The sequence below is a fragment of the Heptranchias perlo genome, chromosome 2, assembly GCF_035084215.1.
Source record: "Heptranchias perlo isolate sHepPer1 chromosome 2, sHepPer1.hap1, whole genome shotgun sequence".
Taxonomy (NCBI): Eukaryota; Metazoa; Chordata; class Chondrichthyes; order Hexanchiformes; family Hexanchidae; genus Heptranchias; species Heptranchias perlo.
The window spans coordinates 746,927-819,015 of NC_090326.1; the positions used below are offsets into that span (position 1 = coordinate 746,927).

The following is a 72,089-nucleotide window of genomic DNA, read 5'->3' on the forward strand; positions in this document are numbered from 1 at the left end:
CCTAAAATGCGGTGCCCAGAATTGGACACATTACTCAAATTGTGGCCGAACCATTGTTTAGTAAAGGTTCCACATAACTTCCTTGCTTTTGTATTCTATGTCTTTATTCAAAAAGCCCAGGATACCTTATTCTTTTTAACCGCATTCTCAACCTGTCCTGCCACCTTCAAAGATTTGTACACATATTTCCCCAGGTCTCTCTTTTCCTGCACCCCTTTAGAATTGTACCATTTACTTTATATTGCCTTCCTCATTCTTCCTGCCAAAATGTATCACTTCGCACTTCTCTGCGTTAAATTTCATCTACCGTGTGTCCGCCCATTCCACCAGCCTGTCAATGTACTCTTGAAGTCTATTACTATCCTCCACACTGCTAACTACACGTCAAAGTTTTGTATTATCTGCAAATTTAAAAATTGTTCCTCATTATAATTTCTCCTGTCTCTGCCACTTAGAGGCCCAGGTTTATTATTGCCAATCTCTTCCTTTTTACATACTCGTAGGAGCTCTAACAATCTGTTTTGATATTTATGCCAGTTTACTCTCATATTCAAATTTCACCCTCTTCATAAATGTGTTGGTCATCCTTAGCTAATGTCTAAAACTTTCCCAGTTTACTTTTCTTCGCGGCGACATTGCAAGCCTCTTCTTTAATCGAATACTAACCTTAACTTCTCCAGTTAGCCAAGGTTGGATTATTTTTCCCGTGTAGTTTTTATTCCTCAAGGGAATGTATATTCATTGAGAATTATTAATTACTTCTTTAAATGTTTGCCATTGCTTATCTACTGTCATATATTTTAATCTAATTTACCAATCTACCTTCGCTATGAATAGTGCCACCGCGCGAACGGCATTGATGTTTCGCTTTACATGCGCAAACGCTGCAGGGCCCCAATGCAATAACTCCGCTTCGCACATGCGCATTTGTGTCGCTCACGGAGTATCCCGTTCAGTTGTTTTGTGCATGGAGCGGGGAGAGGAGAGGAGGCGAGGAGGGGGAGAGAGGGGAGGGGAGAGGAAAGGTGAGGGACAAGGAGGAGAGTGAGGGAGAGGAGGAGGGGGAGAGAGGGGGAGTGGGCAGAGAGAGTAGAAGGGGCCGAGGGAGAGGTGGGAGAGAGAGGGAGAGGGAGGGGCGACAGAGAAAGGTAAGGATTGAGAGGGGAAGAGAGAGAGAGTGGGGGAGACGGAGAGGAGGAGAGAGGGAGAGAGGGAGTGGAAGAGAGGGAGATAGAGGGGGAGAGAGCGAGCAGCAGCGGGAGATGTGGGAGAGAGAGAGAGGGAGAGGGGGAGAGAGAGGGAGTGGAGGACATAAAGTCAGAGACCGGAGATGGAGAAAGAGGAGGGGAGAGGGAGTGGGAGAGAGATAGGGGAGAGGGAGGGAGAAGGTTAGTGAGAATGAGGGAGGGGAGAGAGGGGAGAGGTAGAAAGAGGTGAAAGAGAAGGGGGAAGGAGAAAGAGAGAAACAGCTGTCAATCAAAGAGCCTGTAGACAGCCCAGGAGTGGGGGAGAGAGAGGTAGACAGATGTCAAGCAAAGAGCCAGGAGTCAGTCCAGGAATGGGAGAGAGAGAGGGAGACAGAGAAAGAGAGAGAACTGTCAATGAAAGGGCCCGGAATCAGACCAGGAGAGAAGGGGTTGGGAGAGAGAGAGAGAGAGAAGCTTTCAATCAAAGGGCCCAGACTCAGCGCAGAACGGGTAGGAGGGAGAGTGAGAGAGAGAACGCTGACAATCAGATGTGCCGGAGTCAGCCCAGGAGGGGGATAGAGAGAGACAGAGCTGTCAATCAAAGGTCCCGGAGTCAGCCAGGAGGGGGGAGGGGAGAGAGTGATGGAGAGAGAGCTGTCAATCAAAGAGCCCGGAGTCAGCACTCACTGTGCACAGGCTTCGGAGAATGAGACTCAACAAGCAAAATCTACAAGGAGCAAAGCAAAACAGAAATGTACAAAAAAGGAAAAAAAAAACTACAAATGAAATAATCTCAATGTAAAATAGAAATTTACGAAAAGAGAAAAAAACTGTAAATACAATCATTTGAATTTTAAACAGAAATATACAAAAAGGGAAAAAACTAAAAATGCCATAATCTGAATTTAAAAGCAGAAATGTCCAAACTCACATAAGCCCGATGATCTGGGCCCTGAAGCCACCATGAGTCTTCCCTATCTGGGCCATAGTATGAGCAGAATGCTTGAATGGGACTTTTTTAATGCAGACGGTGCTGGATACATGGAATGGACCAGCAAGGGAGGCCGCGGGGCGTGATTTTATCAGCAAATTCCATAGAGTTGGCTAATTACCTGACAGCGGTTTCTTGGGAAATGAAAGCCTAGAAATTGGGACCTTTTAAATTATTTTTCGTACATGTGCACCAGCTTATCTTGATTGGTGTGCCTGAGCACCCGAATCCCTTGTTTCTTACATCGAATTACATAGAATTTACAGCACAGAAAAGTGTGGTATGTGGGTAGGGCGCTCCCTCTCCATAACCGGAAGGAACCCATGGGTGTGGGGTGGGATAGAATGTGGACTTTATTACTCACTGCTCCCCCAGCTGTGTGTGGTGGGAGAGAGCGTGGAATTTACTGCTCAATGCTCTTCCCAGGGGTATATGGGGGGAGACATTGTGGACTTTGCTATTCACTGCTCTCGACGGGGTTGTGTGGGGAGAGAGTGGACTTAACTACTCACTGCTCTCCCCAGGTGGCTGTGGGTGGCAGAGTAGGGTGTTCATTATTCACTGCGCTCCCAAGTGGACTGGACACATCTACTTGATGATAAATCAATGGCAAGGCAGTTGGAGCCACTCAAAAGTGAAATTCTACGGGTACAATGCAGATACGTCCCCTCAAAGAAAAAGGGTCGTACTTCAAAATTTAGAGCCCCCTGGTTGTACAGAAGCATACGGGGCAAGATAAAGCAGAAAAAGAAAGTTTATGACTGTCACAGAAAACGAAATATTGCAGAAAGCCTAGAGGAGTATATAAAGTACAGGGATGACGTAAAAGGGAAATTAGGAAAGCAAAGAGAGGGCATGAAAAAATATTAGCTAGTAAGATTAAAGAAAACTCAAAGATCTTTTATCAGTACATTATCAGTACATTAAGGACAAGAGGATAGCTATGGAAAAGCTGGGACCTATCATGGATGATAAGGGTAACTTGTGTGTAGAATCAGAGGATGTGGGTACCGTTTTAAATGAATATTTTGTCTCCGTATTCACAAAGGAAAGGGAAGATCCGGACGTAATAGTTAAAGAGGAGAGGTGTGAAAAATTGGATAAGGTAAACATAACGAGAGAGGAAGTACTAGAGGGGCTGGAATCCTTGAAAGTTGATAAATTACCAGGGCCGGATGGGTTGTTTCCCAGACTATTGAAGTAAACCAGGGAGGAAATAACGGGTGCTCTGAGGATCATTTTCCAATCCTCACTAGATACAGGGGAGGTACCGGAGGACTGTAAGACTGCAAACGCAGTACCATTGTTTAAAAGGGGTACGAGGGAAAGCCCGAACAATTATAGGCTGGTCAGTCTTACCTCGGTGGTGGGCAAACTATTAGAATCAATACTGAGAGATAGGATAAACTGTCACTTGGAAAGGCATGGTTTAATCAGGGATAGTCAGCATGGATTTGTTCAGGGAAGGTCATTTCTTACAAATCTGATTGAATTATTTGAGGAAGTGACAAGGAGGATTGATGAGGGTAGTGCAGTGGATGTTGGCTACATGGATTTTAGTAAGGCATTTAACAAGGTCCCACATGGCAGACTGGTCAGAAAGGCAAAATCCCATGGGATACAGGGAAATGTGGCGAATTGGATCCAAAATTGACTCAGGAACAGGAAACAAAGGGTAAAAGTCGATGGATGTCTTTGCGAATGGAAATCCGTTTCCAGTGGCGTGCCACAGGGCTCAGGGTTGGGTCCCTTGCTGTTTGTGGTATATATTAATGATTTGGACTTGAATTGATGATTGACAAATTTGTAGAAAACACAAAAATTGGCCGTGTTGTTGACAGTGAAGAGGATAGCTGTAGGAGGATAGCTGATAGAATCCAAGAAGATATCAATGGGTTGGTGGAGTGGGCGGAAAAGTGGCAAATGGATTTCAACCCCGAGAATTGTGAGGTAATGCACTTAGGGAGGGCAAACAGTAAAAGTGAATACGCAGTTAGCGGAAATATATTGAGAGGAGTAGAGGAAGTGAGAGACCTTGGAGTGCATGTGCACAGGTCCCTGAAGGTGGCAGTACAGGTGGATAAGGTTGTGAAGAAGGCATATGGAATGCTCTCCGTTATTAGCCGAGCTATAGAATACAAAGCAGGGATGTAATAATTGAACTGTATTAAACGCTGGTAAGGCCATAGCTGGAGTATTGTGCACAGTTCTGGTCATCACATTACAGGAAGGACGTAATTGCTCTGGAGAGAGTGCAGAGAAGATTTACAAGGATTTTGCCAGGGATTGAAAATTGCAGCTACGAGGAGAGATTGGATAGGCTGGGATTGTTTTCCTTGGAGCAGAGGAGGATGAGTGGAAACTTGATTGAGGTGTACAAAATTATGAGGGTCCCAGATAGATTAGACAGGAAGTAGTTGTTTCTCCTAGCGGAGAGTTCAACAACCAGAGGACAAATATGTAAACTGATGGGCGGAAGGATTAGAGGGCACATGAGGAAAAACTTTTTTTAGCCAAATGGTGCTGGGTGTATGGAATTCGCTGCACGAATTGGTGATAGAGGCATGGACCCTCAACTCTTTTAAAATCATCTCAACCTGCACCTAAAGTGCTGTCAGCTGCAGGGCTATGGACCGGTTGCTGGGAATTGGGATTAGAATTGACAACTGGTTGTTCTTCGAGCCGACGCGGATACAATGGGCTGAATGGCCCCTTCTATGCTGTATCTTTTCTATGGTTCTATGGTTCTATGGTTCTGATAGGTGTTTGGTGGGAGAGAGTGTCGACATTACTAATTAACGCTCTCCCAAGGGATGTGTGGGTAAGTGTTGGACAAAACTACTCACTGCTCTTCACATTGTTGTGAGGGGGAGAGAGTGTTGACTTTACTATTGACATTTCTCTCCATGGGTGTGTGAGGGGAGAAAGTGCTCACTGCTCTCCTCGTGGTTGTGTAGGGGTAGATAGTGTGGACTATGGTACTCACTGCTCTCCGCAGGGGCGTGTGGGATGTTGAGTGTCGACATTTTTACTCACTGGTCTCCCCAGGGGTGTGTGGGGGGAGAGTTTGGACTTTAATATTCAATGTTCCACAGATGTGAGTGTGGGGGGGGGGGGGCTGGGGGGAGAGTGCGAGTTTTACTGATCACTGCTCTCCCCAAGATTGTGTCGGTAGAGAGAGAGTGGAATTGACTACTCATTGCTCTCCCCAGGGGTGTGTCTGGGGTGAGAGTGTGGAATTTACTACAAACTGATGTAGCCAGGGTTGTGTGGGGAGGGAGTGTGGACTTTTCTACACACGGCTCTCCCCAGGGGAGTGTAAGTAGAGAGTATGGGTTTTACTACGCACTGCATTCCCCACGGGTATGTGGGGGAGAGACTGTGGATTTTACTACTCACTGCTCTCCCCAGGGATGTGGGGGCGAGTGGGTGGACTTTTCTACTCACTGCTATCCTCAGGAGATGTACTTTACAATTCACTGTTCCCCATATGTGTGTGGATGGTGGGAGTGCGGACTTTACTACTTGCCGCTCTCCTTAGGGGTATGTAGGGAGAGAGTGCGGACTTTACTACTCGCTGCTCTCCCCAGGGGTGCGTTTGAGGGGAGACTGAGTTTGGACTATACTCGTTTCTGTTCACCGCAATGGGGATGTGTGGGAAAGTGAGAGTGTACTTCACTGCTGTCTGCTGTCACCAGGGGTGTGTGGGGGAGAGAGTTGTTATTTTACTGCTCCCTACGGGAGTGCGGGGAAACGGATTTCGACGTTATTACTTAATGCTCTCCGCAGTGGTGTGTATCGGGAGAGAGTGTCGACGTTCCTACTCATTGGTCGCCCAAGAGATTTGTGGGGGATTGAGAGTGTGGACTTTACTACTCGCTGCTCACCCCAGGGCTGAGTGGGGAGACAGTGAGGACTTTACTACTCACTGTTCATCCCAGGCTTGTGTGGGGTGAGATGGGAACATAGGAACTTAGGAACAGTAGTAGGCCATTCAGCCCCTCGTGCCTGCTCCGCCATTTGATAAGATCGTGGCTGATCTGTGATCGAGCTCCATATACCTGCCTTTGGCCCATTTCCGTTAATACCTTTGGTTGCCAAAAAGCTATCTATCTCAGATTTAAATTTAGCAATTGTGCTCGTATCAATTGTTGTTTGGGGAAGAGAGTTCCAAACTTCTACCACCCTTTGTGTGTAGAAATGTTTCCTGAAAGGTCTGGCTCTAATTTTTAGACTGTGCCCCGTACTCCTAGAATCCCAAACCAGCGGAAATAGTTTCTCTCTGTCCACCCTATACGTTCCCCTTAATATCTTATAAACTTCGATCAGATCACCCCTTAACCTTCTAAACCCGAGAGAATAAAACCCCAATTTGTGTAATCTCTCCTCGTAACTTAACCCTTGAAGTCCGGGTATCATTCTAGTAAACTTACGCTGCACTCCCTCCAAGTCCAATATGTCCTTCCGAAGGTGCGGTGCCCAGAACTGCTCACAGTACTCTAGGTGCCGTCTAACCAGGGTTTTGTATAGCTGCAGTATAACTTCAGCCCCCTTGTGTTCTAGTCCTCTAGATAGAAAGGCCAGCATTCCATTAGCCTTCTTGATTATTTTCTGCACCTGTTCATGACACTTCAATGATCTATGTACCTGAACCCCGAAGTCCCTTTGGACATCCACTGTTTTTAACGTTTTACTATTTACCAATTGTGAACATTGCTACGCACTGCTCTCGACAGGGATGCGTGCCGGGTTGAGTGTGGAATTTATGACTCAATTTTTTCCCCAGTTGTGTGTAGGGACAAAGTGTGTGAACTTTCGAACTTAGTGTGTGGGGCGGGAGTCTGGACTTTACCACCCACTGCTCAACCCAGAGGTGTGCGGGAGATAGTGTGGACTTTACCACTCACTGCTCAACCCAGAGGTGTGCGGGAGATAGTGTGGACTTTACCACTCACTGCTCAACCCAGAGGTGTGCGGGAGATAGGGTGGACTTTACCACTCACTGCTCAACCCAGAGGTGTGCGGGAGATAGTGTGGACTTTACCACTCACTGCTCAACCCAGAGGTGTGCGGGAGATAGGGTGGACTTTACCACTCACTGCTCAACCCAGAGGTGTGCGGGAGATAGGGTGGACTTTACTACTCACTGCTCAACCCAGAGGTGTGCGGGAGATAGGGTGGACTTTACCACTCACTGCTCAACCCAGAGGTGTGCGGGAGATAGTGTGGACTTTACCACTCACTGCTCAACCCAGAGGTGTGCGGGAGATAGGGTGGACTTTACCACTCACTGCTCAACCCAGAGGTGTGCGGGAGATAGTGTGGACTTTACTACTCACTGCTCAACCCAATAGCGTGTGTGGGGAGAGAGTCTGGACTATATTACGCACTGCTCTCCCAAGGGGTGTTTGGGGAGAGAATATGGACTTTAGCACTCACTGCTCTTCCCTGGGGTGTGCGTGGCTAGAGAGTGTGGACTTTACTACTCACTGCTCTCCGCAGCTATGTGTGCGGAGAGATTGCGGACTTTACTGCTCATTGCTTTCCCCTGTGGTGTATGGTGAGATAGCATGGACATTACACTGACTGCTCTTCCAGGGGTGTGTGGGGGTGCGGGAGACTGTGGAATATACTCTCTGCTCTCCCCAGTTTTGGGAAGGGAGAGTGTCTGCACTTTACTCCTCACTTTTCTCCCAAGGGGTGTGAGGGGAGACAGTGTGGACTTTACCACTCACTGCTCAAACCTAGGGTGTGTGCGGGGGACGTTATTTCTCACTGCTCTCCCCAGGGGGGTGTGGAGTTGAGTGTGGACTTTATTACTCACTGCTTAACCAGTGGTGTGTTGGGGGGAGCGAGTGTGGACTTTTCCAACTCACTGCTCTCCCCAGGGGTGTGTTAGGGCGGTGAGGGTGGTTTTGGGATGGTGCGCAATGTACTTTACTGCACACTGGTCTCCCCGGGTGTGTATTGTGAGCGAGTGTGGACTTTATTACTCCCTGCGAATACCAGAGATGTGTGGGAAGAGGGCGTATAATTTACAGCTCAATGTTCTCCCCTGGGTTGTGTGAGGGGTGGGGAGAGAGTGTGTACTTTAATAATCACTGTTCAACTCAGAGATTGTGCGGAGAGATTGTGGAATTTATTACTCTGCTCAACCCAAGGGTTGTGTCTGGGGGGATATTGTGGACTTTACCACTCACTGCTCTCCCAAGGGGAGTGTGGGGGAGAGAGTGTGGTCTTTACTACTCACGGCACTACCCATGGGTGAGTGAGGAGATAATGTGAACATTACTACACCTGCTCAATCCAGGGGCTTGTGTGGCGAGAGAGTGTGGACTTTACTACTCACTGCTCTCCACAGGGCTGTTCGGGTGGTGGAGTTTGGAGATTTTGTGAACTTTACTACTCACTGCTCTCCCCCTGTGTATGTGAGGAGAGAGTCCAGACTTTGCTAATCAGCACTCCCCAGGTGTTCGTTGGGAGAGAATGTGGACACTACTACTCACTTTTTCCCCCGGGGTGTGCGGGGAGAGAGTGTGGACTTTACTACTCTGCTTTTCCCAGGGATGTGTGGGGAGAGAGTGTTTTATTTACTATTCACTGCTCTCCCCAGTGGCGTGTGTGGGGAGAGAGTCTGGACTTTACTGCTCTCTGTTCAACCCAGGGGTGTGTGGGGAGAAAGTGTGGACTTTACTACTCTGCTTTTCCAAGGGGTGTGTGGGGAGAGATTGTGGACGTTACTACTCACTTCTCAAACCCAGGTTGTGTGGGATGGAAAGAGTGTGGACGTTATTGTTCACTGCTCACCCTAGGGTTGTGTGGCGTTTAGTGTGGATTTTACTACTACACTGCTCAACCCAGTGGTCTATAGGCGGGAGTGTGTATTGCATTTTCTATTCACTGCTCTCCCCAGGCGTGTGTGAGGGGAGAGAATGTGGACTTTAATACTCACTGCTCTCCCCAGGGGATTGTGGGGAGAAAGTGCGGACCTTACAGCAATCTGTTGTCCCGGGGTGTATCTTGTGGTGTTAATGTGTGTACTTTACTGCACACTGCTCTCCCCAGGGGTATCATAGAATCATAGAATCATAGAAGTTACAACATGGAAACAGGTCCTTCGGCCCAACATGTCCATGTCGCCCAGTTTATACCACTAAGCTAGTCCCAATTGCCTGCACTTGGCCCATATCCCTCTATACCCATCTTACCCATGTAACTGTCCAAATGCTTTTTAAAAGACAAAATTGTACCCGCCTCTACTACTGCCTCTGGCAGCTCGTTCCAGACACTCACCACCCTTTGAGTGAAAAAATTGCCCCTCTGGACCCTTTTGTATCTCTCCCCTCTCACTTTAAATCTATGCCCCCTCGTTATAGACTCCCCTACCTTTGGGAAAAGATTTTGACTATCGATCTTATCTATGCCCCTCATTATTTTATAGACTTCTATAAGATCACCCCTTAAACTCCTGCTCTCCAGGGAAAAAAGTCCCAGTCTGTCTAACCTCTCCCTGTAAGTCAAAGCATCAAGTCCCGGTAGCATCCTAGTAAATCTTTTCTGCACTCTTTCTAGTTTAATAATATCCTTTCTATAATAGGGTGAACAGAACTGTACACAGTACTCCAAGTGTGGCCTCACCAATGCCCTGTACAACTTCAACAAGACATCCCAACTCCTGCATTCAATGTTCTGACCAATGAAACCAAGCATGTTGAATGCCTTCTTCACCACCCTATCCACCTGTGACTCCACTTTCAAGGAGCTATGAATCTGTACTCCCAGATCTCTTTGTTCTATAACTCTCCCCAACGCCCTACCATTAACGGAGTAGGTCCTGGCCCGATTCGATCCACCAAAATGCATCACCTCACATTTATCTAAATTAAACTCCATCTGCCATTCATCGGCCCACTGGCCCAATTTATCAAGATCCCGTTGCAATCCTAGATAACCTTCTTCACTGTCCACAATGCCACCAATCTTGGTGTCATCTGCAAACTTACTAACCATGCCTCCTAAATTCTCATCCAAATCATTAATATAAATAACAAATAACAGCGGACCCAGCACCGATCCCTGAGGCACACCGCTGGACACAGGCATCCAGTTTGAAAAACAACCCTCTACAACCACTCTCTGTCTTCTGTCGTCAAGCCAATTTTGTATCCAATTGGCTACCTCACCTTGGATCCCATGAGATTTAACCTTATGTAACAACCTACCATGCGGTACCTTGTCAAATGCTTTGCTGAAGTCCATGTAGACCACGTCTACTGCACAGCCCTCATCTATCTTCTTGGGTATGTGGAGATAATGTGGACTTTGCTACTCACTGCTCTCTCTAGGGTAGTGCGGGGGTGAGACTATGTGGACTTCACTACTCACTGCTCTCCCCGGGGGCCTGAGGTGAGAGAGTGTGGACTTTACAACTCACTCCTCTCCAAGGGGTGTGAGGGGGGAGAGAATGTGGGCCCTACTACTGACTTCTCTCCCAAGGTGTGTGTGAGTGGAGAAAATGTGATCTTTAATACTTACTGCTCTTCCCATGGGTGTGTGCGGGGTGAGAAAGTGTGGACTTTACTCCTCACTAATCTCCCCAGGGGTATGCATGGGAACAATTTTGAGCTATACTACTCACTGCACTCCCCACTGTTGCGTGTGGGGGGAGAGTGGACTTTACTATCCAATGCTCTCTGCAGGGGTGTGTTTGGGCAGAGAATGTGGTCTTTACTACTCACTACTCAACACGGGGTAGTGTGGGGAGAGCGAGTGTACTTCACGACACACTTTTCCCCAGGATTGTGTGTGGGGGCACAATATGAGCATTATTGCTCACTGCTGTACCCAGGGATTTGGGGGGAATGAGTGTGGACTTCATTACTCAATTTTCTCCCCATGGGGTATGTGGCTATTCAATGCTCTCCCCAGAGTTATTTGGCGGTTGATGAGAGACTGTTTACTTTAATATTTACAGCTCCTCTCACAGTTGTTAGGGGAGAGGGTGTCGTCTTTCCTGATCACTGCTCAACCCAGGTGAGTGTGTGTGGATAGAGTGTGGACTTTACTACTCTGCTTTGCACGGGGGTGATTTGGGAGTGAGGGACAGAGAATGTGGACGTTGCTACTCACTGCTCTCCCAATGTTTGTTTGAAAAGAGTGTGTTGACTTTACTGCTCACTGCGATCTCCAGGGGTGTGTGTGGGGGCTTTCTGTGGACTTTATTAAGGACTGCTCTCCACAGAGGTGTGTTGGGCGTGGAATTTATTACTCACTGCTCTCCCCAGGAGTGTGCCAGGGGAGAGATTATGGGCTATACCACTAACTGCTCTCCCCAGGGGGTTGTGTTGAGAGTGTATGGACTTTATTACTTACTGCTGTCCCCGGGGGGGTGTGGTGAGAGACATTGTGGAATTTACTACTCACTGCTCTCCCCATGGCTGTATGGTTGGAGAGACTTTACACTTTAGCACTCACTACTCTCACCAGGTGGCTGTGGTTGGTAGAGTATGGTCTTTATTACTCACCGCTCTCCCCATGGGTGTGTGGCGGTGGGCTTTACTAATCATTGCTCTCCACAGGGGTGTTGGGGTGGTGGGGGTTGGAGAGTGTGTTAACTTTACTACTCACTGCTCTCCCCATGGGTATATGGGGAGGCAGTGCGGACTTTACTTCTCAGCATTCCGCAGGGGTTTATGGGGAGAGAATGTGGACTTTACTACTCACTGCTCTCCACAGGGGTTTTGTGTGGGGGAAGAATATAAATATTACTACTCGCTTTTCTCCCCTGGGGTATGTGAGGGAAGATAGTGTGGACATTACTACTCACTGCTCTCCCTAGGAGTGTGTTTTGGAAGAAATTGAGGACTTAACTACTCACTGCTCTCCCGAGGAGTGTGTGGGTAGAGAGTGCGTACCTTATTACTGATCTCTCCCCAAGGTGTGGGTGGGGGTGTGGGGGTAGAGAGTGTGGAATTCACTACTCACTGCTCTTCCCAGGGATGTGAGGTGGGAGACAGTGTGGACTTTACAAATCACTGCTCAACCCAGCGGTGTGTGTGGGGTGCGAGTGTGGACTTCAGTACTCACTGCTCTCCACAGGTGTGTTCGGGGAGGGGTTGGAGTGTTTGGACTTTACTACTAAGTGCACACCCAGGAGTGTGTGGGGAGAGACGCAGACTTTACTACTCACTGCTCAACAGGGGTGCGTGTGGTGAGAGACTATGGAACATACTACTCTCTTTTCTACCCTGAAGTGTGAGGGGAAGAGTGTGTGGACTTTAACACTCACTGCTCTCCCCAGGGGTGTGGGTGGGAGAGAGTGTGGACTTTACTGCTCACTGTTCTCCACGGGGGGGGGGGGGGAAGAGAGTGTAGACTTTACTACTAACTACTCTACACAGGGGTATGTGGGGAGGGAGTGAATTTACGAATATACGAATTAAGAGCAGATGTAGGCCATTCGACCCATTTTGCCTGCTCTGCCATTTGATACTATCATGATTGATCTGATTGTGACCTCAACCCTACTTACCCGTCTACCTACTATGACCTTTGATTGCCTTGTTAATAAGGAATCTATCTAATTCAGTCTTAAATATATTCAATGACCTTGCCTCTCCCACTCTCGGCGAAAAGGAGTTCCACAGTCTCACGACCCTCTGAGAGAAAAAAAATCTCCTCATCTACGTCTTAAATGGGAGACCCCTTACTTTTAAACTGCGGCCCCTAGCTCTAGTCTCTCCCAGAAGGGGAAACATCCTTTCAGCATCTACGCCTTCAAGTCCCCTCAGGAACTTATATGCTTCAATCAGATCACCTCTGATTCTTCTAAACTCCAATTCATACGGGCCCAACTTTTCCAAACTTTCCTGATAAGATAACCCTCTCATCCCAGGAATTAGTCGAGTGAACCATCTCTGTACTGCCTCCAAAGCAATTATGTCCTTTCTTAAATAAGGAGACCAAAACTGCAGACAGTATCCTAGATGTGGTCTCACAATGCCCTGTACAACTCTAGCAAAATATTCCTACTTTTATATTCCATTTCCCTTCCAATAAATGAAAACATTCCATTTGCCTTCCTAATCACTTGCTGTACCTGCATACTAACTTTTTTTGATTCATGTACTTGGACACCGGGATCCCTCTGTACCTCAGAGTTCTGCAATCTCTCTCCATTGAAATAATACACTGCTTTTCTATTCCTCCTGCTAAAGTGGACAAGTTCACATTTTCTCACATTATACTCCATCTGCCCAATTTTTGCCCATTCACTTTACCTATCTATATCCCTTTACAGACTCCTTATGCCCTCTTCACAACTTACTTTCCTACCTACCTTTGCGTCATTAGCAAATTTAGCAACCATATATTTGGTCCCTTCATCCAAGTCATTGATATTGATTGTAAATAGTTGAGGCCCAGGCACTGATCAAAGTAGCACTCCACTCATTACATCTTACCAAACTGAAAATGACACACTTATGCCTACTCTCTGTATCCTGTTAGCTCACTGCTCTCCCCGGGTGTGTGTGGGGTTGAGTGTGTACTTTACTACTCACTGATCAACCCAGAGTTTGTGTGTAGGGAGAGAGTATGGACTTTACTACTCACTGCTCTCCACATGGGCGTGTGGGGGTAGAGACTGTGGACTTTAAAACTCGCTGCTCAACGCAGGGGTGTGGGGCGTAGAGATTATGGACTTTAATGGTCTATTTCCTCTCTCCAGGTGTGTGTGGGATTGAGTGTGGACTTTACTACTCACTACTCTGCCCAGGGTTGTGTTGGGGAGACAGTGTGGACTTTATTACTCACAGTTCTCCAGGTGTGCGTGTGGGGCGGACAGTGTGAGCTTTACCACTCGCTACCGTCCCAATAGTATGTGTGGAGAGTGTGTGGGCTTTAAACACCCTGCTCTCCCCAGGGGTGTATGGGGGGAGAAAGTGTAGAATTTAAGACTCACTTCTCCTCCCACGGGTATGTGTCGGGGGAGACAGTGTGAACTTTCCTACTCACTGCACCCCTCAGGGGTGTATTGGTGGAGAGAGTGTGGACATTATTACTGCTCTCTGCAGGGGGTTCGTTGGGGGAGAGAGTGTGGTATTTACTACTCGTTAATCGCCCCAGGGGTGTGTGCAGTGGGGGAAATTGTGGACATTACTATTCATTGCTCTCCTCAGGGGTCTGTGTTAGGCAGTGCGTGTGGACGTTACTAACATTGCTGTCCCCAGAGGTGCATTGGGGGTTTTAGTGTTGCCTTTACTACTCGTTGCTCTCCCCAGGGGTATGTGCAATGGGGGAGATTGTGGACTTTACTACTCACTACTCTCCCCAGGAGTGTGTGTGGAGGGAGAGAGTGCTGTCTTTACTAATCACTGAATTCCCAAGTGGTGAGTGGCGTGGATGGGGAGAGTGTGGACTTTAAGACTTACTACGATCCCAAAGGTTGTTTGCTGGGGAGAGATTTTCAACTTTATTACACATTGCTCTCCCCAGGTGTGTGTGGTGGGAGAGTGTGTACTTTATTACACATTGCTCTCCCCAGGGCTGTGAGGGAAGTGAGTGTGGACTTAACTGCTCACTGCTCTCCCCAGGTTTGTGTGTTCGTGTGTGTGGGGGGGGGGGGGGGGTCGAGTGTGGACTTTGCTAATCATTGCGCTCCCCAGAGGTGTGTAGGGGGAGAGAGTGGGTGGACTTTGTTATGCACTGCTCTCTCCATGGGTGTGTGGGGGCGAGAGTGTGGACATTATGACTCAATGCTCTCTCCAGGGATTTATGGGAGGAGAGTGTGACTTTACTACTTGCTGCTCTCCCCTGCGGTTAGTGCGGGTGAGAGAGGTTTGTACTACTCACCGCACTCCCTAATGGAATGTGGGGGAATGTGTTTGGATTTTAATACTCTCTGCTCCCCCCATGGGTTTGTCGGGGGATCGAGTGTGGGATTTGCTACTTAATGCACTCCGCAGCGGGGTGTGAGGGTGAGGAAAGAGTGCGTACTTTACTACTCACCGCTCAACACAGGGTTATTGGGTTTAGAAATTGTGGACTTTATTACTCACTACTCTCCCCATGGGTGTGTGCGGGGGGAGAGAGAGTTGACTTTATTACTGACGGCTCTTCCCAGTGGTGTGCGCAGGGGGAGAGAGTGTGGACTTTACTGCTCACTGCTTTCCCCGGGATTGTGTGTGGTGAGAGAGTGCGAACCCTACAACATTCTGCTCTCCATGGGGTTTATGGGGAGAGAGAGTGTGGAATGTACTACTCACTTCTCTTCCCACGGGTTTGTGTCGGGGGGTGGGGGGTTAATTTTGGCATTACTATTCACTGCAGTGCGTAATAACGAAGTCCCCACACACCGCTAGGAAGAGTAGTGAGCAGTGAAGTCCACACTCTCTCCCCACCAATGAGTAGTAAATCTGACAATCTACTCCCAACGCACAAACCTGGGGAACACTGAATAGTAAAGTCCATGTGCTCTCCCCGAACATACCCCTGAGGAGAGCAGTGAGTAGTGAAGTCCACACTCTCTCGCCCATACAACCCTGCGGAGAGCAATGAGTAATAAAGTTCACACTCTACACCCCATGACAGTGTTTATGCTCGACATGAGCCTCCACCCTCCCTACTTTATCTAACCCCTGTCAACATATCCATCTATTGCTTTCTCCCTCATGTGTTTATCTTGCTTCCTCTAAAATACATCTTATTTATTTGTATTCGTTCATGGGATGTGGGCGTCGCTGGTGAGGCCGGCATTTATTGCCCATCCCTAATTGCCCTCGAGAAGGTGGTGGTGAGCCGCCTTCTTGAACCGCTGCAGTCCGTGTGGTGACGGTTCTCCCATAGTGCTGTTCGGAAGGGAGTTCCAGGATTTTGACCCAGCAACAATGAAGGAACGGCGATATATTTCCAAGTCGGGATGGTGTGTGACTTGGAGGGAAATGTGCAGGTGGTGTTGTTCCCATGTGCCTGCTGCTCTTGTCCTTCTAGGTGTTAGAGGTCGCGGGTTTGGGAGGTGCTGTCGAAGAAGCCTTGGTAAGTTGCTGCAGTGCATCCTGTGGATGGTACACACTGCATCCACAGTGCGCCGGTGGTGAAGGGAGTGAATGTTTAGGGTGGTAGATGGAGTGCCAATCAAGCGGGCTGCTTTATCTTGGATGGTGTCGAGCTTCTTGAGTGTTGTTGGAGCTGCACTCATCCAGGCAAGTGGAGAGTATTCCATCACACTCCTGACTTGTGCCTTGCAGATGGTGGAAAGGCTTTGGGGAGTCAGGAGGTGAGTCACTCGCCGCAGAATACCCAGCCTCTGACCTGCTCTTGTAGCCACAGTATTTATGTGGCTGGTCCAGTTAAGTGGAGCGAGACTGTGGACATTACTTATCATTGCTCTGCCCAGGGGTTTGTGTGGGAGAAAGAGTGGACTTTGTTCTCACTGTTCTCCCCAGCGTTGTGTGTGGGGAGAGAATGTGGACTTTACTACTCCCTGCTCTCCCCAGGGCTGTTTGGGCGGCGATATTGTGGACTACTTTACTACTCACTGCTCTCCTCCGTAATGTGTGGGATGAGAAGTGTGGACTTTACTTCTCACGGCTCTCCCCAGGGGTGTTTGTCGGGGAGACAGTGTTTTATTCACCACTCAATGCTCTAACCAGGGGTATGTGAGGGAAAGAATGTGGACAGTCCGTTATCTTCTCTACCTCCAGCCCCTTCATCACTCTGATCACCAGCACATTTATTTCAAGTGTTTGGAGTACCTATTTAAGAAATCTTACTGCAATTGTACAGGGCTTTTTTGAGAGCTCCCCTGGAGTTCTCTGTACAGTTTTGGACTCGTTATGTAAGGAAGGATATACTTGCCTTGGAGGTGGTGCAACAAAGGTTCATTGGATTAATTCCTGGTATGAAAGGATTGTTTAATGAAAAGCGGTTGAGTTGAATGTGCCTATACTCTCCGGAGTTTAAAAGAATGAGAGGTGATCTCTTCGAAACATATAAACTTCTGGCGGGACTTGACAGGATAAATTCTGAAAGGTTGTTACTCATGGCTCAAGAGTCTGGAACTAGGGGGCATAGTCGCAGGATAAGGGGTCGGCAATTTAATGAGGAGGAACTGCTTCACTCGGAGGGTTGTGAATCTTTGGGAATTCTCAACCCCAAAGTGCTGTGGATGTTCAGTCATTGAAAATATTGTAGGCGGAGATCGACAGATTTTGTGATTCTAGTGGAATCAAGGAATATGGGGATCGGGAAAGGAAGTGGAGTTGATGTCGATGATCAGCCATGATCTTATTGAATGGTGGAACAGGATCGAGTGGCCATGTGGCCGACTCCTACTCCTATTTCTTATGTTGTTCATTTTATTACTTTTAAGTTCTCCAGTATGGTTAAACATTTGGTGCAATTAGTAGCGACATTTTATTTTACAACTTGTATTTTCTTGATAAATAAACTTTGAGAAACGGTGTGGGCCGTGTTTATCAGTAGCCTCAGGTTATAAAGATTTCAGTGATTTCAGAATACACGGTATTTGCAGCACCACGGCCTGGAGGAGGATCAGAGTTGATGGGCATGAATTTAGCCCGGAGCCAGGAAGTGTGAGGGGTGGCGGTGGGGGGGGGGGGGGGGGGGGGGCGGTATTCCTGACGGGAAACACGGAAATACGGATTCCCAGGACGTCCTTACGATTTTGATGTCAGGGTGTCTTTTTTTTCCGGTTCCCCACGACAGGGAAGAGGGCGTGAAAAGAGGTTTTGAATGGGGGCGTCATCAGCAGTGGGTCGGGGGGCATCGTGGGGGGTGGGGGGGGGGTCGGTCGGAGATCATGGGCGGTGTCAGTCATCGGGGTGTCGCGGGGGAGGGGGGGGTGGTTGGAGATTTTTTTTCACTGGAAGGCTGTTTCCAGTGGGGTTCCGCAGTGCTCAGTACAAGGCCTTTAGTTTTTTTGTGATATATATTAATGATTTGGACGTAAATGTAGGGGCCATGATTAAGAAGTTTGCACATGATGCAAAAAATGGCCATGTGGTTGATAGTGAGGAGGAAAGCTGTAGACTGCAGCAAGATATCAATGGACTGGTCAGGTGGGCAGAAAAGTGGCAAATTGAATTCAATCCGGAGAAGTCTGGGGTAATGCATTTGGGGAGGGCAAACGAGGCAAGGGAGTATACAATAAATGAAAGGATACTGAGAGGTAGTGAGGGACCATGGAGTGCATGTCCACAGACCCCTGAAGGTAGCAGGACAGGTAGATAAGGAGGTTAAGAAGGCATTGGTAATACTTTCCTTCATTAGCTGAGGCATAATATCTAAAAGCAGGGAGGCTATGCTAGAACTGTATAAAACACTAGTTAGGACACAGCTTGAGTGCTGCATACAATTATGGTCACCACTTTCAAGGAATGATGTAATTGCACTCGAGAGGGTGCAGAGGAGATTTACAAGGTTGTTTTCAGGACTGGATAATTTTAATTATGAGGAAAGATTGGATAGGCTGGGGTTGTTCTCTTTGGAACAGAGGAGGCTGAGGGGAGATATAATTGAGGTGTACAAAATTATGAGGAGCCTAGCTAGAGTGGATAGGAAGGATATATGTCCCTTAGTAGAGAGGTCAATAACCAGGGGGCATAGATTTAAAGTGATTGGTAGAAGGGTTAGAGATTAGCTGAGGTTTTTTTTTTCACCCAGAGGGTGGTGGGGGTCTGGAACTCACAGCCTGAAAGGGTGGAAGAGGCAGAGACCTTCAACTCATTGAAAAAGTACGTAGATGTGCACCTGGTGTGCCGTGACCGACAAGACTCCGGACCAATTGCTGGAAAGTGGGATTAAGCTGGGTGGCTCATTTTCGGCATGTGCCGAATGGTTTCCTTCTGTGCCGTGAATTTTCTATGATTCTATGAGATCGTGGGGGCTTCGGAAATCGTGGAGGGGTTCGGAGAACTTGGGGTTCGGAAATTATGGAGGGGTTCGGAGATCGTTGTGGGGGGAAGGTCACTGCAGGTAGGCTTGTTGGGCCTGGGAGAAGCAACCCTGCTCTTTCAGGCTCACAAGCTGTGCTATTAAGGCACTTATCTGCTGTTCCGGGCCTTCTCACCTCCTCTCAATTGGTATGAAGGAGAAGGGCCGGGAATCCCGGCACCCAGGGGATAAAAAACACAAAATCATTTTAAATGGAAACCTGCAGCCTCCCTGAAGCTTAAATGCCCGACGCCTCTGGAGAGGAGGCTGGTCGCCCGCCCCTAGTCCCGTCTCTGTGAAAACCAGAAACGGGAGGGTATGGGGCAGGTTTTAGATTTTTGCAATTTTTACTACACAACCCCCCCGCCCCACCGCCCGCCGCAACCAACCAATTTTTCCAGGTTAAAATCATACCACAAGTGTCACAGAACGGACTCTGTTCTTTGAAAATCGTCAGTTCTTCTCATTATTTCATATATTTAATAATTGCAGTAAAGGGATATTTCACCACATTCTTCTGCTCCTCTCTGAATTTAGTCTGTGTCACGGCATAAATACAAGTGTTTGTGCAGCAACTCAGGAGCTGGAGCATGAATCCCAGTTCTTGTATAAAATCAGGTAGATACAGAGAATAATATCCCAACCACCGCATCCGGTTCGATATAGAATACACCATGAACAGCGCCCATAACAGTATAAAGTTTCCTGAGATGACAAACAGTGAAATGATGGATTTCCTTCGGCTCTCCATCTCTGGGTCTCCAGAACTCTCCCTACTGCTGTGGCTCCGCAGTCTTCTCCGGGCCCTGCTGGCCACTAAAATGTGTCTGATAGTGAAAGCATTGAGCAGCAGAATCAGAACAAATGGAACAAAAGGGGTGAGGGCATAATAAAGGAGTTCGATTACTGGCCACACCAGTGAATCCAGAACACCGCGTGTTATCCAACAAAACCAAGGGATGTTCACAAGCGTAAATTCACCTGTGAACATAAAGTACCAGAAAATGTTCTTCAAACAGCTCAGTACACTCACTGTTCCCAGAACTACAGCCGCCGTTTTCTCGGTGCAATATTTAGTTTTCAGCTTCTCACAACAAATGGCCACAAATCGATCAAAGGTGAAAGTGACGGTGAACCAGACAGAACAGTCTGTGGCTGCGAAAAGCAGGGCTGCGTGGATATTACACAGGGGAATGGACTTCAGGAAATCAAACTGTCTCTCAAAAACAATTGGTATATGCCTGAGTATCAGATCGATGATAACAACCATTAGATCTCCCGCTGCCATCGCCACCAGATAGCGAGTGACACATTTGGAGAGACCGCACTTTCCCCGAGACAGGATCACAATCGTCATTACGTTAACTGTAAGGAAGGGAAATGAACACAGAAATTAAATGTCAGCCTGGGATCCCCTGTAACTTGCGGTACTGTCTCTGGATCCCCTCTAAATATCCGTACAGTTTCTGAACACCCTGTAAATATTAATACCTTCTTTAGACCCCCTGTAAATATTAGTAACGTCTCTGCATCCCTGTAAATATTAGTTCCGTCGCTGGTTCCTCTGTGAATATTAGTACCGACTCTGGCACTCTATAAATATTAGGACCGTGTCTCGATCCTCTCCAAATACTAGTATTGTCTCTGGATACCCTATGCATAATAGTACTGTCTCTGGGTCCCTTATAAATATTAGTAACGTCTCTGGATCCCCTGTAAATATTAATACCGACTGTGGATCCCCCTGTAAATATTAGTACCGTCTCTGGATCCTCCGCAAATTTTAGTAACAATTCTGGCTCCACTTTAAAAATTAGCACTGTTTCTGGAACCCATGTAAACATTCGTACAACCTCTGGAACCAGTGTAAATATTAGTTCCATTTCTGGACCCCTGTCAATAGTCGCACCGTCTCTGGATCCCCTGTAAATATCAGTAGCATCAATGGATGCACTGTAAATATTAGTAACGTCTCTGGATCCCTCTAAATATTAGTACTGCCTTTGGATTCCCTGTTAATTTAGTACAGCGTCTGGACCCCCTGTCAATATTAGTACAACCTCTGGATCCCCTGTGAATATTAGCAACGTCTCTGGATCTCCATTAAATATTAGTACAGTGCCTGAATCCCCTGAAAATATTATTAGCATCTCTGGATCCTCTGTAAATATTAATGCGATCTCTGGATACCCTATGAACATTAGAATGGTCTCCGGATCCCGTGTCAATATTAGTACCATTTCTGGATCCCCTGTAAATATTAATATCATCCCCAGACCCTTGTAAATATTAGTACTGTCTTTGGCTCCCCTGTAACTATTAGTAAGGTCTCTGGGTCCTCTGCAAATATTAGTAGTGTCACTGGACATCCTGTAAATATTAGCAGCATCTCTGGATCCCCAATAATTATTAGTACCGTCTCTGGATCCACCGTAAATATTAGTACCTACCTTTGGATGCCCGGTAAACATTATCACATCCTCCGTAACTACTGTATATATTAGTTTCGTCTCGCGATCACGTGTATATATTAATAGTCCCTCTGTATCTCCTATCAACAATAGTACCATCTCTGGAACCCCTGTAAATATTAGAACTTTCTCTGGATTCGACTGTATTATTAGCACCATCTCTGAATCCCCTGTAAATGTTAGAACTTTCTCTGGATCAAATGTAAATACTATTACCTTCTCTGGAACTTCCTGTAAATATTAGTACAGTCTCTGGATCGCCTAAAAATATTAGTACCATCTCTGAACCACCTGTAATTATTAGTGCCGTCTCTGGATCCCTTGTAAACATTAGTACGGTCTCTGGATCACCAGCAAATATTAACACAGTCCCTGGATCGCCTGAAAATATTATTACCGTCTTTGGATACCCTGTAAATATTAATATCATGTCAGGATCCACTGTAAACATTAGTGTAAACATCACCGGATCCCGCTTAACTATTAGATCATTCTCTGGATCCCGGCAATCATTTGTAACTTCCCCGGATCATCTATAAATATTAGTGCCGACCCGGTATCCTCTGTAAATATTACTACCGTCACTGGACCCCCTGTAAATATTAGTACCGTCTCTGGATCACATGAATCTATTAGTACTGTCTCTGGACCACCTGTAAATATTAGTACCATCACTGAATGCCTCTTCAATATGAGTACTGATTCTGGATCCTCCGTAAATAATAGTACCATCACTGGATCCCACTTAAACATTAGTACTCTCACCGGATCCACAGTAATTATCAGTACCATCTCTGGATCCCCTGTAAACATTAGTACCGTCTATGGATCCCTTGTAAATATTTGTAGAATCTCTGGACCCCCTGTAAATAGTGATACCTTCAATGGATCCACTGAAAGTATTAGCACCGCCTCTGGTTCGCCTGCAATTATTAGTTCCGTTTCTGGGTATCCTGTAAATATGTGTACCTTGTCTAGATCCACTGAAAATAACACTGCTTCTCTGGCGCTTCTGTAAATATTAGTTCACTCTCTGTAATTATTATCACATTTCTGGATCCACTGTAAATATTAATGCCATCTCTGGATCCTCTGTAAATATTAGTACCGCCTGCCCATCCCATGTTAACATTGCTACGGTCTCTGAACCCCTGTAAATATTAGAGCCCTCTCTTGGTCCCCTCCAATTATTAGTGCCATCTCTGGATCCAGTGTAATTATTCGTACCGTCTCGAATTCCCTATAAATATTTCTACTGTCCCTGGATCACCTGAAATATTAGTAATGTCTCTGGATGTCCTGTAAATATTAGTACCATCTCAGGATCACCTGTAATTATTAGAACCATCAATGGATCCACTGTAAATAATGGTATTGCCCTGGGAACACCTAAACATATTAGTAATGTCTCTAGCTCGCCAGTAAATATTGGTACCGTCCCTGAATCCCATGGAAATATTAGAGCCATCTGTAGATCCCCTGTAAACATTAGTAACATCACTGGATCCCGCTTAAATAGTAATACGGCCTATGTATCCACTGTTATTATTAGTATTGTCTCTGGATACCATGTAAATATTAGTATTGTCTCTCGATCACCTGTAAATAATTGTGCCGCCACTAGATCCGCTGAATACATTAGTAGAATACACGGATCACCTGTGATGTTAGTACCATCTCTGGGACACTGTAATTATTAGCACACTCACTGGATACCCTGTAAATACTAATATTGTCTCTGGATCACTGGCAAATAATATCGACGTCATTAGTTCCCCTATATATATATATTAGTAAAATATCTGGATCCCCTGTGATGTTAGCACCGCCTCTGGGCTACTGTACATATTAGCACTGTCACTGGATCCCCAGTAATGATAAGCACCGTCTCTGGATGCCCTGTAAAAATAGAACTATCCATGGATCACTTGTCAATATTAATACCGTCCCTGGACCCCTATAAATAGTAATACTGTCCCTGGATCTCCTGTAAATATTAGTGCTATCTCAGGATCCGCTGTAAGTACTAGTACCATCACTGAATCCATTACAAATATTAGTACTGTCCCGGGATCACCAGAAAATATTAGTGATGTTTCTGGATCGTCAGTAAGTAATAATGACATCCCTGAATCACATGTAAATATTAGAGCGGTCTCTGGATTTCCTATAATTATTAGTTCCCTCCCTGGATGCCCTGCAAATAGTACTACCGATTATGGATCCCCTTTAAATATTAGTACAGTCTCAGGGCTTCTTGTAAATATTAGTACCGTCTTTGAATCCCCTAAAACCACCTCCTAACCACCTGGAGTCTAACCACCTCCCCTTGACATTCAACGGCATTACCATCGCCGAATCCCCCACCATCAACATCCTGGGGGTCACCATTGACCAGAAACTTAACTGGACCAGCCATATAAATACCATGGCTACGAGAGCAGGTCAGAGGCTGGGTATTCTGCGGCGAGTGACTCACCTCCTGACTCCACAAAGCCTTTCCACCATCTACAAGGCACAAGTCAGGAGTGTGATGGAATACTCTCCACTTGCCTGGATGAGTGCAGCTCCAACAACACTCAAGAAGCTCGACACCATCCAAGATAAAGCAGCCCGCTTGATTGGCACCCCATCCACCACCCTAAACATTCACTCCCTTCACCACCGGCGCACTGTGGCTGCAGTGTGCACCATCCAGAGGATGCATTGCAGCAACTCGCCAAGGCTTCTTCGACAGCACCTCCCAAACCCGCGACCTCTACCACCTAGAAGGACAAGGGCAGCAGGCGCATGGGAACAACACCACCTGCACGTTCCCCTCCAAGTCACACACCATCCCGACTTGGAAATATATCGCCGTTCCTTCATTGTCACTGGGTCAAAATCCTGGAACTCCCTTCCTAACAACACTGTGGGAGAACCGTCACCACAGGGATTGCAGCGGTTCAAGAAGGCGGCTCACCACCACCTTCTCGAGGGCAATTAGGGATGGGCAATAAATGCCGGCCTTGCCAGCGACGCCCACATCCCGTGAACGAATAAAAAAAAAAGCAAAGGTACCGCCTTTGGATCCATTATAAATATTCCAGCGTTTCTGGATCGTCTGCAAACGTTAATGCAATCTCTGTAACCCCTAAAAGTATTATTACTGTCTCTGGATCCCCTGTCAATATTAGTACCACCTTTGGGTCCACTGTAATTATTAGCACCGTCTCTGATTCCACTGCAATTGTTAGTACCCTTTCTGTATATCCTGTAAATATTTCTACCGTCTCTAGATCCCGTGAAAATCATACTACTTCTCTGGAGCTCCTGTAGATATTAATTCAATCTCTGGATACCCCGAAAATATTAATGCCCTCCCTTGAACCCCTCTAAATATTAGTACCATCTCTGGATTCCATGTAATTGTTAGTCCCGTTTCTGGATCCCCTATAAATATTGGTACTGTCCCTGGATCACCTGAAAATGTTAGTACGTTCTCTGGACCTCCTGTAAATATTAGTACCATCACTGGATCCCACTTAAACATTAGTACTCTCACCGGATCCACAGTAATTATCAGTACCATCTCTGGATCCCCTGTTAACATTAGTACCGTCTATGGATCCCTTGTAAATATTTGTAGAATCTCTGGACCCCCTGTAAATAGTGATACCTTCAATGGATCCACTGAAAGTATTAGCACCGCCTCTGGTTCGCCTGCAATTATTAGTTCCGTTTCTGGATATCCTGTAAATATGTGTACCTTGTCTAGATCCCCTGAAAATAACACTGCTTCTCTGGCGCTTCTGTAAATATTAGTTCACTCTCTGGATCCTCTGTAATTATTATCACAGTTCTGGATCCGCTGTAAATATTAGTGCCATCTCTGGATCCTCTGTAAATATTAGTACCGCCTGCCCATCCCATGTTAGCATTGCTACGGTCTCTGAACCCCTGTAAATATTAGAGCCCTCTCTTGGTCCCCTCCAATTATTAGTGCCATCTCTGGATCCAGTGTAATTATTCGTACCGTCTCGTATTCCCTATAAATATTTCTACTGTCCCTGGATCACCTGAAATATTAGTAATGTCTCTGGATGTCCTGTAAATATTAGTACCATCTCAGGATCACCTGTAATTATTAGAACCATCAATGGATCCACTTTAAATAATGGTATTGCCCTGGGAACACCTAAACATATTAGTAATGTCTCTAGCTCGCCAGTAAATATTGGTACCGTCCCTGAATCCCATGGAAATATTAGAGCCGTCTGTGGATCCCCTGTAAACATTAGTAACATCACTGGATCCCGCTTAAATAGTAATACGGCCTATGTATCCACTGTAATTATTAGTACTGTCTCTGGATACCATGTAAATATTAGTATTGTCTCTAGATCACCTGTAAATAATTGTGCCGCCACTAGATCCGCTGAATACATTAGTAGAATACCCGGATCACCTGTGATGTTAGTACCATCTCTGGGACACTGTAATTATTAGCACACTCACTGGATACCCTGTAAATACTAATATTGTCTCTGGATCACTGGCAAATAATATCGACGTCATTAGTTCCCCTATATATATATATTAGTAGAATATCTGGATCCCCTGTGATGTTAGCACCGCCTCTGGGCTACTGTACATATTAGCACTGTCACTGGATCCCCAGTAATGATAAGCACCGTCTCTGGATGCCCTGTAAAAATAGAACTATCTATGGATCACTTGTCAATATTAATACCGTCACTGGACCCCTATAAATAGTAATACTGTCCCTGGATCTCCTGTAAATATTAGTGCCATCTCAGGATCCGCTGTAAGTACTAGTACCATCACTGAATCCATTACAAATATTAGTACTGTCCCGCGATCACCAGAAAATATTAGTGATGTTTCTGGATCGTCAGTAAATAATAATGCCATCCCTGAATCACATGTAAATATTAGAGCGGTCTCTGGATTTCCTATAATTATTAGTTCTCTCCCTGGATGCCCTGCAAATAGTACTACCGATTATGGATCCCCTTTAAATATTAATACAGTCTCAGGGCTTCTTGTAAATATTAGTACCGTCTTTGAATCCCCTATAAGCAAAGCTACCGCCTTTGGATCCATTATAAATATTCCAGCGGTTCTGGATCGTCTGCAAACGTTAATGCAATCTCTGGAACCCCTAAAAATATTATTACTGTCTCTGGATCCCCTGTCAATATTAGTACCACCTTTGAGTCCACTGTAAATATTAGCACAGTCTCTGATTCCACTGCAATTGTTAGTACCCTTTCTGTATATCCTGTAAATATTTCTACCGTCTCTAGATCCCGTGAAAATAATGCTACTTCTCTGGACCTCCTGTAAATATTAATTCAATCTCTGGATACCCCGAAAATATTAGTGCCCTCCCTTGATCCCCTCTAAATATTAGTACCATCTCTGGATTCCATGTAATTGTTAGTACCGTTTCTGGATCCCCTATAAATATTGGTACTGTCCCTGGATCACCTGAAAATGTTAGTACGTTCTCTGGACCTCCTGCAAATATTAGTACCATCTCAGAATCCCCTGTAAGTAATAGTACCGTCATTGAATCCTTCTCTGGATGCACTGTAATTATTAGCTCGCTCCCTGGATCTCCTGTAATTATTAGTACCCTCTACGGATTCCCTGTAAATATTAGCACCGTTTCTGGGTATCCTGTAAATATATGTACCTTCACTGGATCAATGGTAAATATTAGTTCCGTATCTGGATCCCCTGTAAATATCATTACCGTCTCAGGCTCCCCTTCAAATATTATTACTGTCTCTGGACCCCTTGTAAATGTTATTACCGTCTCTGGATCCACAGTAAATAATAGTACAGTATCTGGATCCCCTGTAAATACTGGTATCACCTCAGGACCCCCTGGAAATCTTAGTAACGTCCCTGTATCCCATTAACTGTTAATGTTGTCTTTGAATCCCCAGTAAATATTCTTACCATCGCTGGATCCCCTGAAAATATTAGCGCTGCTTCTGGATCCATTGTAAATATTAGTACTTTATCTGTATCACCTGTAATTATTAATACCGTCTCTGGATAATACCCCGCTAATCCTACTACCATCTCAGGGTCCCTTAGAACCGTCCCTGGATCACCTTTAAATATTAGTTCTTTTTTTATTCGTTCATGGGATGTGGGCGTCGCTGGCGAGGCCGGCATTTATTGCCCATCCCTAATTGCCCTTGAGAAGGTGGTGGTGAGCCGCCTTCTTGAACCGCTGCAGTCCATGTGGTGACGGTTCCCCCACAGTGCTGTTAGGAAGGGAGTTCCAGGATTTTGACCCAGGATCTCTCTCTGGATCCCCCATAAATATTAGTACAAGGATGCACTGTAAATGTTAATAACTTCACTGGATCCCCTGTAAATATAAGTAACATCTTACGATACCCTGTAAATCTTAAAACCGTCTCTGGATTACATTAAACGTTAGAGCTGTCCCTGCATCCCCTGTAAATATTAGTGCTGTCTCTGGATCCACTGTAAATATTAATACTGCCACTGGATACTCTGTAAATATTAGTACCATCTGTGGATCCGCTGTTAATATTAACACCGTCTCTGAATGCCTTGTAAATATCAGTAACATCTCTGGATCACCTGTAATATTAGTAGCAGCACTGGATCCATTGTAACTATTAATACCATCTCAGGCTCCCCTGTGAATAGCAGAAAAGTCCCTGGATCCTCTTTAAATATTAGTATCGTCTGTGGATCCCCTGTAGATATCAAAACCGTCCCTGTATTACATGAAAATATGAGTACCGCCTCTTAATTCCCTGTTGATATTAATACCAGGAGTCACTGTAAATATTAGTAACTTCTCGGTATCCCCTGTAAATATTAGCAACGTCTTAGGATACCCTGTAAATCATAGTGCTCTGCATGGATCCCATAAACTGTTAGTTCTGTCTCTGGATCCCTTGTAAAAATTAATATTGTCTATGGATACCGTGTAAATATTAGCACTGTCCCTGGATCGCCAGTAAATATTATCACTGTGTTTGTAACCCCTGTAAATATTAGTGCTGTCCCTAGATCCACTGTAAATGTTAATACTGCCGCTGGATACCCTGGAAATATTGTACTGTCTCTGGATGCCCTGTAAATTTCAGGACCGTCTCTGGATCACCTGTAAATGTTAGCAGATTCACTGAATCCCCGGTAAATATTAGTACCAGGATGCACTGTAAATATTACTACCTTCTCTTGATCCCCTTTAAATATTATTATCGTCTCAGGATCCCCTGTAAATCTTAGTACCGTGCCGCGATCCCATTAAATGTTAGTGTTGTCTCTGAATCCTATGCAAATATTAGTACAGTCTCTAGATCCCCTGTAATATTAGTACCGTCTCTGCAGCCCCGTGTAAATATTAGTACCGCCTCTGGATCCCCTCTGAACATTAGTACCGTCTCTGGAGTCCCTGTAATTATTAGTAGCGTCTCTGCATCCGATATAAATATTCGTTACGTCTTTGGATCTTCTGTGAATATTAGTACCTTCTCTGTATCCCCTACAAAATATTGTTGCGTCTCAGGTCCCATTGAAATTATGAATACAGTCTCTGGATCCCCTGTAAATAGTAGTGCCCACTTTGGATTTCCTGTAAATATTAGTAACATTTCTGGATCCCGTGTAAATATTACGACCGTCTCTGGAAACCCTGTAAATATTAGTAGCGTCTCTGCATCCGATGTAAATATTCGTAATGTCTCTGGATCTTCTGTAAATATTAGTCCCATCTCTGGATACCCTGCATATATTAATACCGTCCCTGGATCCTATGTATATGTTAGCACTGTCTCAGGCCCTGTTGTAAATGTTAGAAACTTCTCTGGATCCCCTGTAATTATTAGTACCGTCTCTGGATCGCTTTAAATATTAGTACCGCAATTTGGAAGCCCTGTAAATATCAGAACCACCACTGTATCACCTGTAAATATAAATACCAGCATCCACTGTAAATATTAGTAACATTTTAGGATACCATGTGAATCGCAGTTCCATTCCAGGATTCCATTAAATGTTAGTGCTGCCTCTGGATCCCCGGTAATTATTGTCATCGTCTCTGTATCCCCTGTAAATATTAGTGCCTCCTCTTGATCCACTGTAAATGTTAGTATTGCCACTGGATACCATGTAAATGTAAGTACCGTTTCTGGATCCACTGTTAACGTTAGTACCGTCTCTGGATCCCTCTGTAAATATTAGTACCGTATCTGATCTCATGTAAATATCAGATCCGAGTCTGGGTAGCCTGTAATTGTAAGTACTGTCTCTTGATCCCCTGTAATTATCAGATCCTTCTCTGGATCACATGTAAATATTACTACCATCTCTGGATACCCCTGTAAATATTAGTAACAACTCTGGATCAGATGTAAATATTATTACCTTCTCTGGATCCCTTGTAAATATCAAATCCGACTCTGGATCAACTGTGAATATACAAACAATCTCTGGATCACCTATAAATATTAGTACCGTCCGTGGCCCCCATCTAAATATTAGTAACGTCTCTGGATCCCCTGTAATTATTACTCAATATTAGTACAGTCTCTGGATTACCTGTAGATGTTAGAATCGTATTTGGATCAACTATAAATATCACACCCATCACACTCACCTGTTAATATTAGCACCAGGATCCATTATAAATATAAGGACCTTATATGGATACAATGTAAATATTAGTACCGCCTTAACATCCCCTGTAAATATTAGTGCCGTCCCTGGATCGCATTATATGTCAGTGTTATTTCAAGATCCCCTTTAAATATTAGTAGCAGGATCCATGGGTAAACAATATTACCATCTCTGGATCCACTGCTAATATTAGTACCGCCTCTGGATCATTTGTAAATATTAGTAGTGTCTCTGGATCCCCTGTAAACATTAGTACCGTCTCTGGGTGCTCTCTAAATATTAATGCCAACTCTGCAATCTTTTCAATATTAATACGCTCCCTGCATCCCTTGTATATATTAATAACGTCTCTGGAACACTTGTAAATATTAGTACCGTCTTTGATCCCCCTGTAAAAAATAGCACCGTCTCTGGATTTACTGTAAATATTATATCCGTCTGTGGGTCACCTGTAAATATTCGTACCGTCTCTGGTCCACCTGTAAATACCAGTACCGTCCCTTATTCCCCTCTATATATTAATGCCGTCTCTGGATCACCTGTAAATATTAATACCGTCTCTGGATCCAGTGTAAAGATTAGTTACGTCTCTGGATCATTGTAAGTATTAGTGCTTTCTCTGGATCCTCTGTAAATTTTAATACCATCTCTGCATCCCCTGTAAATACTGGTTTCATCTCATTAACCACAGTAAATATTAGAACCGTCCCTGGATCCCGTTTAATTATTACTACTGTCTCTGGACACCCGTAAGTTTTTGTCCCGTCTCTGGATCCACTGTAAACATCGGTACCATCTCTGGAACCTCTATAAGTATTAATTCTATGTCCAGATCGCCTGCACACATTGGTACCGTATCTGGATCCCCTCTAATTATTAGTACCGTCCCTGCAGCCCCTGTAAATATTAATACCCTCTCTGGATCCCTTGTAAATATTAATATACCGTCTCTGGAATACCAGTAAATATTAGTGCAGTCACTGGCTCCCCTCTAAATATTAGTAATGCCTCTGGTCCCCCTGTAATTATTAGGACCATCTATGATTCCCCTCTATATATTAATATCGTCTGTGGAGCCCCTGTAAATATTGGTACCGTCTCTGGCAACCCTGTAAATAATAGAAACGTTTGCGGATCACCTGTAAATTTTATTACCGTCTCTGGATCCCCTGTCAAAAGTCGTATTTCCTCTGGACCCCTGTAAAGGTTAGTACCGTCTCAGGATCCACTGTAAATATTAATACCGTCTCTGGAACATCTGTAAATATCAGGACCGCCTGTGGTTCACCAATAAATATTAATTATGCCTCTGGTCCCTCTGTCAATATTAGTACCGTCTCTGGATCCCCTGTATATATTAACACCATCCCTTGATCCACTTTAATTATTAGTAACGTCTCTGGATCCCTGCAAACATTAATTCTGTGCCTGGACCCTCTGTAAGCATTAGTACTAACGCCGGATGCTCTGTAAGTATAATTACTACCTCCAGTTCCCCTGTAAATGTTGCACTGCCTCTGGATCAACTGAAAATATTACTACAATCTCTGGTTCCTCTATATTTATTAATACCGTCTCTGGATGTCCAGTAAATATTAGTACAGTCTCTGGATCCCCTGCAAATATCGGACCCTTCTCTGGATCACATCGAAATATCAGGTATGTCTCTGGACAACATATAAATATTAGGACCCTCTCTGGACCTCTGTAAATATTAGTACCCTATCTGGATCCTTTTTATATATTAATAGCATCTCTGGATTCCCCTGTAAATATTAGTAACGATTCTGGACCACCTGTAAATAATAGTACAATCTCTGCATTTCCTGTAAATATTAGTACCATCTCAGGAGCCACTGCAATATTAATACCATCTCTGGATCACCTGTAAATAAGAGAACCGTCTATGGATCAGCTGTAAATAATTGTACAGTCTCTGGTTCCCCTGTAAATATTAGTACCGTCTCTGGGTCCACTGTAAATAGTAGTACCATCTCTGGATGCCCTATATATGTTAATACCGTCACTGGACCCCCTGTAAATTTTAGTAGCGTCTCTGGAATCGATGTAAATATTAGTACAGAATCTAGATCCGCTGTAAATACCAGACCCGTCTCTGTATCTCCTGTAAATATTAGAACCTTCTCTGCACCCCTGTAAATATTAGTACTATCTCAGGATTCCCTGTAAATATTAGTACTATCTCAGGATTCCCTTTAAATATTAGTACTATCTCAGGATTCCCTGTAAATATTAGTACTATCCCCGGATCCCCTTGAATATTAGTGTTGTCTCTGGAACTCCTGTAGATATTAGTACCGTCTCTGGATTGCCTGAACATATTAGAACTGTCTCTGGATAACTTACAAATATCATGCCCATCTCAGGATTCCATGTTAATATTAGTACCAGGTCCCATTGTAAATATTAGTACCTTATCTGGTTCCCCTGTAAATATTAGCTCCACCTCAGGATCCCGTGTCAATATTGTGCCGTCCCTAGATCCTATTAAATGTTAGTGCTGTCTCTGGATCCCCTGTAAATATGTTTACCAGGAACCACAGTAAATACTATTTCCATTTCTGGATCCAATGTGAATATTAGTACGTCCCTGAACCCCCTTAAATATTGGTAACGTCTCTGGATGACCTGTAAATATTAGAACCACCTCTGGAACACCTATAAATATCATACCCGTCTCAGAATCATTTGTTAATATTATTACCAGATTCACTGTAAGCATTAGTAATTTATCAGGATCCCCTGTAAAAATTAGTACCGTCTCAGGATCCCCTGTAAATATTAGTGCCGTCACTGGATCCCATTAAATGTTAGTGCTGTCCCTGGTTCCCCTGTAATATAAATATCCGGATCCAGGTTAAATACTATCACTGTCTCTGGGTCCCCTGTAAATAGTGGTACCGTCTCTGCATCCCCTGTACAAATTACTTCCATCTCAGGATCCCTAGTAAATATTAGAACCGTCACTGGATCCTCTTTAATATCAATACTGCATTTGCATCCACTGTAAACATTGATACCGTCTCTGGAACATCTGTCAGTATTAGTTCCATATCCAGATCCTCTGTTATTTTGAGTACCGTCTCTGGATCCCCTCCAAATGTTTGTCCCGTCCCTGCAGCCCCTGTAAATATTAATACCCTCTCTGGATCCCGTCTATATATTAATACCGTCCCTGACCCCCTGTAAATTTTGGTAAAGTCTTTGGATGCCCTGTAATTATTAGCACCGTCTCTGGATCCGCTGTAAATATTAGTAGCGTCTCTGGATCTACTGTAAATATTAGTCCTGCCTCTGGATCTCCTGTAAATATTACTAACGTCTCTATATCAGATGTAAATGTTGTACAGTCTCTTGAAACCTGTAAATATTAGTAACGTCTCTTGTTCCCCATTAAATATCAGAACCGTATCTGGATTATCTGTAAATATTAATACTCTATATCTCCTGTATATATTAGCATGGTCTCAGGATCCCCTGTAAATATTAGTACCGTCTCTGTTTCGCCCTGTAGACATTAGTAACATCTCTGGATCAGATGTACATATTATTACCGTCTCTGGATTCCCTGTAATTATCATAACCGTCTCTGAATCACCTGTAAACATTTGTACCACCTCTGGATCACCTGTTAATGTTAGTACATTGATCCATTGTAAATATTTGTACACTTCTCTGTATCCCCTGTAAATATTAGTATTGTGTCTGTATCCCCTGTAAATATAAGAATTGACTCTAGGTCCCATCTAAATATTAATAATGTCTCTGGATCTCTCAGAAAATATTATCACCTTCTCTGCATCCCCTGTAAATATAAGTGCTGTCTCTGGATTCACTGTAAATATCAGTACCGCCTCTGGATCCTCTGTAAATATTATCACCGTTTCTGGATCCCCTGTAAAAGTTAGTGGTGTCTCTGGATCCACTGTAAATATTAGTACCGCCTTCGGATCCCTTCTAAATATTAGTACCGTCCCTTGATCCCCTTTAGTTATTAGTACTGTCTCTGGATCGCCTTTAAACATTAGTACTGTCTCTGGAACCTCTGTAAGTATTAGTACTACCCCGGATCCCCTGTAAATATCAGTACTGTCTCTGTATCCTCTGTAAATATTAATACCATCTCTGGATACCTGTATATATTAATACCATTGCTGGACACCCTGTGAATACTCGTACCGTCGCTAGATCCACCGTAAATATGTGCTATCTCTGCATCCACTGTAAATATTACTAACGCCTCTCGATACCTAGTAAACGTTAGACCCGTTTCTGGATGGCCTGCAATTATTAGTACCGTATCTGAACCTCCTGTAAATATTATTACCATCTCAGAATCCCCTCTAAATATTAATATTGTTCCTTGATCCCCTTTAAATATTAGTACTGTCTTTGGACCCCCTGTGAATATTAGTACCGTCCCTGGATCCACTCTAAGTATTAGTTCTGTCTCTGGACCCTCTGTAAGTATTAGTGCTATCCCCGAATCCTCTGTAAATATTAATATTCTCTCTGGAGCCCCTTTAAATATTGGTGCTGTCTGTGGATCCTCTGTATATATTATTACCGTCTCTGGATCCCCTTAAAACATTAGTACCGTCTCTGGATCCCCCTGTAAATATTAGTGACATCTCTGGATCCCGTGTAAATATTACTACCGAATCTGGAACCCATGTAAATATTAGTGGTGTCTATGGATCTGATGTAAATATTGGTACCGTGTCTGGATCCCTTGTAAATGTCAGTGCTATCTCCACATCACCTGTAAATACCATGACTGGATCCCCTGTAAATATAACTACCAGGATCCACAGTAAATATTAGTACCGTCTCAGGATCCCTTGTTATAATTAGTACCGTCTCTCGATCCCTTATAAATATTATTTCCGTCTCTATATCCCTTCTAAATGTTAGTACAGTCTCTGGATCTCCTGTAAATATTATCACCGTCTCTGGGCACCTTGTAAATGATATTACTTTCTCTGGATCCCCTGTAAATAGTAACACCGTCTCTGTACCCCCTGTAAATAATGCCACCATCTCTGGATCCCTCTGTAATATTTAATATCTGGATATGGAGACTTACCAGGAATAACAACAGCAACTGGTGTAGGACGGGGAATTATAAGGACCGTAATACAGTGAAACAAATTCTATTGAATTAATAGCGGGATATAGAGACTTACCAGTAACACCAACAGCAGCGAGGAAGGGATAGTAAATTACTTGTATACCCAAAAGCGTAAAATATATCCGCCACTTTAATGCTAGATAATCATAATCCTCATTCAGATATTGAAACATCCAGAATATACTGTCCGAATCTATTGCTCTTATATTCTGATGCATTTTTGTCACATTCCAATCTATTGTTCTCGGATTCCGAACCATTGTTGGAATATTCCATTCCATTTTTCTCAGATTCCGATCTATTCTTTCCCTCTCTGTAGAGCCACTGGTCCCTGTTAGTGCCGGAGATGATGCTCCCACTGACACTATGGGATAACACATTGAAAGTAGTCACTTATTAATAGCAGCGAGGAACACTCCGGTGACACAATTAGAGTCCTTTGAGACTGACATTAATTACACTCAATGAACAAACAGATTCAGTAACCAACTTAAATTCAACAATATTTATAGCACAACATGTATTTAAGCAAAGCTCTGTATTTTATTTTAATGAATGTTTGGTAGAACAGAAACTATGAAACCCATAGCCTGACGGTACTGATGTGAAGGGAAAGCAGCTTCATTTAGAGATTGCAGATTATTTCTCAGTGAAATCCTTTAATTTCAGAGAATTTCTACCCACTTCTGAAGGGTTGGGTTTACACTCGGAGATGGAAACTGAACCATTTTGGAGAGCATTCTGCTAATATTGGTGCAATCTATGGATACCATGTCAACATTGGCCAGTCTATGGTTCCTCGTGTAAATATTGGGGCAGTCTCTGGATCTACCTGTAAATAATGGTACACTCTTTGGATTCTACTCTAAATATTCACACAATTTATGGATAACCCTGAAAATATTCCTGCAGACTATGATAAACGCCCTGGATACTTTAAAAAATATTTGACCACCTCTGGATTTCCTGACACAATCTGTGGACTGTCTAAATTTGCATACTGCCTCGTAACACTATAAATATTGAGTCACTGCCACAAGCCCCTGTGAATACTGACATAGACTGGGTACAGCCTGAATGCTTACAGTCATTGCTACCTCTTTATATATTGAGTCACACTCACAGCCCCCTGTAAATACTGATACAGACTGGGAACAGCTTGAATGTATACAATCTCTAGTACTCCTGTAAATGTTGACTCACACCCACAGCCCTCAGAAAATACTGACTTGAATATCTATAGTCCTTGGTACCGCTTTATACATTGACTGATTCTCATTGGACCCTGTACATAGAGACTGGAGACTCCCAGAATGACTACAGCTCTTTGCTACCTCCGTAAATATCATCCACAAAATCTGACACAGCTCCCCTACACCCTAAAATCTTGCAGTCCCCTCTCCCAAAATAGGACACAGCTCCCCTTGCCCAAAATCTGATACTGTCCCCCACACAATATCTGAACACCTCCACCCAAATCTTACCCAATCCTCTCCCCCAATATCTGAAATTCCCCTCGCCCCAAATCTGACACGGTCCCCAGCCCCTAAAATCTGACACGGCTCCGCTCCCACAAAATCTGAAACAGATATCCATCTCCCCAAAATCTAACGCAGCTAACCTAACCCGAAACCTGAACCCGTCCCCTCACCCCAAAATCCGACACAGTACCCTCCTCCAAAAAGCTGACACAGTCCCCACAACACATGTTAGGTTAACCGGTCTATAATTCCCTGGTTTCCCTCTCTCTCCTTTCTTAGAAAGCGGAGTGACATGTGCAATTTTCCAATCTAGAGGGACAGTTCCTCAATCTAGAAAAGTTTGAAAGATTATAGTTAGGGCATCTGCAATGTGCTCACGTTCTTCCTTTTAAACCCTGGCATGGAAACCAACTGGTCCTGGGATTTGTCACTCTTTAGTGCGATTATTTTCTTCATTACTGTTGCTTTACGTATGTTTATTTTAGCGAGTCCCTGTCCCCGATTCAATATTAGTTTTCTTGGGATTTCGGCATGCTATCCTCTTTTTCTACTGTAAATACTGACGCAAAGTAATTATTCAACATGTCCGCCATTTCCGCGTTGTCAATGACAAAATCCCCACTTTCAGTTTTTAAGGGGCCAACACTGCGCCTGACCACCCTGTTTTTCCGAATATAACTTTACAAGTTCGTCGTATTGGTTTTGATATCCCTTGCAAGTTTCTTTTCATACTCTCTTTTTGTCGCTCTTACTATCTATTTTGTGACCCTTTGTTGATCTTTCTATCTTTCCCATTCGCCAGGACATGTGATTTTTTTGCCTTTTTCTATGCCCTTTCCTTATTTCTTATACTGTCCCTTACCTCTTTAGTTGTCCAGGACTTCCAGAAGGCGTTTGATGCCTTCTGGAAGTCCATATAAATAACATCCATTGACATTCCCCCGTCTACTAGAGTTCTTGCCAAAATAAAGTACTGAACTGAGAGAGCGGAGAACAGATGAGGATTGAATTAAATCCCAATTCACTGAATCTAAACATCATTTAAATAAGTGAATTTTTCAGGAGTGGGATTCCTGTGCCAGTGTGTGATCAGTCCCGTTCAGTAAAAAGAGACCGGTAGATTTGCGTCAGTATTTACAGTAGAAAACGAGGATAGCATGCCGGAAATCCCAAGAAAACTTATATTGAATCGGGGACAGGGACTCGATAAAATTAACATAAGTAAAGCAACAGTAATGAAGAAAATAATAACACTAAAGAGTGACAAATCCCCAGGACCAGATGGTTTCCATCCCAGGGTTTTAAAGGAAGAACGTGAGCACATTGCAGATGCCCTAACTATAATCTTTCAAAGTTCTCTAGATTCAGGAACTGTCCCTCTAGTTTGGAAAATTGCACATGTCAGTCTGCTTTTTAAGAAAGGAAAGAGAGGGAAACCGGAGAATTATAGACCAGTTAGCCTAACATCTGTTGTGGGGGAATTGCTGGAGTCTATAATTAAGGATAGGGTGACTGAACACCTCGAGAATTTTCAGTTAATCAGAGAGAGCCAGTATGGATTTGTGAAAGGTAGGTCGTGCTTGACAAATCTGATTGAATTTTTTGAAGAGGTGACTAAAGTAGTGGTCAGGGGAATGTCTATGGGTGTTATTTATGTGGACTTCCAGAAGGCATTTGATAAGGTCCCACATAAGAGACTGTTGGCTAAGATAGAAGCCCATGGAATCGAGGGAAAAGTACGGACTTGGTTTGGAAATTGGCCGAGCGAAAGCGAACAGAAAGTAGGGATAATGGGTAGGTACTCACATTGGCAGGATGTGACTAGTGGAATCCCGCAGGGATTTGTCTTGGGGCCTCAATTATTTACAATATTTATTAATGACTTAGATGAAGGCATAGAAAGTCTCATATCTAAGTTTGCTGATGAGACAAAGATTGCTGGCATTGTAAGCAGTGTGGATGAAAACATAAAATTACAAAGGGATATTGATAGATTAGGTGAATGGGCAAAACTGTAGCAAATGGAATTCAATGCAGACAAATGTGAGGTCATCAACTTTGGAACAAAAAAGGATAGAACAGGGCACTAACTAAATGGTAAAATGTTAAAAACAGTGGATGTCCAAAGGGACTTACGGGTTCAGATACATAGATCATTGAAGTGTCATGAACAGGTGCAAAAATTATCAATACGGCTAATGGAATGCTGGCCCTTATATCTAGAGGACTAGAGTACAAGGGGGCAGAAATTATACTGCAGCTATACAAAACCCTGGTTCGACCGCACTTGTAGTACTGTGAGCAGTTCTGGGCACCGCACCTTCGGAAGGACATATTGGCTTTGGAGGGAGTGCAGCGTAGGTTTACTGGAATGATACCAGGGCTTCAAGGGTTAAGTTATTAGGGGAAATTCCACAAATTGGGGTTGTATTCTCTAGAGTTTCGAAGGTTAAGGAGTGATCTGATCGAAGTTTATAAGATACTAAGGGGAACGGATAGGTTGATAGAGAGAAACTATTTCCGCTGGTTGGGGATTCTAGGAGTATGGGAACAATCTATAAATTAGAGCCAGTCCTTTCAGGAGTGAGATTAGAAAACTTTTCTACACACAAAGGGTGGTAGAAGTTTGGAACTCTCTTCTGCAAACGGCAATTGATACCAGCTCAATTGCTAAATTTAAATGTGAGGTCGATAGATTTTTGGCAACCAAAGGTATTAAGCGCTATGGGCCAAAGGAAGATATATTGAGCTCGATCACAGATCAGCCATGATCTTATCAAATGGCGGAGCAGGCACGACGGGCTGAATGGACTACTCCGGTTCCTATGTTCCTATGTTTATTTAAATCGATACTTGCAGCTCTGTTTTACAGGGTGCCAGCTGTTTATGGATGTCATTCCCACTATTCCCATGAATAACACGTTTTGCTGACAACTTCTGCTTAACATATTTGGACAGGGGGGTCGTGAGACTGACTATAGGCGGTCTCAAGATGGGACTCGGGGCGGTGGCGAGTTTGAGACTGGGGGCGATCGGGAGATCAGGACTCAGCATTTTCTGCAAAGCCGGGAGCAGCAGCAGCAATGCGGTGAGCGGGAGCAGCGCGGAGAGGGAAGCAACCAGTAAAGGGGTGAGTGAAACCTGGGGTAATTACTGTGGGTAAATAGTGAAATATTATTTCCACTGGTGTCTAAATGTGGAACTAGAGTTCGGAGAGTGAGGACTCTCATTGGATTCAGGGAGCATCACAAGCTGCAATACATGGAGGAGGCGCAGGAGGGCTGTGCAACGGCCAGCCATGCCCCACATTAAAGGTGCGGAGCTGGGAGCAGCGCTCCTGCTGTGTAAGCTTGCATGGTGCATGCTCCAACTAGTTTTTCAGGCATTTTGCAGAAGGGTCCTAGAATAGACTAAGGACCCTTCTTTTCATATTTGAAGTGATCCAACGCTGAATCATGCAGCCTCCACATCCGTCTAAAAACAGCGATGACCGATATGGTTTTGCACAAATGAATTTTAATATGCCACCGCTGCAGATTAGATGCAGGAGCTCATACCCAGAAATTGTTATGCATTGCACCATTTTACGCACAACAAACCTGCGAAAAGCATTCCAATTTCTATCGCAGGTGTTTTCAAATAGACCACGCAAATGGCCATGCTGTCAGACTAGGGTGACCAGATAAAATGAGTTTTACACCAATGGGTTAGGTCGGTGGTTGAAGGAAAATAAGGAAAACATTTAGCCTGACACCCCTGCCTTAAAACAATGGTCAGTTCATTCACTTCAGTAGACCTCAATAAAAGACATGCCAGAAAACACTCTATGTGCACATCAATGACCTTCCCTCCATCATAAGGTCAGAAATGGTGATGTTCAATGATGATTGTACAATGTTCAGTTCCATTCAGTTCCATTCGCAACCCCTCAGATAATGAAGCAGTCCGTGCCCGCATGCAGCAAGACCTGGACAATATCCAGGCTTGGACTTCTAAGTGGCAAATAACTTTCACGCCAGGCAAGTGCCAGGCAATGACCATCTCCAACAAGAGAGAGTCTAACCACCTGCCCTTGACATTCAACGGCTTTGCCATCGCCGAATCCCCCACCATCAAAGTCCTGGGGGTCACCATTGACCAGAAACTTAACTGGACCAGCCATAACAATACTGTGGCTACGAGAGCAGGTCAGAGGCTCGGTATTCTACGGCGAGTGACTCACCTCCTGACTCCCCAAAGCATTTCCACCATCTACAAGGCACAAGTCAGGAGTGTGATGGAATACTCTCCACTTGCCTGGATGAGTGCAGCTGCAACAACGCTCAAGAAGCTCGACACCATCCAAGATAAAGCAGCCCGCTTGATTGGCACCCCATCCGCAACCCTGAACATTCACTCCCTTCACCACCGGCGCACTGTGGCTGCAGTGTGTATCATCCACTGGATGCACTGCAGCAACTCGCCAAGGCTTCTTCGAGAGCACCTCCCAAACCCACGATCTCTACCACCTAGAAAGACAAGAGCAGCAGGCACATGGGAACAACACCACCTGCACGTTCCCCTCCAAGTCACACACCATCCCGACTTGGAAATATATCGCCGTTCCTTCATCGTTGCTGGGTCAAAATCCAGGAACTCCCTTCCTAACAGCACTGTGGGAGAATCGTCACCACACGGACTGCAGCGGTTCAAGAAGGCGGCTCACCACCACCTTCTCAAGGGCAATTAGGGATGGGCAATAAATGCTGGCCTTGCCAGCAACGCCCAAATCCCATGAACGAATTTTTTAAAAATGTAGGTCAGAGGCTAGGTATTCTGCGGCGAGTGTCTCACCTCCTGACTCCCCAAATCCTTTCCACCATCCACAAAGCACAAGTCCGGAGTGTGATCGAATACTCTCCACTTGCCTGGATGAGTGCAGCTCCAACAGCACTCAAGAAGCTCGACACGATCCATGACAATACAGCCCGCTTGATTGCCATCCCATCCACCATCCTAAACATTCACTCACTTCACCACTGGCGCACTGTGGCTGCAGTGTGTACCATCCACAGGATGCACTGCAGCAACTCGCCAAGGCTTCTTCGACAGCACCTCCCAAACCCGCGACCTCTACCACCTAGAAGGACAAGAGCAGCAGGCACATGGGACCAACACCACCTGCACGTCCCACTCCAAGTCACATGCCAGCCCGACTTGGAAATATATCGCCGTTCCTTCATCGTCGCTTGGTCAAATCCTGAACTCCCTTCCTAAAAGCATTGTGGGGGAACCTTCACCACACGAACTGCAGCGGTTCAAGAACGCAGCTCGCCACCACCTTCTCAAGGGCAATTAGGGATGGGCAATAAATGCCGGCCTCGCCAGCGACGACCACGTCCCATGAACGAATGAAAACAAACACTGGTTCATATATTTCAGAGAAATGTAATCAATTGATAACAAGCGCAGAGAAAAAGTACTTGGTTCTGCAAACAGAAAGGTCTGGGTTTACATCACCCTTTTAAATCGGGGTTTCTGTAAGAGCAGAAAATTGGTATGGAATGGGAGCGTATTAAAGACAGGCTTATAATTTAAGTTTCACTTGGTAGAATAGAAATTATATGAAACTATCGATAAGATAACAAATTGGGCAGTTCTACCGGTGTACGGAAAAATAACTAATTATCCCTAAAATTATAGATGAGACGAGCTCATTAGAATTCAACTTCTATGGGCTTGCCATTCAACTTTTGTGTAATTATATAATGCAGAAATGTATGAATTGTCATGTAGAGCGGGTAAGAAAAAAAGTAAAAAACCTGAAGTTTTTAGCACATATGTTGGATTCGATTAATATTCAATAATGGGGTGAAAACGGGTGTTGGTAACAAAACATCTAACACAAGATGTTTCCACTGCGTCTTATTATGTTCAGATATTAGGAAAAGAGGTGATGCTGGAGAAGGAATTTATAAAAAATTGTGAAGTTCGTGAAGATATTGTTGTGTGTGAAGATATTGTGAAGTGTGTGAAGATATTGTGAAATGTGTGGAGATATTGTGAAGTGTCTGATGATATTGTTAATTGTGTGAAGATATTGTGAAGTTTGCGAAGATATTGTGAAGTATCTGAAGATATTGTGAAGTGTGTGAAGATATTGTCGTGTGTGAAGATATTGTGAAGTGTCTGATGATATTGTGAAGTGTCTGAAGATATTGTCGTATGTGAAGATATTGGGAAGTGTGTGAACATATTGTCGTATGTGAAGATATTGTGAAGTGCGTGAAGATATTGTGAAGTGTGTGAAGATATTGTCGTATGTGAAGATATTGTGAAGTGTGTGAAGATATTGTGAAGTGTGTGAAGATATTGTGAAGTGTGTGAAGATATTGTCGTATGTGAAGATATTGTGAAGTGTGTGAAGATATTGTGAAGTGTCTGAAGATATTGTCGTATGTGAAGATATTGTGAAGTGTGTGAAGATATTGTGAAGTGTGCGAAGATATTGTGAAGTGTGCGAAGATATTGTCGTATGTGAAGATATTGTGAAGTGTGTGAAGATATTGTGAAGTGTGTGAAGATATTGTCGTATGTGAAGATATTGTGAAGTGTGTGAAGACAGTGTGAAGTGTGCGAAGATATTGTCGTATGTGAAGATATTGTGAAGTGAGCGAAGATATTGTCGTATGTGAAGATATTGTGAAGTGTGTGAAGATATTGTGAAGTGTCTGAAGATATTGTCGTATGTGAAGATATTGTGAAGTGTGTGAAGATATTGTGAAGTGTGCGAAGATATTGTCGTATGTGAAGATATTGTGAAGTGTGTGAAGATATTGTGAAGTGTCTGAAGATATTGTCGTATGTGAAGATATTGTGAAGTGTGTGAAGATATTGTGAAGTGTGCGAAGATATTGTGAAGTGTGCGAAGATATTGTCGTATGTGAAGATATTGTGAAGTGTGTGAAGATATTGTCGTATGTGAAGATATTGTGAAGTGTGTGAAGATATTGTGAAGTGTCTGAAGATATTGTCGTATGTGAAGATATTGTGAAGTGTGTGAAGATATTGTGAAGTGTGCGAAGATATTGTGAAGTGTGCGAAGATATTGTCGTATGTGAAGATATTGTGAAGTGTGTGAAGATATTGTGAAGTGTGTGAAGATATTGTCGTATGTGAAGATATTGTGAAGTGTTTGAAGATATTGTCGTATGTGAAGATATTGTGAAGTGTTTGAAGACATTGTGAAGTGTGCGAAGATATTGTCGCATGTGAAGATATTGTGAAGTGTGCGAAGATATTGTGAAGTGTGCGAAGATATTGTCGTATGTGAAGATATTGTGAAGTGTGTGAAGATATTGTGAAGTGTGCGAAGATATTGTGAAGTGTGCGAAGATATTGTCGTATGTGAAGATATTGTGAAGTGTGTGAAGATATTGTGAAGTGTGTGAAGATATTGTCGTATGTGAAGATATTGTGAAGTGTGTGAAGATATTGTGAAGTGTGCGAAGATATTGTCGTATGTGAAGATATTGTGAAGTGTGTGAAGATATTGTGAAGTGTGCGAAGATATTGTGAAGTGTGTGAAGATATTGTGAAGTGTGTGAAGATATTGTGAAGTGTGCGAAGATATTGTCGTATGTGAAGATAATGTGAAGTGTGTGAAGATATTGTGAAGTGTGCGAAGATATTGTCGTATGTGAAGATATTGTGAAGTGTGCGAAGATATTGTCGTATGTGAAGATATTGTGAAGTGTGTGAAGATATTGTGAAGTGTGCGAAGATATTGCCGTATGTGAAGATATTGTGAAGTGTGTGAAGATATTGTGAAACGTCATGTATGTCGGTAGTAAATTTCAGAAATTATTTGATACAGCGAGGTGAAAGTGGCTGCAGTTGGGGATTCTGCATTTTTCGTTGCACAGTTCCGGGCAGGACTGCCTCCTGTGTCCTTGACTGCCTGGTATGCAAAATAAATTATTTCCTGCATTTAGTAACTATGTGCGGCCGGCTGGCGGTGACTGTCACTAAAAAGCTTACCGTCTATGGGGCTGGATCATGTCTTTCCTGGGCCTCCTTACATTTGGCAAAAGCGAACGAAGTTCAACACTTCCAGATTACAGACAGCAACCAGTGAATTTAAGATTCTTTAAAATTACCGCTCGTTGCCCGCAGGAGCCCTAATTATAGACATACATTGCTGTTTTGGCTCTCTCCGCATTTACAGAATCATCGACATTTTCTACAGAGGCGTACTGCCGACAGGAGGCGGGGCTAATAATGTCCGGCTCCAACATATAATGAAGGTGCTCTGTGAAGAAGTAAGCTGCTTGTTGGCAGAGTAACATTGAATTGGTACGGAGGAATTTCCAGTAACCTTTAGGCGGGAAATCCACCACTGAGGATTGTAAATGTTGGAAGGAAACACCATTCTGTCTCATGGTGCTAGCTCATGCTCAGTCCGTCCAATCTATCAGCTTGTGTAACAATGAATAATCACCTGGTTTGTTCAGTCTTCGTTTATTTTTATTTTATCGCTCAATAACAGGAAAACATTTAACATAAGAATCACATCTGGGACGATATATAACACAGTTAAGGGTCAGATATTGACTAGTAAATTGCTCCGAGCGAGGAACGAACGGCACACGCCGCTTCATAGATTTATACTCACCTACAAACTTCCCGCAAGCTTTAGTGCGGCAACTTCCTTGAATGGTGAGCCGAAAACAGTCTGGCGTTAACTTCCACGAACCTAGCATCCGTGTGAGAAGGGAAAGGATCCATCTCACCCCTCAACCAGTCAGATTGCAACATCCTTGACAAGCCACGACGAGAAAAAATCGTGAAGTGTAAGCTACAACGAGTCAAAACCAGGACGTGTAAGCTACAACGATTCAAAACCAGGAGTTGAAAGCTGTAACCTGTCAAAACCAGGAAGTGTAAGCTATGAATCAAAATTCGGAAGTGCAAACTACAACGAGTCAAAACCAGGAAGTGCAAGCTACACCGTGTCAAAACCAGGAATTGTGTCCCAGAAATACTAAAGAACCAAGGGACTGGCGAGAATGAAGAACTGAAAGAAATTAGCATCAGTAAAGAAGAACGCACTGGAGAAATTAATGGGACTGAACGTCGATAAATTCCAAGCACCAGATGATCTACATCCCGGGTTTTGAAAGAGGTGGCTATAGAGATAGTGGATGCATTGTTTGATATCTTCCAAAATTCTACAGATTCTGGAATAGTTCCAGCAGATTGAAGGGTCGCAAATGTAACCCCACTATTTAAGAAAAGAGAGAAAGAAAAAAAACAGGAAACTACAGACCCGTTAGCCTGACATCAGTAGGTTTTTCTTTACGTTCATGGGTTATGGGTGTCGCTGGCCAGGCCAATATTTGTTGCCCATCACTAATTGACTTTGAGAAGGTGGTGGTGAGCCGCCTTCTTGAACCGCGTGGTGAAGGTTCTCCCACAGTGCTGTTAGGTAGGGAGTTCCAGGATTTTGACTCAGCGACGAAGAAGGAATGGCGATATATTTCCATTTCGGGATGGTGTGTGACTTGGAGGGGAACGTGCAGGTGGTGTTGTTCCCATGTGCCTGCTGCCCTTGTTCTTCTAGGTGATAGGGGTCGTGGGTTTTGGAGCTGCTGTCGAAGAGCCTTGGCGAATTGCTGCAGTGCATCCTGTAGATGATGCACATTGCAGCCACGGTGCGCCGGTAGTGAAGTGGGTAAATGTGGTGGTGGATGGGGTGCCAATCAAGCGACGTGCTTTGTCCTGCTTCGTGTCAAGCTTCTTGAGTGTTGTTGGAGCTGCATTCATCCAGGCAAGTGGAGAGTATTCCATCACACTAGTGACTTCTGCCTTGTGGACGGTGGAAAGGCTTTGGGGAGTCAGGAGGTGAGACACTCGCCGCAGAATACTCAGCCTCTGACCGGCACTTGTATCCACAGTATTTATGTGGCTGGTCCATCTAAGTTTCTGGTCAATGGTGACCTCCAGGTTGATGGTGGGGGATTCGGCGTTGGTAATATCTTTGAATGTCACGGGGAGGTGGTTCGAAACTCTCTTGTTGGAGATGGTCATTGCCTGGTATTTGTCTGGCGCGAAAATTAATTGCCAATTATTGGTCCAAACCTGGATGTTGTCCAGGGCTTGCTGCATGAGGGCACGGACTGCTTCATTATCAACGGGGTTGTGAATGGAACTGAACACCATGCAATCATCAGCGAATATCCCCATTTCTGACCTTATGATGGAGGGAAGTTCATTGATGAAGCAGCTGAAGATGATTGAGTCTAGGACACTGCCCTGAGGAACTCCTGCAGCAACATCCTGGGGCTGAGATAATTGGCATTCAACAAACATTACCATCATCCTTTGTGCTAAGTATGACTCCAGCCACTGGAGAGTTTTCCCCCTGATTCCCATTGACTTCACTTTTACTGGAGCTCCTTGGTGCCACATTGTCACAAATGCTGCCTTAATGTCAACGGCAGTCACTCTCACCTCACGTCTGGAATTCAGCTCTTTCGTCCATGTTTGGACCAAGGCTGTAATGAGGTCTGGAGCCGAGTGGTGCTGGCGGAACCCAAACTAAGCATCGGTGAGTAGGTTATTGGTGAGTAAGTGCCGCTTGATAGCACTGTCGCTGACACCTTCCATCACTTTGCTGATGATTAATGTCTGATCCGGAGGTAATTGGCCAGATTGGATTTGTCCTGCTTTTTGTGGACAGGACACACCTGGGCAATTTTCCACATTGTCAGGAAGATGCCAGTGTTGTAACTGTACTGGAACAGTGTGGCTAGAAGCGCAGATGGTTCTAGAGCACAAGGCTTCAGCACTACAGCCTTGATGTTGTCGCAGCCCATAGCCTTTGCTTTATCCAGTGCACTCAGCCGTTTCATGATATCACGTGGAGTGAATCGAATTGGCTGAAGACTGGCTTCTTTGATGAAGGGGATATCGGAAGGAGGCCGAGATGGATCATCCAATCGGTATTTCTGGCTGAAGATGATTGCAAACGCTTCAGTCTTGTCTTTTGCACTCACGTGTTGGACTCTGCCATCTTTGAGGATGGCGGTGTTTTCAAAGTCTCCTCCTCCCGTTAGTTGTTTAATTGTCCACCACCATTCATGACTGGATGTGGCAGGACTGCAGAGCTTTGATCTGATCCATTGGTTGTGGAATCGCTTAGCTCTGTCTAGAGCATGTTGCTTCCGCTGTTTAGCATGCATAAAGTCCTGTGTTGTCGCTTCACCAGGTTGGCACCTCATTTTTAGGTACGCCTGGTGCTGCTCCTGGCATGCTCTTCTGCACTCCTCATAGAACCAGAGTTGATACTCTGGCTTGTTGGTAATGGTAGAATGAGGAATATGCCAGGCCATGAGGTTGCAGCTTGTGCTGGGATACAATTCTGCTGCTGCTGATGGCCCACAGCGCCTCATGGATGCCCAGTTTTGAGCTGCTAGATCTGTTCTGATTCTATCCCATTTAGCACATAATATCCCTATTATCGTGGAAGGAGAGAGGAGGATGGAGGAATGAGGGTCCCAGAGACTGGTTTCAAATTGAAATCCTTTTACCAGAGAGGGAGGAGGGGGTAGGGGGGAAACGTGGATAAATTTCATCCAACACCCCTCCCCCTCCCCACCGGGGTATAAGTCCCAAGTAACTCCAGATAAATTTTGCCAAACGTCCTGAATTTAGGATGTGGCCCACCTTGTAAATTGAGTTTTACTCCATCCTCCCTCACCTCTTCTTCCAGAGAAAAGACCCCCTCCCCCTCCTCTGTCATACCCGCAAATGTTTGATTCAAGGAATAATCAATCAATCCCATGTACGTGGATTCAAAAATGTCCCAAAGGAATCAGGAGATTCCATCATCAATTTCTAGGGAAGAATCATCCCTTCCCTGGAGGGAGGTGCGATGTACCCAGACTTGGAATACACACAGGGGGGTGGGGTGAGTGGCGGGGGCTGGGGTGGTGGAGGTGGTGCGGAGTGCTGGAGCTGTTGGAGGAGGGAGTGAGGGGTGGAGGGATCTGGAATGAAAGAATCCCATGTTCCATGAGCCCCCTCTGGCCCAGCCCTGTCTTTGGGTGGTTTGGTGTGAGCTGTGGTCGGGTTTATCTGCACCTCTCTCTGTACCTCTCGCTTGATCTCTCTCTCTATATCTCACGCTTTTTGCATCTCCATCTTTCTATCTCTGCACCTCTCTCTGTATTTTTGTCTATATTTCCCCACCTCTCACTCTGTCTGTTCCTATTTATCTCTTTTTTCTTATATCTTTTCACTCAGAGGGTTATGAATCTTTGAAATTCTCTACCACAGAGGGCCGTGGATGCTTGGTCGATGAGTATATTCAAGACTGAGATCGATAGATTTTTGAACACTAAATCTAAGCGAATCAAGTGATATCGGGATAGGGTGGAAAAGTGCAGTTGAGGTCGAATATAATCCATGATCTTATGATTGGCGGACCAGGCTCGAAGGGTCGTATGGCGTTCTCCTGCTCCTATTTCTTATGTTCTTATGACACTCAGCTTTACCTCGCCACCACCTCTTTCGATCTCTCCACTGTCTCTCATTTGTCACACTGCTTGTCTGACATCCAGTACGGTATGAGCAAAAGTTTCCTCCAAAAAAATATTGGGAAGACCAAAGCCATTTTCTTTGGTCCCCATTTCAAACTCCGTTCCCTAGCCACCGACTCCATCCCTCTCCGTGGCCACTGTCCGAAGCTGAACCAGACTGTTCACAACCTTTGCATCCTATTTGACCCTGAGATGAGCTTCCGACCACATATGCGGTTCATCACTAAGACCACGTACTTTGGGCTCCATAACATTGCCCATCTCCGTCCCTGCCTCAGCTCATCTGGTGCTGAAACCCTCAACTTTGCCTTTGTTACTTCGAGACTTGACTATTCCAATGCTCTCCTGGTCGTTCTCCCATCTTCCACCCTTCACACACTGTAGCTTATCCAAAACACTGCTGCCCGTATCCTAACTCGCAACAAGTCCCGTTACCCCATCACCCCCTGTGCTCGCTGACCTATATTGGTTCCCGGTCTGGGAATGACTTGTTTTTTAAAATTCTCATCCTTGTTTTCAAATCTCTCCATGTCCTCGTCCCTCCCTATCCATGTAACTTCAAGTAGCCCTACAACCATCCGAGGTTTCTACATTCGTCCAGTTCTTGCCTCTTACAAATCCCCGATTTTAATCGCTCCATAATTGGCGGCCGTGCCTTCAGCTCTCTAGATCCTAAGCTCTGGAATTCCCTCCCTAAATCTCTCCGCCTCTCTACATCTCTCTCTTCATTTAAGACGCTCGTTAAAACCTATCTCTTTGCAAAGCTTCTGATCACCTGTCCCAAAATTTCCTAAGATGGCTCGGTATCAGATTCTGTTTAATAACGCTCTGAGACGTTTAACTTCGTTACAGGCGTTATATAAATACACGTTGTTGACGTTGTCTGGGTCGGTGAAAGTCGCCGAATGGGTCTGTGAAGGAGCTGCCCCAGTCTGCGTAGGAGCAGTCTGGGTATGTGCAGTTATTGTCCGGGTCTGTGCAGGAATTAACTGGGTCTGCGCAGGAACTGTCTGGGTTTGTGCAGGGACTGTCTGGGTTTGTGCATGAAATGTCTGGGTCTGTGCAGGAATTGTCTGGGTCGGTGTAAGAGCTGTCTGGATCTGTGTAGGAACTGCCTGGCTCTGTGCAGGAGCTGTCTGGGTCTGTACAGGGACTGTCTGGGTTTGTGCAGGAACTGTCTGCATCAGTGTTGGAGCTATCTGGGACTGTGAAATGGGCTATCTGGATCAGTGAAAGAGCTGTCTGGGACTGTGTGGGGCTGTCTGGCATTGTGTAGGAGCTGTCTGGGACTGTTTAAGTGCTGTCTGGATCTGCTTAGGAGCGGACTAGGACTGTGTACAAGCTGTCTGGGTCTGTGAACGACCTGTGTGGTCTATGTACGAGCTGGTTCTGCGTACGAGCTGTCTGTATCGAAATCAGAGCTGTCCGGATCTGTATTGGTGCTATATGGATCCGTGGAGGATCTGTGTATGTCTGTGAAGGAGCTCCATGGACCCGTGGAGGAATTGTCGGGCTCTTTGAAAAGATTTGTCGGGGACTGGGTAGGAGCTGTCTGGTAATGATGTCGGGTCTGTCTGGGTCTGTGTGCCAGCTCTCTGGGTCTCTGGTGGAGTTCTCTGTGTCTATGTAGGGGTACTTGGATCTATGTACGAGCTGTTTGGGTTTGTGCATGAACTGACTTCATCGGTGCAAGGACTGTCTGGGTCTGTGCAGGAACTGCCTGTGTCTATGCAGGAACTGCCTGAGTCGGCGTAGGAGCTGTCTGGGACTGTGTATGAGCTGCCTGCGTCTGTGTAGGAGCTGTCTGGGCCTACGTATGAGCTGTCGGGGTCTGGTTACGAGCTGTCTGGAACTGCGTTGGAGCTGTGTGGGTCTACGTATAAGATACCTGGATCTGTGTAGGATCAGTCTGGGTCTGTGTACGAGTCGCCTGGGTCTGCGGATTGGCTGACTGGGTCTGTCTACGAGCTGTCCGAGTCTATCTACGAGATGTCTGGGTCTATGTCAGAGCTGCCTGTGTCTGTAAACGAGCTGTCATGGCCTCTGTACCCGCCGTCTGGGTCTGTGTACGAGCTGTGCGTGTCTTTGTACCTGCTGTGTGGGTCTATATCAGAGCTGCCTGGATCTGCGTAGGTGCTGCATGCGTCTGTGGAGGAGCTGTACGGATATGTGAAGGAGCGCCCTGGTCCATGTAGGAACTGTTTGGCTCTTTGAAAGGACTTGTCTGGGGCTGCGTCGGATCTGTCTGGAAATCAGCAGTATCTGTCTGGGTCTGCATATGACATATTTGTGTCTGTGGTGGAGTTGTCTGTGTCTATGTAGGAGGAACTACCGGCCAGCCAGTTTAACCTCGGTATTGGGGAAACTTTTAGAAACGATAATCCGGGACAAAATTAACAGTGTCTTGGACAAGTGTGGATTAATAAAGAAAAGCTAGCACGGATTTATTAAAGGCAAATTGTGTTCAACCAATTTGATTGAGTTTTTTGATGAGGTAACAGAGAGGGTCAATGAGGGTAATGCGGTTGATGTGGTGTACATGGACTTCGAAAAGTCATTTGATAAAGAAACACGTAATAGGCTTATCATCAAACTTGAAGTCCATGGAATAAAGGTGGCAGTGGCAGCATGGATACAAAATTGTCTAAGTGATAGGAAACAAAGAGCAGTGATGAACGGTCGTTTTTTCAAACTGGAGGGAGGTGTACAGTGGTGTCCCCCAGGGGTCGGTAGTGCGACCATTGTTTTTTTGATATATATTAATGACGTAGACTTGGATGTACAGGGTACAATTTCAAAATTTGCAGATGACACAAAACTTGGAAGGGTAATGAACAGTGAGGTGGATAGTGATAGACGTCAAGAGGATATAGGCAGGTTGGTGGCATGGATGGACACGTGGCAGATGAAATTCAACCCAGAAAAATGTGAAGTGATACATTTCGGTAGGATGAAGGAGGAGGGGCAATATAAACTAAGGGGTGCAATTCTATAATTGGTGCAGCAACAGAGAAACCTGGGGGTATATGTGCACAAATCGTTGAAGTTTGCAGGCCAGGTTGAGAAAGGGGTTAAGAAAGCATATGGATCGTGGGCTTTATAAATAGAGGCATAGAGTACAAAAGCAAGGAAGTTATGATGAAACTTTATAAAACACTGGTTCGGCCACAATTGGAGTATTGTGTCCAGTTCTGGGCAGCGCACTTCAGGAAAGATGTGAAGGCCCTAGAGTGGGTGCAAAAGAGATTTACTAAAATTATTCCAGGGATGAGTGACTTCATTTGAGTGCATAGATTGGAGAAGCTCGGATTGTTCTCCTTGGAACAGAGAATGTTGAGAGGAGATCTGATAGACTTATTCAAAACCATGAAGGGTCGAGACAGGGTAGATAGAGAGAAACTTTTCCCATTGGTGGAGGGGTCAAGAACCAGAGGACATAGATTTAAGGTGATTGGCAAAAGAACCAAAGACGTCAAGAGGAATTTTTTTTTACACAGAGAGTTTTTATGATCTGGAATGCACTGCCTGAGGGGATGGTGGAGGCAGATTCAATCGTGGTTTTCAAAAGAGAATTGGATAAGTACTTGAAGACGCGCCGGGTGGAATGGCCTCCTTCCAAGCTGTAACCATTCTATGATTCTATAATTTTACTTGGAGCTATGTGAGAACTGTCTGGGTGTGTGTAGGAGCTTTCTTAGTATATGTACGAGATGCCTGGGATTGTGCAGGAGCTGTCTGGGGCTTTGTAGGTGCTGTCTGGGTCTTTGTAGAAGCCGTCAAATCTGTGCAGGAGCTGTCTGCGTTTGTGTAGGAGCTGTCTGGGATGATGTAGGAGACTATTTGTGCCTGTGCATGAGGCATCTAAATCTGGATCTGGATACCAGAAGACTGGGTCTATGTACAAGCTGTCTGGGTCTTTGTACGAGCTGTCAGGGTCTGTGTAGGAGCTGTCTGGTTCTGCATAGGAGCTGTCTGGGTCTGTGCGTGAGCTCACTGACTTTGTGTACGAGCTGTCCACGTGGGTGTAGGAGCTGTCTGGGTCTGTGTATGATCTGTCTAGTTCCATGTACGATCTATCTGGGTCTGCGTACGAACTTGTGGGCCAATATCAGAGTTATCTGGCTCTGTATAGGACATGTATTGGTCTGTGGAGGAACTGTATGGGTCTTTGAAGGAGCTCACTGGGTCCGTTTGGCTAGGAACTGTCCGGCTCTTTTCAAGGTGTTGTCTCGAACTGGGTAGGAACTGTCTGGTAATCAGTAGGATCTGTCTGGGTCTGTGTATGAGCTCTCTGGGTCTGTGGTGGAGTTGTCTGTGTCTGTGTAGGAGCTGTCTGCGAAAAAGATACCTGGGTCTGCGTTGAAGTGCCTGGGTCTGTGTAGGTGTTGCCTGGGTCTGTATAGGAGCTGTCTTGTTCTGAGTAGGAGCTGTCTGGGTCTGTGTAGGCGCTTTCTGAGTTTGTGTAGGAGCTGTTTGTGAAGGGGATAATTGTGGCTGCGTTGAAACTGCCTGGGTCTGCGTAAGTGTTGTCTGGATCGCTGTAGGAGTCGTCAAAGTCTATTCATGAGCTGCCTGGGTCTGTGCAGGAGCTGTCTGGACTGTGTAGGAAATCATTTGCGTCTGTGCAGGAGCCATCCAAGTTTGTGCGGGAGTCGACTGGATCAGGGTACGAGCATTCTGAGTCTGTGTACGATCTGTCTGGGTCCGTGTACGAGATGTCTGGACCTATGTCATAGTTGCCTAGGTCTGTATCGGAGCTGTCTTGGTCTGTGGAGGAAACGTATGTGCCTGTGAAGGCGCTCCCTGGGTCTGTCTAGCTAGGAACTGTCTGGATCTTTGAAAGGAGTTGCCTGGAACTGGGTAGGAGCTGTCAGGTAATGAGTAGGATCTGTCTGGGTCCGTGTATGAGCTCTCTGGGTCTGTGGTGGAGTTTTCTGTGTCTATGTAGGAGTACTTGGATCAATGTAGGAATTGTTTCGGTCTGTGTAGGAGCTATCTAAGTATACGTAGGAGCTGCCTGGGACTGTGCAGGAGCTGTCTGGGTCTGTGCAGGAACTGTTTGGTCTTTGGAGGGACTACCTGGGTTTGTGCAGGAACTGCCTGAGCCTGTGCAGGAACTGTCTGGTTCTGTGTTGGAGCTGTCTGGTTCTGTGTTGGAGCTGTCTGGTTCTGTGTTGGAGCTGTCAGGTTCTGTGTTGGAGCTGTCTGGTTCTGTGTTGGAGCTGTCTAGTTCTGTGTTGGAGCTGTCTGGATCGGTGTAGAAGCTGTCTGGATCGGTGTAGAAGCTGTCTGGGTCTGTGCAGGAGCTGTCTGCATCTTTGTTGGAGCTGTCTGGATCTGTGTAGGTGCTGTCTGAATCTGTGCAGGAACTGTCTGGAACAATGTGGGAGCTGTCTGGGACTGTGAAATGGGCCCTCTGGTGTGTAGAAGCTGTCTGGGACTGTGTAGGAGCTGTCTGGGTCTGTCTAGGAGCCGTCTGGATCTGAGTCTGATACGGCTGGGCCTCAGTACGAGCAGTCTGGGTCTGTCTTCGAGCTGTCTGGGTCTGTGTCGGAGCTATCTGAGTCTGTGCCAGAGCTGGCCTGGGTCTGTATTGGAGCTGTATTGGCCTGTGAAGGAGCTCCGTGGTTCCGTGTAGGAACTGTCTGGCTCTTTGAAATGAGTTGTTTGGGACTGGGTGGGAGCTGTCTGGTAATGAGCAGAATCTCCCTGGGTCGGTGTATGAGCTCTCTGTGTCTGTGGTGGAACTGTGTGTGATATTGTAGGAATAATTGGATCAATGTAGGAACTGTCTAGGTCTGTGTAGGAGTTATCTGGCTATGTGTAGGAGATGCCTGGGACTGTACAGGAGCCGTCTAGATCCTTGCAGGAACTATCTGGGTCTGTGCAGGGACTGTCTAGGTCTGTGTTTGCGTTGTCTAGGTCTGTATAGGTGCTAACTTGATCTGTGTTGGAGGTGTATGGGACTGTTTTGGAGCTGTCTGGAACTGTGTATGAGGTGACTGGCACTGTGAAGGAGCTGTCTGTGTCCATGAAGGAGCTGTCTGTGTTGGTGTTGCCTAGGTCTGTGTGGGAGCCTTCTAAGTATGTGCAGTGGCTTTCTGGGTCTGTGTAAAAACTGCCTCCGACTGTCTGCTGTGCCCTCAGTATTAATGGATCTGTTCAAATGTTCACACAGTAGAATCCGCTCGATTTGCCCGCTAGACCAAATAATGACTGTACCCCGTTGACCATTCCAGCCCATTCCCCATCTACTGCTGCTCAATTACAGCACAGAAGGGGACAGTTTGTCCACCTGCGCCCAGTGCAAGATCTTCAACTGATGCCATCTAATCCTTGCCTTTCCCCTTATCCTCTTATATTCTTCCTTTTTAAATATCCAATTCCTATTTAATAAATTTTACAATTTCTGTCTCGATAGCCACTTGTTCCAATAACCCTTCGTGTGAAGAATTTCTTCACCTCAGCCCTTCGTTCGTCCAGTCATAACCCTGAGTTCTCGGCGCTGGTGGACATTTTGAGCAGCTGATTATTCAGAGGTTCTCTCCTCTCCCTCTCAGCCCCTCCCTTTATTTAGTCGCATTCAATCAGACCCAAAACTGCACACTGAGAGAAACATTGCTCAACACCAATCGGTGCTTTAAATAGGAAGGCTCTCCACTGTTTAAATAATCGGTTCGGGCAGATTACCAATGTCGAAATTGTCGCTTCGGGCTGACACCCTCTGTTTAAATGGTCGGTTCGGGCTGACTCCCTCTGTTTAAATGGTCGGTTCGGGCTGACTCCCTCTGTTTAAATGGTCGGTTCGGGCTGACTCCCTCTGTTTAAATGGTCGGTTCGGGCTGACTCCCTCTGTTTAAATGGTCGGTTCGGGCTGACTCCCTCTGTTTAAATGGTCGGTTCGGGCTGACTCCCTCTGTTTAAATGGTCGGTTCGGGCTGACTCCCTCTGTTTAAATGATCGTTTCGGGCTGACTCACAAATTTTAAATGCTCGGTTCAGGCTGACTCCCACTGTTTAAATGATCGGTTCAGGCTGATTCCCACTGTTTAAGTATCAGTCCGGGCTGACTTCCTCCACTGTTTAAATGGTGGGTTCGGGCTGAGTGCCAATGTTTAAATGGTGGGTTCGGGCTGAGTGCCAATGTTTAAATGGTTGGTTCGGGCTGAGTCCCTCTGTTTAAATGGTCAGTTCGGGCTGACTCCCTCTGTTTAAATGGTCGGTTCGGGCTGACTCCCTCTGTTTAAATGGTCGGTTCGGACTGACTCCCTCTGTTTAAATGGTCGGTTCGGGCTGACTCCCTCTGTTTAAATTGTCGGTTCGGACTGACTCCCTCTGTTTAAATGGTCGGTTCGGGCTGACTCCCTCTGTTTAAATTGTCCGTTCGGGCTGACTCCCTCTGTTTATATGGTCGGTTCGGACTGACTCCCTCTGTTTAAATGGTCGGTTCGGACTGACTCCCTCTGTTTAAATGGTCAGTTCGGGCTGATCCCTCTGTTTAAATGGTCGGTTTGGGCTGATCCCTCTGTTTAAATGGTCAGTTCGGACTGACTCCCTCTGTTTAAATGGTCAGTTCGGGCTGACTCCCTCTGTTTAAATGGTCGGTTCTGGCTGACTTGCACTGTTTAAATTGTCGGGTCAGGCTGACTCCCTCTATTTAAATGGTCGGTTCGGGCTGAGTCCTCCTGTTTAAATGGCCGGTTCGGGCTGGCTCCCTCTGTTTAAATGGTCGGTTCTGGCTGACTTGCACTGTTTAAATGGTCGGGTCAGGCTGACTCCCTCTCTTTAAATGGCCGGTTCGGGCTGAGTCCTTCTGTTTAAATGGCCGGATCGGGCTGACTCTCACTGTTTAAATGTTGAGTTCGGGCTGACGCCCTCTGTTTAAAATGCAGAGTATACAAATACAGAAAATACAAATACAGAAAGAATCACTGCACCAGAGACTGACAGACAGAGAATGAATCCTTCACTCACACACAGTACCAGAAACTGACTGGTAGAGAATGAATCCCATACTTACACACATTACTAAAGACTGAAAGAATTTCGCTCACATACAGTAGCAGAAACAGTCTGTACTAACATTATTCATATTGATTGAAATCATAATATCTGAATTAATCCGATTTTGCTGTACAAAGTTGTGTAACAAGAGAGACAGAGAGGAAAATACTGAAAATTAGGGAGAGGAATTTAATACAACATGACAACCGTTGTTTGGTCTCACAAAATGTACTTCGAGCTCGTCTCCAACATTAGTCTTTCTCGATCCCACAGTCCAATACAATGTGAACATTATTGTCTGCTGTGTCTGTCTGTGATCGGTAAATTTCAATATACCGGAGTCTGGTGACATCTGCTGGCCGGAAGAGAGAACTGCAACAGGGCGGAACAAATTTACATTATCAGTCAGGGTTACAGAAACAGAACACTGAGCAATGTGAGGAAATAGTTTCTGTCTGTAAGTTCCACTCTCGTATTGTTTCACATTTGGAGAGTGAAAAATTAAAATAATCAGTCCATAACAACGCTTGCTTTTCACTCATTTGATCTTGTAAATATTCCCATTGATATTTCACTGTACATTGAGCAGTATTTCTGTCTGATTTCTCAGGACACTATTTACATTTCTTCAAATAAAACAAACAAAATACGGATAAAAACTGAGCACCGTGCTGAAACTTTCACAGGAAACAGCCGAAAAGGAAAAGGAAGTAACACAGAAAGGATAAAGCAAAAATAAAACCCGAATCGGCAGCAGCTGTGGATACCGGAAGCTCGGTTTAACGGTTCAGGTCAATGACCCTTCTGTGGACCTGAAAGGTTAATCCTACCTCCCTCTCTCCACAGATGCTGACTGACCTGTTGAGGCTTTCCAGCATTTTCTGTTTATATTTCCGATTTCCAGCATCTACCGTATTTTCTTTTTTGAAGAATAAATCAATTTTCGGAATGGAATTGAAATTTAAATAAGGAACTGGAAGCATTGGAGGGAAAAGCTTCAGAAAGTTAATGAATTTCACTGAATCGAAGACTGATACAGCACAGAGGAAGTTATTCGTCCCTTCTCTCCTTGTCGGCTCTTTGAAAGAGCTATCCAATTACACCCACTCCCCTGCTCTTCACCCATAATCCTGCTATTATTCCCCGTCAAGTATTTATCCAATTCCCTTTTGAAAGTTTTTATTGAATCTGCTTCCATCGCCATTCCAGATCATACCAACTCGCTGCGTAAAATATTTCTCCTCGTCTCACCTCTAGTTCTTTTGCCAATTATCTTAAATCTGTGTCCTCTGGTTAGCGAACCTTTTGCCTCTGGAAACAGTTTCTCCTTATTTAGTCCAACAAAACCCTTCCTGATTCTGAACACTTCTATTAACTCTTCCCGTAACCTTCTCTGTTCTAAGGAGAACCACCTCAGCTTCTCTAGTCTCTCCACCTAACTGAAGTTCTGACCCCTGGTTCCATTCTAGTAAATCTCCTCTGCACCCTCTCTAAGGCCTTGACCTTCTTTCTAAAGTGTGGAGCCCAGAATTGGACACAATTTTCCAGCTGGGACCTAACCAGTCATTTACAAAGTTTTAACATAACTTCCTTGCTAACTAATTTACTCTATGTCTCTGTTTATAAAGCCAAGGATCCAGTCTGCTTTTTTAACAGCCTGATCCACTTGTCTTGGCACGTTCAAAGATTTGGCTATGTAAACCCCCAGGTCTCTCTGTTCCTGCACTCCCATTAATTCTGTACCGGATCAACTGTGCAGTTCAGGGCAAATAATAATTATAATCGAAAAGGAACAAAATCAGAGCTAAATTCACAGTTATAGGGAAAATAAATTAATGTTGAAAATATTTTTATATAAATCATACCCCTTTTTTGTTTTGGAATCAAAATACCCCTGACCATCAAATTGGGTTTTAAATCTTGGGAATTCTGAAGTAAATAGATTATGATTAAAAGGACTGAACTGCGATGGCCAGGAATCAAAGCCAGCTTTGCTCACCAATTTACCACCGTTTGGGTTTGAAATTGAGTTTGAAAATTCCTGAGTTTGAAAGCAGCTCACAAAAAGGGAGGCAAGACAAGCCTGAGTAAAGCACCAGCAAAGGGCGGCAAGAAGAGGAGAAAGTCGAGGAAGGAGAGTTATTCCATCTACATCTACAAAGTGATGAAGCAGGTTCATCCCGACACCGGCATCTCCTCCAAGGCGATGGGAATCATGAACTCCTTTGTGAACGATATTTTCGACGGCATTGCGAGTGATGCTTCCCGCCTGGCCCATTATAATAAACGGGCGACCATCAGATCCCGGGAGATCCAGACCGCCGTGCGCCTGTTGCTGCCCGGGGCAAGGGACAAAGGCGGTGACCAAGTACACCAGCTCCAAGTGAAACTCCACAATGAACTGAAAAAACACAACGACTCTTTTAAGAGCTACCCTCGGTCTCTCTGAAAGTGCTGTATTTCTTACATATTTGCTTAGAACCACTTTATTACAGCAATATTATTAGTCCAATTTGATAATAACTGGTAATAGTGTAACTGCTCCGTTGAACTCCATGGCGAATAAACTGAAAACGAGTTTCTGATCTCCTTCCCATTCGCTTTGTTCTTAAAGCGTTACAATTCTGGCCTCTCATCCCTTTTACTAACCACTTTAGCAGTTCCTTTCTATGAATTCAGTCTCCTAAATGTTTACTGGCTGACGTGAAAATCACCATATTAACAGCAACCCCACCCCTTGCAGTAACACAGCGGAATAGGGGCAGATTGAGAGCTCCGACCGGGTCCCTCTTTTCACAGAAGCACTCCCGGCTCTGTGAGAAGGGACCAATCTATAACGTGTCACTTTTATAAAGAGTAAATTGAAATGTCTCCCTTCACGGAATACTGTGAATGGGGCTTTAGTCTCGGCCGGTAGATTCAAAGCGATGGAAGAATGCGTCATAATTTAAACCAGATTTTAAAACAGCGCCAGCGATCGGTGACGGGTAGAGCTGGATAACACAAGGTAAGCAGAACAGACTTGAAATCTTGGGCTCAGGGCGACATTTATCTAAGTCCGATCGTTTACTACACTGAAATTGGCGGCCTTTTTGAAATTCATCAATTTTTTAGTCTGACTGTTGAGGCCGGTAAAGGGGAACTATGCTGAACGTGTGGATGCCAGAGCCCCGGTCTATCTGACTGCTGTGTTCGAGTGTCTGACGGCTGAAATCCTCGAGCTGGTCGGCAACGTGGCCCGGGACAACAAGAAGACGCGCATCATCCCCAGACACCTGCAGCTGGCCGTCCGCAACGACGAGGAACTCAACGACCATCGCTCAGGGCGGGGTGCTGCCTAATATCCAGGCCGAGCTGCTGCCGAAGAAAACCAGAATTGAGCGCTCCAAGAGCAAGTAAATCGTCCAAGATTTAATTTAATAACCCAAAGGCTCTTTTCAGAGCCACCCACTGTATCTATGAAAGGGCTGGTTATGTCTGAAGAGAGTAAGAAATTAATTTAATAAGGATTCTAGAACTAACAATATCTTGTTAAATACAAATGATCCATATCTGTCTGTTGCGCTAATCGCCCAATAGGTTGAAATTTACAATTTGTTTAGGAAATGAGACAAAATATCATAAATGTCATTAAACTGGGCGGGTGGGAAAACCAGCGTCATTTGATCGTCGGCATCAAAGGACATTCTGTTGTGTTCCAGCCATGATTATTTACAGCCTCATCCTCCGACAATACTTGCTCGATCTGTATTATTTTACCCAGATTTTTTAACTGAAACTGACTGGTGTGTTGATTATCGTGTCAGCGATTGCTGAATCAGTGTGAGTGAAATTCGTCTGCGTTATTCGATGTGTGAGGGATTTATTCTGTCCCTTTCAGTGACGAGTACCACAGTGAACATGACACTAGTATTTTACACTGCTTCTGATCCTAGCGCTGAGTGATAGAGCAAGACACACTTTGCCTTTCGATCTATTAGTGCGAGTTACATTGAAACAACCTTTCACTACAGCCGGAGGGGGAGAATAGTCTGAAACTTCATTTGATCCGAGTCTGGTTCTTAACATCCAACATGAGTTTTAGATCCCGTCCGATTGCTCCTGACCTTCAGTACTGGACTCAAATGTGCGGTAAAGTGTTGGAGTGCGTCTCGAACCTTCAAACTCTGACTCCAAGATTCGAGTGTTTCCAATCGAGCCAAGCTAACACTATATTGGGAATGAGAACTTGTGTCTTGTACTTTCCACGAGTGCAGGGGCATCTCTCTCTGTGTATGTCCGAGTTAGATTGACACTGCGGGTGTAGGAACGTCAGGTGAAAGAGTGGGATCCGAATCAGAACGTTGTGTACCTGTTTGCCGATAGGTTCTCTGTCCGAACGAGGCACTGGAGGTGATGATGGGAATCAGCCTGGTGGCATTCGCCTCCCTCCAGTCCTGCATGTGTGCGAAAATGAAACTGTCTCCGTTTCAAATTCCTCGTGTTGGTAAGTTTGGAATTGGCGCTCTGTCTGTTGTTGATTCTTAGAGTAACATTAACTGCTCCTGTTTATGCCGTAATACTTATAGCTCCGTTCTACATTCATCTCTCCGCTGTTAAGATGGGCCATGAAATGAACAGTTTATAAATAGTAGCCCTGCCCGGCTGACATCCGCTGCCTTCCTTTTCTGAATTTCCCGTTTTAGTAAATTACTCTGAACTGCACGGCCCTGCGATTTCAACCCCGGCGATCACAGCTCTTTCTTTTGCCGATTTGGTGGCTCTGAAAAGAGCCGTTGTTGCACTTGGTGCTGAAGCCGGGTCGGGTTTAGGCGCGCTCCCCTCGGATGCGGCGGGCCAGCTGGATATCTCTGGGCATAATGCTGACTCGCTTGGCGTGGATGGCGCACAGGTTGGTGTCCTCAAACAGCCCCACCAGGTAAGCCTCGCTGGCCTCCTGCAGGGCCATGACGGCCGAGCTCTGGAAGCGCAGGTCCGTCTTGAAGTCCTGAGCGATCTCTCGCACCAGGCGCTGGAAGGGCAGTTTGCGGATGAGCAGCTCGGTGGATTTCTGGTAGCAGCGGATCTCCCTCAGAGCCACAGTGCCGGGTCTGTAGCGATGAGGCTTCTTCACTCCGCCCGTGGCTGGACCGCTATTCCGCGCCGCTTTGGTAGCCAGCTGTTTGCGAGGAGCTTTCCCTCCGGTCGATTTGCGCGCTGTCTGCTTGGTCCTGGCCATTTTCTGAGCAATTCTCAGCTCAGTGTGGGACACATGGACTATTAGCACGGAGTCTGCTGTACGGCTGCCTATTTCAGCTTTGTGAGAGACCGCCCCGAGCTGGAGGCCGACACCCAGTCAGAATTAAAGCGAACTCTGAAGATTGAACTCAACGCTGGAAATTGCTGGCTCCGATTGGCTGAGCTGTGATTAATACCTCAATTTCTAAAAGCCCGCAAATTTCAAAACAGGAAATAACTGTTTCGGCAAAAGAAAATCTGCTTCTTTTCTGCACATTTTGAAATGATCATTACCAGATATATTTAACATTTTAAAAGAAATTTTCCTCCGCACCCGTTCCCGAGTTATCTCACACACAACAGGTACTTTCCCACACACACAGATCAGAGACATACACTGGGAGGCAGCAGGAGTAGTCAGTCCCGCGGTGATCCGAGCTCCGCAATGGATTTTCAATCCCACCGTCACATGGAACAGTGGAGACAGAGGCTGTTTCCATCCATCAATCAAACCGGTACCGGTAACAAATCGATACAATTCTCACTGCCATTCAAAACTTTTAAACTCTAGGGGATACAATTTTATGCAACTTACCCCATAATTTAACCATTTAATCCACGGCGTCATGCTGGTGAATCTGCTCATTTATTTTCGGAACAAACTTCAGTCTGCTGTTTGAACTGCTCACTGTCAGCACTGAATTAACAATCAGAGATGGAAGAGCGGCCCATTGCTCCCTACACCCCATCAAACTGTGGAATTCATCGCTTGGCCTGAGACCTCTAACTGTTAATAGAATGAAACCGGTTCTTGATGCTTTAGACACCTCGCATTCCCCGCATTTTGGGCGGCTCATGCTAACGAGAGCGGGGAAAGGGACCCACGCGAATCTCCCGCTGTTTCACTCAATTCCTTTCCCTTTCCTTTCGAGCCCGTTCATATTTCCCCTCCTCGCCCGATTGTGACATTAGCGCCGCTTTCAGGGGATCCCATCAGAAATCAATCGCTTCTCTCTGTCCCAGTGAAGCCGGTTAGAAGAGGCTGGCTGCCAATCTGTACTTTGTTACTTTTGCAGAATAAACTGATATTTCTCCCGTTTTAAGATTGCTGAATGGGGTTTTATTCCCGTCCCTCACAGATCATAGAATCATTGCCGTCCGTTACAGATCATAGAATCATAGAATCATTGCCGTCCGTTACAGATCATAGAATCAGAGAATCATTGCCGTCCGTTACAGATCATAGAATCAGAGAATCATTGCCGTCCGTTACAGATCATAGAATCAGAGAATCATTGCCGTCCGTTACAGATCATAGAATCAGAGAATCATTGCCGTCCGTTACAGATCATAGAATCAGAGAATCATTGCCGTCCGTTACAGATAAGTTGTTGATAAGTTAAAGCTCTTCCAAAAATAGCGCCACCAATTTGTAACGGAAAATGCAGAATATCACAACAAGGGAGAGATTATATCATGGTAGCCTGGAATTGACACTTTCGATTAATTTGCTCCTTTCCTGCACTGAAATTGGCAGGAAATAACCGTAGGGGAGAAACAGCATCACAAGATGGACTCTTCACAATGAACTATTCAATGGCTCCTGCCACATAAATCGCCGGACACCGTTATTCGAGCTGATTAATTATTACATTATAAGAAAACAATGAGCGAATGTGTAGGAGTTAATGTGGCTTTTCACTTTGAGCGGAGAAGATACCGTCTGGGTTAATTAACCGGAGTATTTACACTATCGGTGCAGGGAAAGATAGACGAATGAAACTCTCTCCAAAACTGGCACGGGCTCAATGAGCCGAATGGTCCCCTTGTTTGCTGCAACCATTCTATGATTCTATGAACTCTGGTGCAGCCCAATTGTTCAGTTCGGAGAATCTAAAACCTCTTCCCCGCACACAGCGCAAATCTGATAAAATATCCGTCCACAACCTCTCCCCGTTCCCAGGTCAGTGCTCTCTCTCTCTCTCTCTCGGGGAGGTGGTGGTGGCTCTTAGAAGAGCTTTTATTTTGTGTTTAGTTCGAATGGGTCGAGTGGTTCAGCCGCCGAATCCATAGAGAGTGCGGACCTGCCGTTTCAGAGCGTACACCACATCCATGGCAGTGACCGTCTTGCGCTTGGCGTGTTCAGTGTAGGTGACCGCGTCCCTGATCACATTCTCCAGGAAAACCTTCAGCACCCCACGGGTTTCCTCATGGATCAGACCCGAGATCTGCTTGACACCGCCATGGCGAGCCAGGCGGCGAATGGATGGTTTGGTCATACCCTGGATATTATCACAAAACACTTTACGTGCCGCTTTGCTCCGCCTTTGCCCAATCTTTGCCTCCTTTACCTCTGCCAGACATGATTTTTTTTCACAAAGCTCAATTGATTGATAAAATTTCTACTTTCGATGTATTTATGTAGCCATCCTGGACCTGGCTGAGAAAGGCAGAGCCTGAATTAGGCGGGGTCTCAGTGATAGTCGGATCGCCAGTGGAGGAGGCTGAATCAGAGTGACAGACTGTGCAGAAAGAGGTGTCGGGGGGAGGAGACAGAAGCAGTGTGACAGACAGAGCAGCGAGAGATGGAAGGTAGATGGGGAGGACACTGAATGAGACTGACGGACAAAGCAGCGAGAGTAGGGGGGGATAGGAGACAGAATCAAACTGACAGAGAGAGCAGGAAGAGGAAAGAGGAGGGATGAGGAAAGTGAAGGAGACAGAATTTGAATGACAGGCAGAGCGGGAGAGCGGCATCCGATCTTTCAACTTCCCCTCTAGCTTTCACTCTTTAGCCTGGAAATATTTAATTTGATTTATTTAAAAAGGCCAGGTACAATTCAGAGCCAATAATATTCATTTCACTTCTATAACATAGGATCTAGTGCAGGCCGTATAGCCGCTCGAGGCTATTGCGCCATTCAATTACATTATGGTGATCTGCGCCTCAACTCCATTCACCCGCCTCTGATCCACATCCCTTGGTACTCACACCCATCAAAAATCTACCCATCTCAGTCTTGAAAGCTCCAATTGACCCCCAGCCTCAACAGCCTTTTAGGGGAGAAAGAGTTCCAGATTTCCGCTACCTCTTGTGTGAAAAAGTGCTTCCTGATTTCACCCGTGAACGGGCTAATTCTAATTTTAAGGATATGCCTGCTTGTTCCGGATTTACCCAGCACAGTAACTAGTTTTTATTATTCGTTCATGTGATGTGGGTGTCGCTGGCGAGGCCAGCATTTATTGCCCATCCCTAATTACCCTTAAGAAGGTGGTGGTGAGCCGCCTTCTTGAACCGCTGCAGTCCGTGTGGTGAAGGTTCTCCCACAATGCTGTTAGGCAGAGAGTTCCAGGATTTTGACCCAGCGACGATGAAGGAACGGCGATATATTTCCAAATCGGGATGGTCTGTGATTTGGAGGGGAACATTCAGCTAATGTTGTTCCCATGTGCCTGCTGCCCTTGCCCTTCTAGGTGATAGAGGTTGTGGGTTTGGGAGGTGCTGCCGAAGAAGCCTTGGCGAGTTGCTGCAGTGCATCCTGTGGATGGTGCACACTGCAGCCACTGTGCGCCGGTGGTAAAGGGAGTGAATTTTTAGGTTGTTGGATTGTGTGCCAATCAAGCGGGCTGCTTTGTCCTGGATGGTGTCAAACTTCTTTAGTGTTGTTGGAGCTGCACTCATCCAGGCAAGTGGAGAGTATTCCATCACACTTCTGACTTGTGCCTTATAGATAGTGGAATGATTTTGTGGGTCAGGAGGTGAGTCACTCGCCGCAGAATACCTAGCCTCTGACCTGCTCTTGTAGCTACAGTATTTAAATGGCTGGTCCAGTTAAGTTTCTGGTCAGTGGTGACCCCCAGGATGTTTGATGGTGGGGAATTCGGCAATGGTAATGCCGTTGACTGTCAAGGGGAGGTGGTTCGACTCTCTCTTGTTGGATCTAACCCATAGAATACCTGAAGCAGGGAGAGCGGCCTTTGAGATTTTAGCTCTGCCTGCAGCTCCTCGAACTCCGCTCATTCCCCAATCTTAGACCTTAATTCCATCTCCCCACACATCCCATCCCAGAAGGGGTGAGGAATTTACAAACATCTTATTCTAGCTGAGTTGCAGAACCTCATGTGCTGGGGTGTGAGTTGTGACGTGGGATTTCTCCACCAATGTTACCTTCTCACACTGACTCTGCCAGACATCCAATTCTCTTTATTATATTACAGACCATAAGACCATAAGAGATAGCAGCACGAGTAGGCCATTCGGCCCCTCGAGCCTGCTCCGCCATTCAATGAGATCATGGCTGATCTGATTTTTACCTCAACTTCACTTTCCCGCCTTTTCCCGATATCCTATGCGTCCCGTGCTGAACAAAAATGTATCTAACTCAGCTTTGAATGTTTTCACTGACTCGGCCTCCACAGCTTTTTGGGGTAAAGAATTCCAAAGATTCACGACCCTCTGGGAGAAGAAATTCCTCCTTATTTCCGTTTTAAACGGGCGACCCCTTATTCTGAGACTATGCCCCCCTTCCATAAGGGGTAACATCCTCTCAGCATCTACTCTATCGAGTCCTCTCAGAATCTTGTCTGTTTCAATAAGATCTCCTCTCATTCTTTTAAACTCCAATGAGTATAGACCCAAATTGTTCAATCGTTTCTCATAAGGCAACCCTTCCATACCCAGAATCAACCTGGTGAACCTTCTCTGAACTGCCTCCAATGCAAGTATGTCCTTCCTTAAATAAGGGCACCAGAACTGTACGCAGTACTCCGGTTGTGGTTTCACCAGCACCCGGTACAGTTGTAGAATGACTTTCCTGCTTTTATACTCCATCCCCCTAGAAGTAAAGGCCAATATTCCGTTTGCCTTTCGGATTACCTACTGCACCCGTATGTTGATTTTGTTTTGTATTTCATGTACGAGGACACCCAGGTCCCTCTGTTCCGCAGCATTTTGTAGTATATCTACATTCAAATAATGTTTTGCTTTTTTATTTTTCCTCCCAAAGTGGATGACTTCACATTTTCCTACATTATATTCTATCTGCCAATTTTTTGCCCATTCACTTAACCTGTCAATATCCCTTTGCAGGCACTTTGTGTCCTCATCGCAACTTGCGTTTCCATCTATCTTTGTATCTTCAGCAAATTTGGCCACAGGACACTCTGTTACTTCATCCAAGTCATTGATATATATTGTAAATAGTTGAGGCCCCAGCACTGAGCCCTGCGGCGCCCCACTAGTTACAGATTGCCATTTTGAAAATGACCCTTTTCTCGACTCTTTGTTTACTGTTTGTTAACCAATCCTCTATCCATGCCAGTATATTACCCCCAACACCATGAGCTCTTATATTGTGCAGTAATCTTTTATGTGGCACCTTATCGAATGCCTTTTGGAAATCCAAATATACTGCATCTATTGGTTCCCCTTTATCCACCCTGCCCGTTAGAAAGCGCGGATGTAACAAATGTTTATTTTAACTGATTTGTATTGAGAATGAGCCCGGCGGTGGGACAAGTATTTTTTTGCGGTCTCAGCTCTTTTTCGAGAGACGCGGTGAATCTGAGAAGAGCATTTTGGTTCAGATGTTTACATTTGCCCTTTTTATTTACTTCTTCTTGGGCTTTTGGCCGCTTTGTTGGACTTTGGTGTTTTGGGCTGGCGATTTCCCTTCGCTTTCCTCACGCCCGAGAACGATTTCAGATTTACAACTTTAAAGCTCTTGGGGCCCTTCGCGGGAGTCTTTTTCTGAAGTTTTGCCGCTTTCACCGCCTTTCTGATGCGCAGCGCCCCCTTCAGTTTCTTGGCGGGCGATTTCCTCGCTGTCGGTTTCTTCACCGCTGCTGGTTTCTTGGCTGTGAGTTTCTGGGCCGTCGATTTCTTCACCGTCTTAGCCATTTTTTCCTCTGGGTTTCCTTCTTTGTGACTTTGAAGGAGCCCGTGCCCTTGATCTGCACCAGGGAGCCTTTTTCCACCTTTCTTTTGACAGTTAAAATGATCGAGTACCGGAGCTTTTTTTTAATTCGTTCATCGGATGTGGGCATCGCTGGCAAGGCCAGCATTTATTGCCCATCCCGAATTTCCCTTGAGAAAGTGGTGGTGAGACGCCTTCTTGAACCGCTGCAGTACGTGTGGTGAAGGTTCTCCCACAGTGCTGTTTGGAGGGGAATTCCAGGATTTTGACCCAGCGACCATGAAGGAAAGGCGATATATTTCCAAGTCCGGATAGTGGGTGACTTGTTCCCATGTACCTGCTGCTCCTGTCCTTCTAGGTGGTAGAGGTCGCGAGTTTGGGAGGCGCTATCGAAGAAGCCTTTGCGAGTTGCTGCAGTGCATCCTGTGGATGGTACACCCTGCAGCGACAGTGCGCCGGTGGTGAAGGGAGTGAATGTTTAGGGTGTTGGATGGGGTGCCAATCAAGCGGGCTGCTTTGTCCTGGATGGTGTCGAGCTTCTTGAGTGTTTTTGGAGCTGCATTCATCCAGGCAAGTGGAGAGTATTCCATCACACTCCTGACTTGTGCCTTGTAGATGGTGGAAAGGCTTTGGGGAGTCAGGAGATGAGTCAATCGCCGCAGAATACCCAGCCTCTGACCTGCTCTTGTAGCCACAGTATTTATGTGGCTGGTCCAGTTAAGTTTCTGGTCAATGGTGACCCCCAGGATGTTGATGGTGGGGGATTCAGCGATGGTAATGCCGTTGATTGTCAAGGGGAGGTGGTTAGACTCCCTCTTGTTGGAGATGGTCATTGCCTGGCACTTGTCTGGCTCGAATTTTACTTGTCACTTATCAGCCCAAGCCTGGATGTTGTCCAATGTCTTGCTGCATGCGGTCACGGACTGCTTCAATATCTGAAGGTTTGTGGATGGAACTGAACATTTTGCAATCATCAGCGAACATCCCCATTTCTGACCTTATGATGGAGGGAAGGTCATTAATGAAGCAGCTGAAGATGGTTGGGCCTAGGACACTGCCCTGAGGCACTCCTGCAGCAATGTCCTGGGACTGAGATGATTGGCCTCCAACAACAACTACCATCTTCCTTTGTGTTAAGTATGACTCCAGCCACTGGAGAGTTTTCCCCCTGATTCCCATTGACTTCAATTTTACTCGGGCTCCTTGGTGCCACACTCGGTCAAATGCTGCCTTGATGTCAAGGGCAGTCACTCTCACCTCACCTCAGCAATTCAGCTCTTTTGTCCATGTTTGGACCAAGGCTTCTCCAATCCAGGCCGTTGGTAGACAGAGCCTTTTTTTATCGCGGCCAGGGATATCCCCTTACGATCGCTAAAACCCGGAACAATCTTGAGGATCTGTTCGCCCAACTTGGGACCGGCTGTCTTCGGTCGGGGGACCGTCTTCTTCTTCTTGGGAGCTTTGGTTTGAGCGGCGGCGGCAGCAGGATTTGCAGTTTTTGCGACTGCAGTATTTGTCATGTCCGGGACTCTGTCGAAAATCTCTCTGACAGTCAGAGTTGGGTCAGAAATGAAACAAGAGGCGGCGGCACAGAGCAACTTAAAGGCACAGAGCGGACGGGGCGGAGACAACCTGCTGTCAGCTCTCGGCCCCTTCAGCCTCTCTGTCGAAAACGTTTCCCCGAATTAAAGGCACCAGATTCGATTTAACCCGTTTCATTGCTGCACTGCTCTCTCATCCGATCGCTTACATGATTTATTTTACGCCTGAAATTTTGAATTGAACTAAAATTTTACATTACCGTTTCCACTTCGCAGCTCGGCAGGGGAGGAAACCGATCCTTTAACAGGGATTTTTAAAAATATTTTACACAAAAGGGACTCGGAAATCCGGCGATGAGACCGGACACACAAACACAGTGACATTAACCTAACCCGCCCGCCCCTTTAACACACTCTCTCTGACACAATATTCACATCTGCACATTCACGGGACAAACTGTTCGCCGGATTGACAATTCCCGGGACAGGCTTTCCTCCCCGCTCGGCCTGTGCTGCTGATTCTCGGGGGTTAGTTGTAGTTTCCCAGCTCAGTAGCTGTAAAACACACTGAGGCCAGCGCTCCTCACAGTGCCTGGTCCCCAGATTCAGGGGCAGGAGCCAATCACAGCTGTGGCTGTGATAATCCGTATCTGGTTTTAAATTTTATTCTTCACACACAGAAATTTGTGTAACTAAGTGAAGTTACACAGAATTATCCAGCGCAATGACCAGCAGGAGGTGAGATTTGTTCACAGTACAATATTAGTCCTATACTTTGTAAATATCTGAGCACAATTGTGGCAGATGGATTTCAAAGCAGGTAAATGTTAGTCCTCCATTTTCGACCATAAAAGGATCGATCCGAGTATTTTTTAACGATGAAAAGTCGGGGTCCAATTTCATTAATGGTTCCATATAGACATATCACTAGAATGTATTGGTCAGGTACAAAAAACAATCAAAACGGCGAATGGAATGTTATCATTTATATCAAGAGGGCTAGAATATAAAGGATAGGCAGAACAGGCTGGGGCTCTTTTCTCTAGAAAATAGAAGGAATGACCTGATAGAAGTCTTTAAGATGCTATAGGAAAGACAGAGCAGGAGGTAAGAGAGGAGGGGGAGTTGCGTTCTTGATTAGGGCGAACATCACGGCAGTACTGAGAGGGGATATATCCGAGGGTTCGCCCACTGAGTCTATAAGGGTAGAACTGAAAAATAAGAAGGGAGAGATCACTTTGATCGGATTGTAATACAGACCCCCAAATAGTCAACGGGAAATTGAGGAGCAAATATGTAAGGAGATTACAGACAGCTGCAAGAAAAATAGGGTGGTAATAGTAGGGGACTTTAACTTTCCCAACATTGACTGGGACAGCCATAGCATTAGGGGCTTGGATGGGGAGAAATTTGTTGAGTGTATTCAGGAGGAATTTCTCATTCAGTATGTGGATGGTCCGACTAGAGAGGGGGCAAAACTTGACCTCCTCTTGGGAAATAAGGAAGGGCAGGTGACAGAAGTGTTAGTGAGGGATCACTTTGGGACCAGTCATCATAATTCCATTAGTTTTAAGATAGCAATGGAGAATGATAGGTCTGGCCCAAAAGTTAAAATTCTAAATTGGGGAAAGGCCAATTTTGATGGTATTAGACAGGAACTTTCAGAAGTTGATTGGGAGAGTCTGTTGGCAGGCAAAGGGACGTCTGGTAAGTGGGAGGCTTTCAAAAGTGTGTTAACCAGGGTTCAGGGTAAGCACATTCCTTATAAAGTGAAGGGCAAGGCTGGTAGAAGTAGGGAACCTTGGATGACTCGGGAGATTGAGGCCCTAGTCAAAAAGAAGAAGGAGGCATATGACATGCATAGGCAGCTGGGATCAAGTGGATCCCTTGTAGAGTATAGAGATTGCCGGAGTAGAGT

At 45.3% G+C, this 72,089-nt stretch overlaps 2 protein-coding genes across 2 annotated transcripts; both read right to left on the reverse strand.

The window, feature by feature from the left end:
• Positions 1–19,597: 19,597 nt before the first annotated feature.
• LOC137332706 (probable G-protein coupled receptor 139) lies at positions 19,598–35,729 on the reverse strand. Its single transcript, XM_067996653.1, has 2 exons — positions 35,489–35,729; positions 19,598–20,496 (listed from the first exon to the last, which is right to left on the reverse strand). Exons 1-2 carry the CDS (start codon positions 35,712–35,714, stop codon positions 19,598–19,600), a joined length of 1,125 nt encoding a protein of 374 aa, XP_067852754.1. The 5' UTR covers positions 35,715–35,729.
• Positions 35,730–64,769: 29,040 nt separating this feature from the next.
• On the reverse strand, positions 64,770–65,079 carry LOC137332717 (histone H4 type VIII-like). Its single transcript, XM_067996662.1, is given in 3 exon segments — positions 64,770–65,023; positions 65,026–65,052; positions 65,055–65,079. Coding segments are annotated over 3 exon segments (306 nt in total).
• Positions 65,080–72,089: the final 7,010 nt, after the last annotated feature.

What these genes read in the sequence shown, in the direction of transcription:
- LOC137332706 (XM_067996653.1), bottom strand. Translation starts at nt 35,714, where the DNA reads ATGGAATGGAATATTCCAACAATGGTTCGGAATCCGAGAACAATAGAT. An exon ending in CGCTGCTGTTGGTGTTACTG is followed by an intron (nt 20,497 to 35,488) that starts GTAAGTCTCTAT and finishes CCTTCCTTACAG; the next exon opens with TTAACGTAATGACGATTGTG.